A 72,089-nucleotide genomic window follows, 5' to 3' on the forward strand; every position below is an offset into this window, starting at 1 on the left:
GGGCCGCTAAGTGTGGGAAATTTCCAGCATTACGCGGAGCGCTGGCGGGAGCCCAGGACCCTCCTCTTCTGTGAAAGGAGGAGGGCAGGCGGTGAGCTCTGCAATGGGGCAAGGGGGCCACTATTTATCTACTGGGAAGCGGGGGTGTTGTGGCAGCAGCCTGGCATAGAAGTGGAGTGCCGAGATGCAACATGGCGGCATCTTCATCGCAAGGCCGCGACCGGTACGCCAGCCATTGAGACAAAATGTCGGCACGCACATCCCCTTTAATTTTTGCCGCGAGAGCGGAGTGCGGCCCGGTTCGTGACCCGCGACGCTGGCTCGAACATCGCCTGTGGCGGCCTCATGGGGCGCTGCCCAATTTCCGAAGCAGGCGCGAGTGGATGTCAACGCCAGCTTCACGGGCTGCCATCCTTTTTGGATTACCGACTCTCGGGTCGGCTCAAGGATGGCGGCCCTAGCGTGGTCCGGGCCCCCATCCTGCAGCCTGGCACTCCGCTTTGGGTGTGCAGCGGCCCTCCACTTTAAGTGAAGGGGGGAGGGGGGGTGCGTTGAAGCACGTCAGTGCATAGCGGAACCCCAGTAGCGCCCTGGAAACCGCCCCCCCCCCAAAGGAAATGGAGCGCGTGGGGGAGGCGGCAAGCCCAATTCAGCGGCGAGGCCTGGTCTTCTGCGATGGATGCAGAAAGTCCTGACCCCAGATGGTTACCGCCCCCAATCGGGGTGTGGGGCAATTTCGCCCCTCCCCGTGTCCGACAGTGCAGAGGGGACGGAAGGGTCATAAGAGGAGGTGGCGAGGTGTCCTTAACGTACATGTGGAAGCTGACCCCATGTCTGCAGATGGGCAGCATGTAAATGATTAAGAGGAAAGTGGCCAAAGATGGAGCCTTGAGTAACGGTGCGGGGGATGGGAGGAGAAGCTAATACGAAAGATCAGCTCATTATAATTGGATAGAAAAGAGTGAAACCAAGCAAAGGCAGTCCCACTAAGCTGAATAATGGAATGGGACAATGCAATCGATGTTAAAGACGGTAGAGCAGATGAAATATCTACTGTCGGCGAGTGGGTTTTTCTGTGCCAAAGAATTTCCTTCTGCATTGTTCAAAGGTACTGGTTCTTATTCTCTGAGTACCCCGATCTTATTTAATATTTTCATTCCTTCTCTGGCTTTACTTTTGGTCAAGAATGTCTAGCAGTTTGAAGGCTTATCAGGTGAGACACCAGTTAGGTCACCCCTTGGCTCTGCAATTATAAGAATTTGCATAATTTACACATTCATTAACTGTACTTCATTGAATGGAGAGGGACTGAGCTGGAGGCAATTGAGAAATGGGGATGAATTTTACTGCTAATAAATCAGTAGCACAAACATGCTTTGCTGAGAAAAAAACCCAAGCGAAACCATTGAAAACTGAGTGCCAACAGAGGAAAAGTTGGACAAGAGATGCTTATATCAGCAATTTGCAAGGAATGTGCTGATGTCCAATTTGCATATAAATGTTCCCGACTTCAATTTTAACAGGAAGGGGTCCATTTAGCGTGACACCAAGCATCCATCTCCACTCAAAAAAAATTCCAACAATTAAACATTAATGAGCGATTAAAATGAAGGTCATATTCTGAAGATTAAGATGCATGTCTGAACTTTGTGATTTGAAAGAAATTCGATTTGGTGCATTCGTTCGGCTGCCATCTCCCCAAGTCTCACACGGTCTCTGCCATTTCAACTGACACCTTGTGATCTAGTGTGTTTCTTTGAGCACTTTTCATATCACGATCTAGTCAACGGTCAGTTAATAACTCGATTGAGCAACAGCGGTCTCACTTAATATGCAGTGTGCTATGTTCATAGAATCATAGAAGTTTACCGCACGGACGGAGGCCATTTCGGCCCATCGTGTCCGTGCTGGCCGACAAAGAGCTATCCAGCCTTATCCCACTTTCCAGCTCTAGGTCTGTAGCCCTGTAGGTTACGGCACTTCAGGTGCACATCCAAGTGTTTTTTAAATGTGGTGAGGGTTTCTGCCTCTACCATGTACTGGAAGGCTTTGGCCTTTTTGGAACCAAGAGCCCGAAATTGCTGAATTACCGCCACCCCCTGTTTCTCGGCGGTACTCCGATGGTACAAGGTTTTTTACCACCTATATACCGCTAAGATCGAGGCCCGCTAATTCGATGAGTTTTTTCAGGTGATAGCGGGAGCGGTATGTAGCGGGCAGTCTAGTCGATCCTTTTTTTTCGATCGCAAAAAGAATGGACTTCTGCGCATGCGCGTTTTTTTCTTCTTTTATTTCTGAGGTTGTTTTTCGCGTGATTTTTAAAAATAGCTAACGGTCTCTATTCTGAGGACTTCCAACGATTAGATTCATGTCAGTTTTCCATTGGGGTGAAGAGCCTAACAGTCAGCAAAATGACTGTAGCAACAGAGTAAAAATAACTTGGGGAAAATGATCCGTGTGGAATCATTTTGTAAATTCTACATGGTGACAGGAGGAGTGGAGGGAGTTGTTTAGTCATCGATTTGAGGGAAAGGGCCTTGAATGATAAACTTTAAACTTGATAAAGAAAACAAAACAGATAAAGAAAATCCGGTTTCTGAGGACGCTAGATACTAATCTTTAGCAGCCTTTCATCAAATGCTCCCGTTTCCAAAATGGCGTCCACACCGTCCGCTTAAGATCAGGTAAGGCCTACTTTTGCAGGGTGATATTTGGTTATGGTGGTAGATGGATCTTAATGATGAAATTACCATTTTGGGCAGTATTTGGGCCTTAAACGATGGGTGGGCAGTATTGAATACCACTGGCGGTAAATGACTGATGAATTTGCTGCACGCAGTATTGTGGCGGTAAATTATTTTTTTGGATGAAATTCGCATTTCTGGGTGGTAAATGGACGGTAATATGATGAATTTCGGGCCCCATATACCCCGCTGAACACATACATAGTGTTGGAGTGAATAATTCCTCATGGACACTGTAATGTATGTACGTAAGGTCTGCCCACCAACAGAGGGCACTACCGTCGGAGGTCCTAGAGTCATAGGTACACTCGTGCTGGGCTTGGTATATAACCTGAACTTCACCTTTGTATCTTCACTTCTGGAAGCCATTAAAGACTGACTAGGTTACACCTAGTCACTGGCTCACAGTACAGAGTTCATTGTATCATTTCATACACTACAATAGCATTTCTGGGCAGTAAATGGCGGTAATATGATGAATTTCGGGCCCCATATGCCCCACTGAACACATACATAGTATTGGAATGGATAATCCCTCATGGATACCACTGCAGAACATACTTGGGAGTCCCGCCTCTTCCAGCCATTGTGATGTCACACAGACACTCACTCTATTGTGATGTGGGGTTTTCTATGAGCAATGGGACTTTATGGAATGTGGTCTTCTCCATGAGCTCCTGTCATATCTCATACATTTCCAGGTTCAAATTGCACTTACATCAACATAAAACATAGTACCAGGCCAGTGAATGGAGATATGCTGAGCCCAGTCAAGTCACGGTAGATCGATCCAGATTTAGGCACGGGGCAAGATAAGGGACATGGTGGGTCCATTTTCTGGAAGTGGAGGTGGTGCTAGAAGCTGGGGATTCGGAAGGGAATTTAATAACTTTTTACAATTCTATTACACTCACACAACAACCAATGGAAACCTGCAGTGTTCGGATGTTACCAGGGCTGAGAGTTATAGTCACAAAAATAGGCTTGAGGATTGAAGGTTGCTTTTCATTAGAGCTGAGAAGGTTAAGGGCTGACCTGATCGATGTCTTCAAGATCATGATAAATAAGTAGAGATAGATTATTTCTGCTGGTTAGCGAGATGATAATGAGAGGGCATAAATTAAGTTAATCATATAAGTAATTAAAGGGGAGGCTAGGAAAAAGTTCTTTGCACAGAGGCTGGTTAGAATGTGAAACTCCAGCGGGAATTTTAATGTGGAGGCGGGTCGGGAGTGGGGGTGGAAAAGTGGTCGGGAAACCTGGCAGGCCCTGCTGAATTTAATGGCAGGGCCTGATTAACATTTCAAAGGTCTGTTTCCCACACGCAGCCAGCCAGATGCAGAGGCTGACTGGCTATGGGCAGGGAGGCCTGTGGCAGTAGGCCGCAGAGAGGAGGGAGGGAGGGATCGGGGCGGGGGTTGGGGGGGCGAGGGCGGTCAGGGGCAAGGATCGGAGGAGCATTGGGACAGGATAATCGGGGGTCAGAGGAGCATCGCGGTGGGGCGGGGGTCGGAAGGAATCGGTGTGGGGGGTGAATCGGGGCTAGAGGAGGATCTGGGGGCGCGATGGTCAGGGGGCGGAGGAGCATTGGGGACGGAGGGGGAAGGCCAGGAAGGTGATCGGGGGCCAGAGGGGGGAGGTGGGAAGCCGGAGGGGTATTGGAGGTCTTGTCGGGGGATCAGAACTCCATTGCTGTCCCTGCCATCACCATCTGCTCTTGCTCACTTGTGATGTGTGAGTCACTGGGTGAAAACCCAACTATCGCTTGTGCTGGTCCCACAGAAGTGAGAGTATCTGAGCTGGTGCCTGGTCTGCACGAGTCCTGTAACGGTGCTCCCTCGGAAGCACTCAGCTCCTCTGAGGAGCCGTCAGCAGCGACCTCCACCACCGGCTGCTGTAAGTGTGAAGTGCTCTGTGGAACATACAAGGCAGGAACTAGTCCCGGCAAGGTAAGAATCTGTTGCAACTTATCATTATGAAGATGATAATATATCACTCGCTGTTTTAGCCAAGTCAGTATGATTGAGTGCCGTATGACATGTGGGTCGCTGATATTTAATTGTGTCACTCGGTAGCTGGGAGCTCCTCATCTCCCCATCTCCGACAGTCGGGACGGCGAAACTCCACTGAGTTCCAGTGCCTCCTCCTGTGCAGTTGACAATTGGGAAATCTGTGGAGGGCCACCTCAGGTTCTCTCCCTCATGTCCCGTGCCCTCTTCTCCTGCAAGAAGGGAAAGAACAGACCTGTGAGTGAGTGCGATGGCATGTGCCTAGCCGATGGATGGAGTGGATTTGGTGAGGGTGACTATGAGGGAGAGGCATGACATTGCATAAGGGTGCGGGGTCAGTGGGAGTGGTGGATGGATAGATGGGGATGTGAGGAAGTGCATAGAAAGAGAATGATGGTTGGGTGTGCAAGGTAAGTGGGTGTGAGGAGTGATATGATGGATTAGGTTTAAGAAGACAGAGTGAGGGTTTGGGGCGATGCACACAGCAGGATGTAGGGGAATGTGCAACTGTACTCACCTTTCCTGACCTGGTTAGGTCATTACACCACTTCCGACACTGCGCACAGGAGCATGACACCACACTTTTGGTGCTCGCCTCCTCCGCAACATCCAACCACGCTTTCTTTGTTTCAGCTGCAGGCTTTTTCCTCCTGTTGCTAGGTAAGAGTAGCTCTGTTGCTCCTCACAGACCCCAGCAGCACATCGAGGGAAGTGTCAGTGAGGCGAGGCACCACCTTTGAGCGTCGGGACTCCATTGTGACACATCCCACTTTTCCTCCCGCCATTCCACCTCCTTCAACTTGCATCTTCACATTGTCCCTTTAACCACTGGAGGTGAGATCACATCATGCGTGTCCACATCACGTCATGCGTGTCCACATCACGGCCGCCGCCGCTGATTGGACGGGAATCCCGGAGGCGAAATGATAATGAGCCGGCTGAATTCAAAAGTCACTGACAGACACACCGCACTTACTGCAAAAACAAAATACTGCGGATGCTGGAATCTGAAATAAAAGCAGAAAATGCTGGAAATCTCAGCGGATCAGGCAGCATCTGTGGAGAGAGAAACAGAGTTAATATTTCGGGTCTGTGACCCTTCGTCAGACCTGGAAAGGTTCCAGATGTAACAGATTCAGGGACAGGGAAAGGGGGAGGGGAGGAAAGAACAAAAGGGAAGGTTTGTGATAGGGTGGAAGGTGTGATGTATTCACAGAGCACAGCACAGAAGGCAGGAGAGCTTTAAGAGACAAAGGGGATGATGAGCAAAAGTAAGATGGTAATGGCACAAGTTAGGAAATAAAAGATGACTTACTTCCTAGTTTCCCACACGATATCGGACCCCCATATCCCCCGCTCCAAGCCCATCTCTCAATTAATATTGGGGCCCTCGCATCAGTGGCTGCAATTTGTGGCTGTAAATGACCCCACTTTGATTTAAAAAACATCACTCAAATGTAAGTCATTTCCCAATCCTCTCTGTGGGAAAAGGGTAAAAGAAAGTGTGCCAGGGTCTTTTTTGGTCAATCCTTGATGACTGTGAATAGTTAAGAATGAATAATTACGTAAGTAAGTGATTCTATAGTTAATAAACAACATCTTAATGTAACAAGCAACAGTGAACACTGTAGGAGTTGGTGACACCTCCATCTGTATACCAAGTCAATCTGTTATTCAATTTTGCTGGAAAACTGTTAATTTACTCAGGAGCTCAAAGCGGCATTTTTTTATGATATCTTTAAATGTGTTTGCAGCATGATCTTGTGTTGGCTTATTGAGAATTACATGTACTCCTTCCGTCTTGCTTCAGACTACCGTCATCATAGATCTATGACCGTGACGAAGGTTCGGCGAATGTTTGGTGCGGCAGGAGATCATGGCGGAGGTGCCGCGAGTGTTTTTGTGGCTGAGGAGCGGTGAGGGATCGTGGCGGAGGTGCGGTGAATGAAGGTACGTGCCCAGAAAAGCCGAAGTCCCAGGGGCAGTACGGGCCAGCCCACACTGCGATATGTGTGCGCACTAGGTCCGTGCAGCAGAGCAGGTCCTGGTTAACCCTTGTCACTGGATAAAGGCCTAGCTCTGTCAAGCCCGTGTGGTGGCTGATGTGCCACGGTCATCACACGCTAAAAAAATCCATGCACAGGCATCTTACACCCCCTCAACTGGAGTTCAGGACTGGACATTGGGTCCTTCATTGAAACATCTGTGAACTCTTGTGGAAGCAAGTCATCCTCGTTCGAGGGACCACCTATGATGATGATGATGGCAGATGGAGTGCAATGTGGGCAAGTGTCAGGTCATCCACTTTGGACCTAAGGAAGATAAATTGAAATATTTTGAAATGGTGAGAAACTAGGAACTGTTAAGTAGCAGAGAGATTTAGGGATCCAAGTTCAGAAATCACTAAAAGCTAGTGAACAGCTACAAAAAAAATAATGAAAAAGGCTAATGGAATGTTGGCCTTTATTTCAAGGGGGCTGGAATACAAAGGGGTGGATGTTCTGTTACAGTTACATAAAGCTCTGGTTAGACCCCATTTAGAGCACTGCGTTCGGTACTGGGCCCTACGTTCGGTACTGGGCTCCGCATCTCAGGAAGGATATATTGGACTTGGAGCACGTGCAGCCCAGATTCACCATAATTATAGTGGGGCTAAAAGGGCTACATTATGAGGACAGGTTGCATGGACTAGGCTTGTATTCCCGGGAGTATAGAAGATTAAGAGGTGATCTAATTGAGGTGTTGAAGATGATTAAAGGAGTTGATAGGGTGGATGGAGAAAAACTATTTCCTCTGGGCGTCACCTTACAATTAGAGCCAGGCTGTTCAGTGGTGATGTCAGGAAGCACTTCTTCACACAAAGGGGAGTGGGAATCTGGAACTCTCTCCCCCAAAAAGCTGTTGAGGCTGGGGGCCAATTGAAAATTTCAAAGCTGAGATTGATAGGTTAACGGTTACAGAACCAAGTTGGGCAGATGGAGTTAAGATACAGATTAGCCATGATCTAATTGAATGGCGGAACAGGCTTGAGGGTTCTGAATGGCACCCTTCTGTTCCTATGATGCTATATACCCAACCTAACAGGGACAGAGACTGCATTTAGGGTTAAGGTTAGGGTTAAAATTCCAAATAATGGTGCTAGCTGAGGCTCAGTGGGTAGCACTCTCGCTTTTGAATCAGAAGGATGTGGTTTTAAATCTCACTCCAGAGACTTGAGTGCAAAATCTCGGTGGACACTCCAGTACTGAGGGGCCGTCTTTCAGATGAGACATTGACCCGAGGCCCCGTCTGCTCTCTCAGGTGGACGTAAAGGCTCCCATGGCACTATTCAAAGAAGGGCAGGGGAGTTATTCCCGGTGTCCTGGCCAATATTTATCCCTCAATTAACGTCACTAAAACAGATCATCTGGTCAATGTCAGGTGGGACCTTGCTGTAAGCAAATGGCTGCCATATTTCCTGCATTAAAACAGTAACTTCAAAAGTGCAAAGGTGGCTGTAAAGCGCTTTGGGATGTACTGAGGTCTTTCTTTATAACTTTACATATTCAGCAGCTATATCATATATTTTATTCTTACAAATAAATACACACTTTTCATCAAGTTTATTTATTCAATTTTAAACAGGTTCCTCCTCAGGAATGACCAGTTGCTGCTGGAGGAGAGTTTTAAATGATAAGCAATGATTCCTAAAATGTGCTATTATTGTTTTGCTGCAGAGGCGTGACCCTTGAATCTTACCGCAATGGTCAAATGACTGCTCGCCCACGGCCTTTCCCCATATGGTCTGTCATGTTAGCTTGAAGCCAACGGCATTACACGGAAGAGAATTTCTTTTTAATACCTTTGATGGTTTTTTTCCCCATAAATAACGTTCAATTTCATAATAAAGATGCCATTAGAGTCAGGGTAGCAGCGGTGAAGTCACTAATGGTTGTTGACACTTCTGGGAAGTGCGTGACAGGTTGATATTCTTCTGTCACTGTTACTTAGCCTCTTCCTGTCAGTTTTCTGCATAGAATGCTGGTGTTTATCTTCCGTACAGTGGGAGTTATTGCCATGAGGATTGGTTTCATGGACAAGTGAGTCGATAATTCTAACAATGCTAGGCACTGTCTTTTTAAATCTGGAACCTGGAGTTAAATCTGGGACCTGGAGCCCACATTGATGAATGGACAGTCTCCTCTCTGGGCCAGCCACGAGAATCATCAGGGGAATGGGATTTGGCCGTCTCACCCCGAGCTGACCTGAGTGTACGGTCGAACCCGGGCACAGTTCCAGCGGCAACAGTTTATTCAGAGAAGCCACGGTGCTCAAGGTGGGAAATGATTAACCTGATGGGGTTGTGTCTGAGGTGCATTGTTTGAACGATGTTGAGGGAGCTTTAGCCTACATCTAAACCATGGTATACTTGAGCTGACGGTGCTTGAGGCCACTGGGTGAAAAACAAGTCGAAAGATTATCATTAATTTCCCAGGGTTGATGCGCCTTAATTGGAATGTGCACAAAAATCTACCAAAATAAATAAAAAATGTCTCACCTATCGGATGTCCAAACAGTTAGCTGTGAACCAGCCAATAGGAAAGAAAAGAGAGGGAAAAAAATGTGTGTGCAAAAATTGATTTAAATTTACTTTCCTGTTCTACAAAGAAATGTAAAAGGAATTTCAATGTTGCATACTAATTGTGTGTAATCAGTGCCACTAGATACTAATCCAGGTTTTCCTAGCCTTTCCCACACACACCAATCACCACACATGCTGCTGACCAATCATCTCCCAGCTTTATAGATGCTGCTGCCCAATCATCTCCCAGCTTATACATGCTGCCGACTAATCACCTCTCAGCTTATACATGCTGCCAACCAATCACCTCTCAGCTTATACACACTGCTGACCAATCATCTCCTAACTTTATACATGCTATAGACCAATCATCACTTACCTTTTTTTGTGTCTTTGTCGTAAATTTCTTCTCTCTTGCAGCAATGACTTTTGTCAGGGCACTGTTAATGGGCGTTGATATGTCCTTACTATACAGTATAAATGCACACGAGGGCCATGCTTGAGAGAAGGTCAGTCTGTGACCTGTCCTTTATTCCTTAGCACTCAAGTGATGAAGGTGGGTGGAGCTTCCCCTTTTATACCTGAAGGCCCAGGTTAGGAGTGTCTCCCACCTAGTGGTCATTGTTCTCACAGTGTACAACTTAGGTCAGTTTATACATGGGTTACAATGCTGGTTGAATACATGACAGGCGTTAATCACCCTCTTGCATAAATGACTATTCTTCATCTATAAATGGAGAGTCAATGGATCATAGAATGGTTACAGCACGGAAGAAGACCATTCGGCCCATCGAACCTGGGTCGACTCTCAGCTAGTCCCACTCCCCCGCCCTTTCCCCCGTAGCCCTGCAAATTTATTTCCTTCAGATACTTATCCAACTGCCTTTTGAAGGATAAGATTGAGTCTGCCTCCACCACCCTTTCAGACAGTGCATTCCAGATCCCAACCACTCGCTGCGTAAAAAAGGTTTTTCTTACATCGTCTTTGGTTCTTTTGGACAATCACTATTTTACTATGGGAACATCACGGTTGAGTTTGATACTGTCCTCACCTGAAATTCACCCTTCCCAGCAGGTGTGACTGGATAGGGATATGGAATGGGGACCCGAGCTAATTCCCCCCCCGGACCCGCTCCCTGAATGGGTACTGAGGTTAACTTTAGCTGAGATCATTCAAGTCAGTACAGATTAGGAATCAAACCCAGGACGTCTTGTTCAGGTCAGGTACTCACTGCCTTAATCAGATTAGTCATGAAGGGAGCTTCTCATTACTGTGATTCCTATAGTAACATATATATTTCCCAGATATTTAAATAGTCTCACCTCATCCAATGGTTCCTCGTTTATTAAAATGCTCACTCGTTCACCTGCAATGATGTAAATCATCATAACTTTGATCTTGCCCAGATTGCTCTTCATTCCATAATCCATTACTGCAGCATTCAGACTATCTGCCAACAACAACAATACAGCAATTGATGCTACTTGCTACAAAGGCTTTGCCTTCAGCAAATCTGACAGCTTTCACTAGCTGACCTCCAAATTGTGCTCCTTTCTCTACTTGATTAAACGTTTCTGCGTGCTTGTTAAACAACACAGGTGTCAAGCAGCATCCTTGTCTCAGTTCTCTTCCAATCACTCCTGGTTCTGACACTCTATCTATTACAACAACTTGTATTTATATAGCGTCTTTAACGTAGTGAAACATCCCAAGGCGCTTCACAAGAGTATTATTGTGATAAAAATTTGACACCGAGCCGCATAAGTTGAAATTATTGCATGGTGTCCAAAAGCTTGGTCAAAGAGGTAGGTTTTAAGGAGTGCCCTGAAGGAGGAAAGAGAGGTAGAGAGGCAGAGAGGTTTAGGGATGGAGTTCCAGAGCTTGGGGCCTAGGTAACAGAAGGCACGGCCACCGATGGTTGAGTAATTACAATCAGGGATGCTCAAGAGGGCAGAATTAGAGGAGCGCAGACTTACGCTAACGCTTGTCGTTTGTCCCATATACAAAGCCTTCAGCAGGCATCCATCGCTCCAATCTACACCAATATTCTTTAAACCAATTTGCTCTATCGAAGGCTTTAACAAAATCCACAAAGCAGGAGCACATCTCATCATTCTGTTCTAAACTCCTCTTGCACAGAACTCTCATTATCCCTAATGCCTCAATTGTTCCACATCCTCTTCGAAAGCTAAATTGATCCTTTCCAAGATATTGTTCTGCTTTTGCTCTTAAGCTTCTTGTAAATAATCTGAGTATAATCTTTGAGGCATGGAATCAACCAGATGCGGTCAATGCGGTCAAGCACCGCTTGTACTTTGGGCGCTAATTGGTCTACTAAGGCTCCAATATATGTCGTGCCTACACATTTCTAGCCAGATGAGTGGCCTTCGTCATGTTGGGACAGGAAAAAAAAAGGCTTCTTTTACCCTTGCCACAAGTAGGCATTAGGCCCTCTCCTAATGCAAGTAAGAAGCCTAATGCCTGTTTGAGGCCCCCTCTCCAAGATTGGTTTGTCTGCATCCCTCCCCGTAACCCAAAATGGACGTGGCCGAATTTTCTAGATCACAGCATGAAACTCGCACATTTTCTAGTGTTTAGCTTTTTCCCCTCCCCAGAGGAATCCTGATTATTTTCATGAAACCATCTGGATGATCCCCTTTCAAGTGCATGGTTTTACATAGGTTCGAGTGGAGCATAAACGCTGGCATGGACTGGTTGGGCCGAATGGCCTGTTTCCATATATCCTGTGTCGTATATCCTGTGCCGTGTATCCTATGTAATCCTATGTAAATAAACTCGGAACAGTTGGATCAGGTGTGACCTGATATTTGGGAAGTATAATGATCGAAGATGGCAGATGTGCCAAGGAGGTGAGAGGTGGAATTACAAAGACAAAAGTTGTATTTAATAGAAAGGATAGAGTGCTGAAGAAAAGACTAGTGGTGAGTTTGATATGGGATGTGATGTTGAAACATGGATGCTCAGGAGACAGGAGATCAGGCTTCTCGAGAGCTTTAGGATGTGGGTTTAGTGACGTATGGAGAAAGTAAAGTGGATTGACACAAATAATAATGTCTGCCCATATTTTGTTCACTTTCCTCCTTTTTTTACAACCCCCCTTTTTTATTTTTATTTTTTTTCTCTCTGTTTCCCACAGCAGCTGGTAATTATTCCACCATTCAAATCTTTCTAGACTCATCTTTTGTTTCTTAACTTGTGCCATTACCATCTCAATTTGGCCCATCATCCCCTTTGTTGCTCTAATCTCTCCCGCCTTCCACTCCATCATAGACCTTTCCTTTTGTTCTTTCCTCCCCTCCCCCTTTCAGGGCCCCTTGCACTTCCTGAAGAATCTGTTACATTTTGAACGTTTACCAGTTCTGATGAAGGGTCAGCGACCTGAAACGTTAACTCTGTTTCTCTCCACTGATGTTGCCTGACCCGTTGAGATTTCCAGCATTTTCTGTTTTTATTTCAGTTTCCAGCACCCGTAGTATGTTGCTTTTGTATGAATAGTAATGAGCAGGTATTGGCAATGCTACAAGGAGAACATAGTTTGATGTTATCAGAACAAGGCAAACGGATTGGACTGGGCATGTACTGAGAGGGGATGGGATGTACTTCCTCTCTGACCTACACTGTTCCAATGAGGAGGAATGGGGTACTGAAGTGCCATGATCAGCCATGATCACATTGAATGGTGGTGCAGGCTCAAAGGGCCGAATGGCCTACTCCTGCACGTTTCTATGATTCTATGAAGCTCAGCGCAAGCTCGATGAACAGCACCTCGCCCTTCGATTAGGCACTTTACAGCCTTCTGGGCGTAGCAATGAACTGAGCAACTTTAGATTATAATCATCATTCACATTTTCTCGGACAGGAAGTGCTAGTAATGGTTCTGCTGTAAACATTTACAGCTCCTCTGGAGCCATCTTTTTGTTTCTTCACTTGCCCCATTACCACCCCCTTTGGCCTCACACCATCATCCCTTTTGTCTCTTGAATCTCTCCTGCCTTCCACCCTATCACAGACCTTCCCTTTTGTTGTCTTTCCCTGCAGCCCCTCTTTTCCATGGCTCTGGACTTGCTAAAAAAACTGTTAAATCGCAAACATCTAGTTCTGACGAAAGGCCATCGACCTGAAATGTTGCTCTCTCCACAGATGCTGCCTGACCCGCTGAGCATTTCCAGTATTTTCTGTTTTTATTTCAGATTTCCAGCATCCGCAGTATTTTGCTTTTGTGTCATAAGGGCAGATGGAAGGGAAATGACCAAGGTGGGGGAAAAAAGAATGCTTCTGGACCACCTGAAGAATGGGAGATCGTATAGAGAATTGAAGAGTATAAAAATAAAAGTGTTTATTAATGATTAAAATTGATTATGTGCATGTATAAATGTTAAAAGTGTAGATTAACGGAAAGGCCTGTTTGTGTTGAGATAAAATGGAAGCCCACAGTTTGCCAGCATGGGCTAAGTTTTGTAAGAAACAAAATGAAAGCCCACAGAGCTGCCGCATGGGTTGTGTGTATTGGAAAGCCATTTAAACTAATCAGAGATGGCTGAGCCAGACCAGACAGCCACATGTGTGAGGAGAGCCAATAAGGAGCTCCACTGGAACCAAGATCCAATCATGAGGCTTTTGGAGGGACAATGCATTTAAGGGATTTAAAAACTCAAGCCACACAGGTTGCTCTCTCTCTTGGACAAACGGCACGAGACATCCCTGAAGACCAGCTAAAATAGCAAGCCTTTTGTCTAAACCAGCCAGCAAAAGGGACGTAACGTGTATCACTCGTTATTATAACCTCATTGTAGCTCTGTTATAACATAATTGACAACTGTTGGTAATGTGCATGTATGTGTCTTTTTAAGATAACTGATCACTCCTGTTAATGTGCATGTGTGTATGTTTTTAATAAACCCTTCCAATTGTTTTGAACGAATCGTCTCACTGTCAAATATAAGCCTAGGGAGATTTAGAAATCTTACAAGAGAGAAGAACAAGACAGAAAAGTGTAGAGACAGAATGGTTGAGGAGAGTTTTTGTGACAGGAAGGCTGTTTCCAGTCCCTTACTTTTTGTAGTATGTATTAATGATTTAGACTTAAATGTAGGGGGGCATGATAAAGAAATTTGCAGATGATACAAAGATTAGCCGTGTAGTTGATAGTGAGGGGGAAAGCCCCAGAGTGTTGGAAGATATCGATGAACTGGTCAGGTGGGCAGAAAAGTGGCAAATGGAATCCACCCAGAAAAGTGTAAGGTAATGCATTTGGGGAGGGGCAACAAGGCAAGGTAATACACAATAAATGGGAGGTGTGGAGGAACACAGGGACCTTGGAGTGCATGTCCAAAGATCCTTAAAGGTAGAAGGACGGGTCGATAAGGTCGTTAATGGTTTCCTTTATTAGCTGAGGCATAGAATACAAGAGCAGGGAAGTTACGATAGAACTGTATACAACAATAGTTAGGCCACAGCTTGAGTACTGTGTGCAGTTCTGGTCACCACATTACAGGAGAGATGTGATTGCACTCGAAAGGGTGCAGAGGAGATTTACGAGGATGTTGCCAGAACTGGAAAACTTTAGCTATGAGGAAAGATTGGGCAGGCTGGATTTGTTTTCCTTGGAACAGAGGAGGCTGAGGGGAGATTTAATTTAGGTGTATAAAATTATGAGGGGCCTAGATAGAGTGGATAGGAAGGACCTATTTCCCTGAGCAGAGGGGTCAATAACCAGGGGGCACAGATTTAAAGTAGTTGGTAGAAGGATCAGAGGGGAGATGAAGAAACATTTCTTCACCCAGAGGGTGGTGGGGGTCTGGAACTCACTGCCTGAAAGGGTGGTTGTGATATATTTACATTTGGCGACTGAGATGGGATTTTTCGGATGATTTAAAGCTTAATTTTTGTTGGTGAAGGATTCAACCAGCCGACAGAGAGACTTTGGAAGTTTCTGTCTTTGGAAAAAAGCTACAAAAATCAGAGGTAAAATACAGCACATGATGTGAACAGCTAGAGATTAAAATGGCAGGTGTATTGGGATATTTGGGTGAATATAGACACGACCGGGAACGTTTTAAAGCGTATATCGATCGGCTAGAATTGTATTTCATTGAAAATAACATAATCGAAGTTCCAGACAATGCAGTCCAGAACCGGGCTGTGTTGGAATGTAAGAAAGCGATCTTCTTATCGGAGGCAGGTCCAGCATTATATGACACTCTTGAAAATCTGCTTGTGCCTGACGAGCCAAAGGACACAACGCTTAAAGAAATTTTAATGAAGCTGGAGCAACACTATAACCCCAAACCGTTAGAAATTGCTGAAAGCTATCATTTCAGGATTCGGAATCAAAAGGCTAATGAAAGTATCAGTGAGTACATTGTAGCATTAAAAAGGCTATCAATGCACTGTAATTTTGGAAACTTTCAAAACCGAGCATTACCGGATTGTTTTATTTGTGGGGTGAAAAATGATGCGATCAGAAGGAAGTTATTGATGATGGATGACTTGACTTTTTGAAATTGCTTGTCAGACAGCGAGGTCGATGAGCATGGCCGAACAATATTCCCGAGAATTAAATAATGATTACAGTCGTCAGTCAACCGAGGTAAATCACCTGCAGGTTCAAAGTAAAAGACGGGCATGGCCGAAAGTCTCAGAAACTGGAAATTCTACCAGAGTGTCGAAGTCGTGCTACAGGTGCTTGGGACAACACATTGCTCAAAGTTGTCCAAACGTGAAAGCAGATGTTTCTTCTGCAGGAAGACTGGGCATCTTGCAAAGGCATGCCGACTGAAGGGTAAACCAGCTTCCAAAGCTATGAGTCCAGCGTTCAAAGCTATGAGTAGAAATCCAAAGAGACGACATAGCATAGAAGAACAACAGGATGAGGAGATGTTAGAGTTACACGTCATCAGGAGCACGAGGTTAACGGACAGCGATTCGGAAAGCATCAAAATCCACATAGATGTTGCGGGATTCAAGATACCAATGGAAATTGACACGGGTGCATCCGTGAGTGTAGTACCGGAGTCACTGTACCTCGACAAATAGCGTGATTTCCAACTGGAGAAATCCAAGATAGAGCTGCGAGGCTACTCGGGAGAGAAAATTCCTGTGGTCGGTTGTATCACTGTACCGTTGAAATATAAAGATCGATTTCAGAACTTGCCTCTAATAGTAGTGAAAGGAGACAAGCCTGTCTTACTAGGAAGAAATTGGTTGAGCTCACTGAAGCTGGATTGGAGTAGGACTTTCTGTGTGGAAGCGAGATTTTCATCAACGGATGAGGTTATCAAGAAACATAGAAACATAGGCCCTTCTAGCCTGCACCGCCATTCAATGAGTTCATGGCTGAACATGCAACTTCAGTACCCCATTCCTGCTTTCTCACTATACCCCTTGATCCCCCTAGTAGTAAGGACTTCATCTAACTCCTTTTTGAATATATTTAGTGAATTGGCTTCAACAACTTTCTGTGGTAGAGAATTCCACAGGTTTACCACTCTCTGGGTGAAGAAATTCCTCCTCATCTCGGTCCTAAATAGCTTACCCCTTATCCTTAGACTGTGTCCCCTGGTTCTGGACTTCCCCAACATTGGGAACATTCTTCCTGCATCTAACCTGTCTAACCCCGTCAGAATTTTAAACGTTTCTATGAGGTCCCCTCTCATTCTTCTGAACTCCAGTGAATACAAGCCCAGTTGATCCAGTCTTTCTTGATAGGTCAGTCCCACCATCCCGGGAATCAGTCTGGTGAACCTTCGCTGCACTCCCTCAATAGCAAGAATGTCCTTCCTCAGGTTAGGCGACCAAACTGTACACAATACTCCAGGTGTGGCCTCACCAAGGCACTGTACAACTGTAGCAACAACCCCCTGCCCCTGTACTCAAATCCCCTCGCTATGAAGGCCAACATGCCATTTGCTTTCTTAACTGTCTGCTGTACCTGCATGCCAACCTTCAATGACTGATGTACCATGACACCCAGGTCTCTTTGCACCTCCCCTTTTCCTAATCTGTCACCATTCAGATAATAGTCTGTCTCTCTTTTACCACCAAAGTGGATAACCTCACATTTATCCACATTATACTTCATCTGCCATGCATTTGCCCACTCACCTAACCTATCCAAGTCGCTCTGCAGCCTCATAGCATCCTCCTCGCAGCTCACACTGCCACCCAACTTAGTGTCATCCGCAAATTTGGAGATACTACATTTAATCCCCTCGTCTAAATCATTAATGTACAGTGTAAACAGCTGGGGCCCCAGCACAGAACCTTGCGGTACCCCACTAGTCACTGCCTGCCATTCTGAAAAGTCCCCATTTACTCCTACTCTTTGCTTCCTGTCTGACAACCAGTTCTCAATCCATGTCAGCACACTACCCCCAATCCCATGTGCTTTAACTTTGTACATTAATCTCTTGTGTGGGACCTTGTCGAAAGCCTTCTAAAAGTCCAAATATACCACATCAACTGGTTCTCCCTTGTCCACTCTATTGGAAACATCCTCAAAAAATTCCAGAAGATTTGTCAAGCATGATTTCCCTTTCACAAATCCATGCTGACTTGGACCTATCATGTCACCTCTTTCCAAATGCACTGCTGTGACATCCTTAATAATTGATTCCATCATTTTACCCACTACCAATGTCAGGCTGACCGGTCTATAATTCCCAGTTATCTCTCTCCCTTCTTTTTTTAAAAGTGGGGTTACATTGGCTACCTTCCACTAGATAGGAACTGATCCAGAGTCAATGGAATGTTGGAAAATGACTGTCAATGCATCCACTATTTCCAAGGCCACCTCCTTAAGTACTCTGGGATGCAGTCCATCAGGCCCTGGGGATTTATCAGCCTTCAATCCCATCAATTTCCCCAACACAATTTCCCGACTAATAAGGATTTCCCTCAGTTCCTCCTCCTTACTAGACCCTCCGACCCCTTTTATATCCGGAAGGTTGTTTGTGTCCTCCTTAGTGAATACCGAACCAAAGTACTTGTTCAATTGGTCTGCCATTTCTTTGTTCCCCATTATGACTTCCCCTGATTCTGACTGCAGGGGACCTACGTTTGTCTTTACTAACCTTTTTCTCTTTACATATCTATAGAAACTATAGAAAGTATCCGAAGGTGTTCTGCGAAACGGGCAGTCCGATCCAAGGCTTCAAGTTGAGTGTCAGGGTACAGAAGGACGCTAGATCGGTTTACTGCAAGCCACATTCCGTACCATATGCACTCAAGGAGAAAGTTGAGCAAGAACTTAAAAGACTAGAGACTGAGAACATTATTTGTAAAATAGATCGATGTAATTGGGCTACACCCATTGTTGTTGTACCTAAGTCCGATTGTAAGGTAAGATTGTGTGGTGATTATAAAGTGACCGTAAACCAGGTTCTAGAGGATAATAATCCCAATACATTGCCGAATATAGAAGATTTGTTCACAACACTGACAGGTGGTCAGATCTTCTCAAAACTGGATCTTACGAATGCCTACTTATAGCTTGAACTAGATGAGGAGTCCAAGTCATGTTTGACTATAAATACTCATCTAGGTATATATCAATTCAATAGGCTACCGTTTGGAGTGTCTTCCGCACATGCCATATTCCAAGGGGTGATGAACCAGATTTTTCAAGATATTGAAAGGGTAGTATGTTATTTGGATGACATACTAATTTCAGCACCAAATAGGCAAATTCATAATAACATATTGAATGAAGTCCTCAAACAGCGAGAGAAGCACAGAGTACGAGTGTCTGCTCGTAAGTGTGAGTTGTTTAAAAACTCAGTGGAGTACTTAGGGTACAGAGTAGACAAAGATGGTTTACATCCAACCATAGAAAAATTGGATGCAATTAGAAATGCACCCACTCCCAGGAATGTCACGAAACTTCGTTCATTCTTGGGTCTTTTGAACTATTATGGGAAGTTCCTACCAAATTTGGCTACAGTATTACATCCACTTAATGAACTTTTGAAAAAAACAGGCCCATTGGAAGTGGTCAAAAGAATGCGATACAGCATTCAAGGAGTGTAAAAACAAATTGGTAGAGAGCACCATGTTAGTTCACTATGACATATTTAAGGAGAGTAAGCTAGCATGTGATGCCTCTCCGTATGGAGTTGGGGCAGTAATCTCTCATGTATTAAGTAGTGGGGAGGAGAGACCAATTGCTTTTGCTTCATGCACTCTCAGTGCCAGTGAGAGTAATTATGCGCAAATTGAAAGGGAAGCTTTGGCATTAATTTTTGGAGTCAAGAGGTTTCACAAACACTTGTATGGTCGTAAGTTTACCATCGTTACGGATCATAAGCTCCTAACAGCAATCCTCCATCCAAAGTCCCTAGTTCCAACATTAGCTGCAGCCCGAATGCATAGATGGGCTTTGATTTTGTCAGCATATACATATGATATTGAATACAGACGATCAGCTGATCACTGTAATGCTGATGCAATGTCTAGATTGCCTTCCCCATCACAAGTTACACCCGATAGGGAAGAAGTGTTTTATTTTTCATACATTGATGAACTGCCAGTCACAGCTGAAGAGATTGGTAGAGCAACCAAACGTGACTCAGTGATGTCAAAGGTGTATGAGTATATTGCAAATGGATGGCCAAACCAGGTAACAGACAAAGATACACATCCATTCTTCATTCATAGGAATGAATTATCAGTAGATAAAGATTGTATCATGTGTGGTGCAAGAGTGGTTATACCAAATAAATTCAGGTCCAAATTATTCGGAGACCTCCATGACCAGCCCTGGGAATGTGCTTGACCAAGAGTTTTGCACGCAGTTATTTATGGTGGCCAGGTCTTGATAAAGATATAGAGTACATCGTGAGTCAGTATACGACATGTCAATCGGTAAGCAAGCAACCACCACCAGTACCATTACAGCCATGGAAATGGCCTCCCAGGGTGTGGCAAAGGCTACATATTGATTTTGCTGAGTTAGAAGGTCAACAATTGTTCATTGTGATTGATAGCCATTCGAAGTGAGTTGAGGTGTTTCCAATGTGGAAAATAACAACAAGTAAAACATTGGATATTTTACGAAGATTATTTTCTTCATTTGGCCTCTCTGAAGAAATTGTTTCAGATAATGGACCACAATTTCGTTCAGAAGAATTTGCACAATTCACGAGCAAAAATGGTGTGAAACATACCAAGGTTCCACTGTACCATCCTGCTTCGAATGGTGCAGCAGAGCGCACTGTACAAATTGTAAAACGCGCCCTCATAAAACAAATGTTAAATCCAAATCCAAGGAAACGACAGTTGTCATTGGATCACAAATTGGCTAATTTTTTGATTACATATCGAAATACTCCTCATACAACTACTGGAAGAACACCAGTAGAGTTGTTTCTCAAACGACAGCCACGAATCAGATTCTCGTTGTTAAAGCCAAATTTGGCACAGTCCGTAGAAGAGACACAATTAAGACAGAAAGAGAATCATGATAGAAGTAGAGTAAAAGAGAAAAGTGTGAAATTAAACCAGAAGGTGAGAGTGAAGAACCATCACCATAAATGGTTAAAGTGGTTACCAGGAAGAGTGGTGAAGATATGTGGTCCTTGCACATATTTGGTAAAGATGTTTGATAATGGACAGGTTAGGTTTGTTCATATTGATCATATTTTAACTACAGACATGAAAGGAGTTGAAGGTGGGAATGATTTAATTATTTTTGACTCATCAGATAGTTTTGATACACCAGTAGCAAATCCTAAATCCAATGTACTGGAAACAAATCCAGGAGAGAATCAGAATGAAAGTCTGAGTCCGAGTCAGGAAAACAAAGAGCCTGAAGTTAGAGTGAGTTCAAATGAAAATCAAGGAAATTCCATGGAGGAAAACGTTCCTCAGGATGAGCCTCGAATGAGTGTGAAATCGACATCAGGTTTGGAAGGTTCTGTTCTCGAGCGAAGGTATCCTCTTCAAAACAGAAAACAAGTAATAAAGTTAAATTTGTAAATATGGAAAAAAATAAGTTTATATCCTGTGTTATGTATAAACATGAAAGTTATGTATGATGTTTGTTATGATGGCTTCTTCATTAAGGAGGGAGAAGTGTAATGTCTGTAAGCTTGTAATCTTTGCAGCTCCACACTGTGGATGTGGACGTATTGTGTACTGCAAGTGCAGAGTTAATCATTAAACAGAACCAGGCAGATTCAGGAGACTTCCGAGAGAGCTGCCTGCCAAGTTAGGAAGCTGTGTGTGCTGTGTTCTGTGAATATATCACAGTGGTAGAGGCAGAAACCCTCATCACATTTAAAAAGTACTTGTATGTGCACTTGAAGTGTTGTAACCGACAGGGCTACGAACCTAGTGCTGGAAGGTGGGATTAGGTTGGATAGCTCTTTGTCGGCCGGCATGGACACGATGGGCTGAATGGTCTCCGTTTGTGTCATCATTTTCTCTGATGCTATGAAGGAAGGATTGAGCCATAGGCAGTTCACTGATGATAATGATAGCACTGATCCTGTATAATTGTACTGAGATTATGGCAGATGGCTAACGTCAGAGGATTGAGACACAGCTCAAACTGCAGGCACTTCGATGATGAGCCCACTAATATTCAACCAGCTGTGGGGATTAGACTCGGCAGAAAGTCTTTCATCTGTAGCAACAGCACGGACACTTCAGCCAACAAACATCTGAGACTAAGAATTCCAAATGGTTCGGTTTAAATCGTATTCTTCAATTCCTACTCGATACGTTTTCTTTATTTAGCTGCATCAACTTGATCATTTTCTCCAGTTAACCCTTCTCATTCTAGCTGTTCACCTCCAGATCACTGGCTTTAGGTAGTAGGGGCAGACAAAGCTTCTGATGGTGTAATACTTTTATAACAAGGAATCATGTAGCTGAAAATAACATTTCAGTCTAAGAATTTGTTCAGCGAAATTAATCTCAGATTTGTAATAATGTTCATAAGACTCAATAAATCCCCAGCCAGTTGGGTTCGGGAGATGCACGACAAGGATTAGCCCTGGTTACTAATCCAGAGAGCAAGAGTTCAAATCTCACCCTGCCAATTTGATATTTTTAGTTGAGATTAAAAATGTGGAAATGAAAGTGAATCAAGCTGTGGGGAAAATCGAAAATGTTTCACCAATGTCTTTTAGTGAAGTAAACCTGCTGTCCATACTGGTCTGGCTTATGTGACTCCAGTCTCTTAACTGCCCTCTTAACTGTATCAAACAGGGCATCTAGGGCTGGGCAATAACTGCCGACCTTGCCAGCCAGGCACACATCCTTAGAATAAAAAAGAAGAGTGATTAGGATTTCCGGTGTTTATCCTGCTCCTTGGCCTGTGACAGTATGGTCAGACGCCAGGCTTAAAGGGCTTTCTTCAAAAGTCTATTTTGATTCTGATTGACTGACAGAAAAAGGTGGTTTAAGAGCCCCAAAATGAGAAGAGCTTGGGCTGAATTGATCCTATTCCATCTGTAATGTATTTGCTTCATGGGTTCTTTGCTTAAGAATTCATAGCAACACATTGTTATTGAAAACTAGTTGGTTTATTAGCAAAAGGTTTAACAATCACACTACACATTACCAGTTCATCTACCGGGCTCACAACCACCTGCCTCATCGTGGATCCCCCGAACCCAATTGGCTGGTGTTTTATTGAGTCTTGTGAACATTATTACAAATCTGAGATTAATTTCGCTGAACAAATTGTTATACTGACATTTTATTTTCAGTTACTTGATTCCTTGTTATAAAAGTATAACTTTATTGATTGTAAAGCTTCAACATTTTATGTGAAAGTGGCCAAAGGCAATTGGGAAACTAAGCATTTATTTGTTTAATTGATGATTAAAAAAAGATAAAACCAGCACAAAATAGTGTTCGGTTAGCGACGTATCTTCTGTTCCTGAAGAAATTTGAAAGCACAGTAGTTCTAATCTAGCCACATCATGTCCCAAAGTACGGAGTCTCATTTGATACTATTTGTGAGGCAGCTATGTGGAACAACTTGCATGATTTTGCACAGTATTACTGTCTCAATTTGGCAACTCGAGTCAGCAAGTCACACTCAACCAGTTAAGTGCTTTTGGGTTGCCTGCTGGCTAGATCATAGTGTCTTGTATATAACTGCAGGTGAGACCAGAAATTTGGATCATCTTTTACACGAGCCATTGTGATGGATAGTATCGTAGCTCATTCTGTAATCTTGCCTGCTCTTGCCTGTTCCTGTTCTCCTATCTTGGAGCCATGGGCCATCCCGACCTATGTGAGAACACCACCACAGGTCGGGAGTATAAAGAGCTGGAGCACCGGGCCCTGGAACATCGTGGGCGAAGGTGCGGCGAATGAGGGTACGGGGTCCAGAAGAGCCAAGGACCCAGGGACAGCAGGGACCAGCCCACACTGCGATATGTGTGCGCACTAGATCCGTGTAGCAGAGCAGGTCCCCAGTCGTCCTGGTTCAACCCTTGCCACTGGATAAAGACCTAGCTCTGTCAAGCCCGTGTGGTGGCTGATGTGCAACGGCCACCACATGTTAAAAAAAAATCCACGCACAGGCATCTTCCACCCCCTCAACTGGAGTTCAGGACTGGAACATCGGATCCGTCATTGAAAAAACTTTGAACTCTCGTGGAAGCAAGTCATCCTCGTTCGAGGGGCCGCCTATGATGATAATCTTCTAGTGCCCCGCTTCTCTCTGACTCCTGCGTACTTCTTTCCCTTCTCTCTGGTCTCCCATGCCCGCATCATTGCACAGTGGTACAGTGCATAGAACATTCAGTGCCAGTTATGGTATAATGTGCTCTCTGCGCAGCAGCAGTGACTGAGACATTTTGTATGTGGGCCATTGAAGGACAGCCAGTCCGAATTTGTAAAAAGCAGGTTGTGTATGTCAAATTTAAAGAGTTCTTTGAGGAAATAAAATAATGGAATTTTCAAAAGTAATTTTAAAAGGTGCCACATATGTTGAAAAAATTAACAAGTGATCTACTCAAATAATCTGGACTTGGGTTAAGGGTCACATTATCAAAATTTACAGATGAAACAAAAACAGGGAGCATGATTCATTGTGAAGAGGACTGTATGTGATTTCAGGAGAATATAGACAGGCCAGCAAACTGGGCAGATAGATGTTAGACGATGATTAATGCAGAGAAATGTGAGCTGATGCATTTGATAGGAAGAATACAGAGAGCAAATGTTCAGTGAGTGGGACGTGAAGCACAGAAGCAAAGTGGCAATACTAAACCGATAGCAATCGCGGGTTAAGCCAAATCTGGAATATTGTATCTGGTCTGGCACACCCTACTTGAGAACTGATGCCAAGACTATGGAGAGGGAACAGAAGAGATTCACTCAGGATGATGCTAGGTATGAGAGGGTTAGAGCTGAGAAGGTTATGAGGAGATCTGACAGGTGTGCTCAAAATTCTGAGTGGTTGTGGTAAGGCAAATGGGGAAAAACTATTTTCCTTGATCATTGAGTGTGTAACGAGCAGGCATAAATTTAAGATAATCAAACAACGGACTTCTAGTAGTGAGTTTGCGATATTCTGAGGAAAGCAGTTGGATGTAGAGAGGGAATGTTTTTGGATGAGATGTACTTGGTATTCCTAGTGACTGATTTCTGAATGACATTGTCAAAATTTGGAGCAAGTTACTGGATAAGCCCTTTCAAAGAAAGTGGTGTATAGCTCAGTTACATTAACATCAATCCTTGAAAAATGTAATGTTCCTTAGACAAAAACGAGACCAAAACTGGGGTCAAGCTGACTCCTCATTTTCTCCATCACAAAGACAACCTACTTTCACCTCTAACTTCGTCTGACTCCGCCCATACTTCACCTCATCTGCAGCTGAAACCCTCATATGCTTTTGTCACTTCCAGACTTGATTACTCCAATGTCTCCCAAGCTCCGCCCTCCATAATCTTCAACTCATTCAATAGCATGACCTTCAGCCTACTTTACAAACCAGCCATGGACGATTTTTTTTCAAATTTCAAATAAAAATGAATGTGTTGCTCCTTTACGAACACTATCCTGCAAAGTACGTGTCAGACTAGCAACTGATCAACTTAAATATTATACTCGTAACAAGTCACAAATAATTTATGATTGGTATTATTACTGCACAGTAATAGTACCAATCATAAATTATAGCCAGAAAACAGGCATTAATTAATAAAGCAAGAAGGAAAACCCCCCAAAAAATCACTAATGTTTTATTGAATTTCAGGTGCTAACTTGGCTTGTCAGGAACCCGAGAGCATAAATTACAAAAAAATAAGGTTTCTAACATGAATAAATGCATAATTTAGAACAAAATCATTAAGTGTACCCATGCAGTTGTGTTCTATGTTTGAAATCTTTCCAATAACATTTTCCTCTAGAGTCTTACCCACTTTCAGTCAGCTGGGGTTTAAATTCTGCTTTTTGCCACATATATCATTGTACAATGTTAAGGAAATGGTATCAGGGCACCTAGAAATTCATAATATGATTAGGCAGAGTCAACATGGTTTTATGAAAGGGAAATCATGCTTGACAAATTTATTATTTGAGGATGTAACTCGAAGGGTAGATAAAAAGGAACTAGTTGATGTAGTATATTTGGATTTCCAAAAGGCATTTGATAATGTGCCACATAAAAGGTTATTATAGAAGATAAGGGCTCATAGGATTGGAGATAATGTATTAGCATGGATAGACGGACAGACAACAGTGAATAAGGTTAACTGTCTTTTTCAGGTTGGCAGGCTGTAACTAGTGGGGTCCCGCAAGGATCAATGCTGGAGCCTCAGCTATTTACAAACTATATTAATGACCTAGATTAAGGGACCAAGTGTAATGTATCCAGGTTTACTGAGGATACAAAGCTAGGTGGGACAGTAAGCTGTGAGGCGAACACAAAGTGTCGGCAAAGGGATATAGATAGACTAAGTGAGTGGGCATTAAGGCAGCAGAAGGAATATAATTAAGGAAATGTAAGGCTATTCACTTTGGTAGGAAGAATAAAAAAACAGAATATTTTTAAAATGGTGAGAAACTTTTAAATGTTGGTGTTCAGAGAGATTTGGGCAAGAAACACAGAAAGCTAGCATACAGGTACAGCAAGCAATACGGAAGGCAAATGGCTTGTTGTCCTTTATTGCAAGAGGGTTGGAGTATAAGAGTAAGGAAGTCTTGCTACAATTGTACAGGACCTTACAGAGACCACACCTGGAGTACTGTGCACAGTTTTGATCTCTTCATCTACAGAAGGATATGCTTGCCTTGCAATGAAGGTTCACTAGATTGATTCTTGGGATGAGAGGGTGGTCTTATGATGAGTGATTGTGTAGAATGGGCCTTTACTCTCTGGAGTTTAGAGGAATGAGTGGTGATCTGATAGAAACATAAAAGATTCTGAAGGGGGTTGACAAGATAAATGCTGAGAGGTTGTTTCCCCTGGCTGGAATGTCTAGAACTAGGGGGCACAGTCTCAGGATAAGGGGTAGGCCATTTAAGAGAGACGAGGAGGAATTTCTTCACAGAGTGTTATGAATCTTTGGAATTCTCTGCCCCAGAGGGCTGTGGATGCTGAGTCTCTGAATATATTCAAGGCGGAGATCGATAGATTTTTGGAGTCTAGGGGAATCAAGGGATATGGAGATCGGGCGGGAAAGTGGAGTTGAGGTCGATGATCAGCCATGATCTTATTGAATGGCGGAGCAGGCTCGAGGGGCCGTATGGCTGACTCTTCCTATTTCTTATGTTCTTATCATGTGACTAGCTAAGCCACTCCCAACTCAGCAGCTCGACCAATCTGTAACATACTCACAGGTGCATACATTACATCTGGTGAGAAAGGGTCTGAAGCACAAACCCGCTCAGAATCCAGCGCTAGTTTGTATTAAGTTGTGAGTCTGACTCCGACAGACACTCGGAAGGATAGTGTGAAAATGATAAAGTGGGATTGCTCTTATGTGGCCCAAGTTAAAGGAAACTGCGGGACAGGACTTCCCCGGTCACTATAGGCCAGAAGTGGCCGGTGCTGGCGACAGTGGATGAATGTTTAATTAGCTTGTGACATTTCTCTCTCCGCTATTTTAGTGGTGGTGTTAAGCCATCTATAATAAACAAGTAACTGTCTGTAATAAAAACAGAAAATGCTGGAAACACTCAGCAGGTCACGCAGCATCTGTGAAGAGAGAAACGCAGTTAATGGGGGTAAATCTAACCCCCCAAAACATGTGGATTTGGGTCAGGTGAGAGGTTAAAATGTTAAAACTCGCCCGTTTCCGGTTTTAACAGAGGGGGGACAAGGAGTGGGCGACCAATCCACGCTCAGGAGGTGGGTCGTTCATTGGAACCTTTTAAGGAGGCTTCTATTATTACAGTGGTTCTATTTTTAACTCATGTTGACCTGGTTTCTTGGGGCTCCATGACTTGGAAATATATCGCCGATCCTTCATCGTCGCCAGGTCAAAATCCTGGAATTCACTCCCTAACAGCACTGTGGGAGTATCTTCACCACACGGACTGCAGCGGTTCAAGAAGGCAGCTCACCGCCAACTTCTCAAGGGCAATTAGGGATGGGCAATAAATGCCGGCTTTGCCAACAACGCCCACATCCCATGAATGAATTTTTAAAAGTCCTCCCCTCTGTCCCCCTTCACCGACTCCCCATCTCCCCTCTGCCCTCCTTCACCGACTCCCCATCTCCCCTCGGCCCCCCTTCTCTTCCCTGATCTACCTCGGGCCCACACGATCACCGACACATCGTGCTCTTCCCCGACCACCCCAACCACGCTCTACCCACCACCCTCCCCAACACCTCCTTCCACCCTCCGCACTCTCTAACAACCTCAAAATGTACCGAAACCTGAACTATGGACTTTTCTTTTACCATAAAGCCGCAGGGGCAGGAATTCCCATTTCTGCTGAGAAATGCAACCACGTTTATTCAATTGCTATTTAAGAAAGGTGAGAGGGGTAAACCAGGGAATTATAGACTAGTTAGCCTAATATCCGTTGTCGGGAAATTACTGGAGCCTATAATTAAGGATCGGGTGACTTAACACCTTGAAAACTATCGATTGATCAGAGAGAGCCAGCATGGATTTATACATGGTAGGTCATGTCTGACGATCCTGATTTGAATTTTTTGAAGAGGTGAAGAGGTAATGGATAAAAGAATGTCTATGGATATTATTTATATGGATTTCCAGAAGGCAGTTGTTAAGAGACTGTTAGCTAAAGTTGAAGCTCATGGAATTGAGGGCAAATTATTGACCTGGTTAGGAAATTGACTGAGTGGCAGGAGATAGGCAGTAAGGATAATGGGCAGGTACTCCGGGCTGAATTTTCACTGCCATTCAGCGCCGTTTTTTTGGCGCATGATGCTTTTTTGGGGGGCAGACTAAAATCTGCAAGTTTCGCCAAAGTTTCTGCGCCGTTCTAAAGTAGGTACGTCCGATTTTCTTTTAGTTCCTGATTTTTTTGACATCACTGGGGGCGGAACCTGCCGGGTGTGCCATTTCTGGCCATTTAAGTGAGTTTGGCCAAGTACAATTTTTTTCTAAAATGGCGCACTGCACCCTTCTGACAAACCTTCCCAACACTTAAGGAAATCGGTGGAGAGAAGACGCCATTGTTTCGGCTGAGCTGAAGACATGGCACCGGCGGGGTTGTGTGGGGGGGGGCCTTTCGGCCAGCGATCCTGCTGGCTGGCGCTCCGTGATCATCGGAGAGGGGAGAAAACCAGTTTGTTGCAGAGCTAACAATAAATAATGAATATTGCCCCCTGGTCTTCATGTTATCCCATGTATTTTGTGCTGTGTGTGTGTGTGCCCCAAATCTCTGCCTTGAGCATCGTGTCACCATAGCAACCGAGCCTAGTGATGCGCATGAGCAGACCAGGGTGTGGTCCATGGACTAGGGCATCAACATTTTGCAGGGAGCGGGAAAAGGTGTGAGTGCTTTGTGTGAGTAGTTTCATTTCGTTTGCAGCTAAGAAAAAACAATGGGGGCGATCATAGCAATGCCTCGTGTAGTAAGAGCGTTTTGCATCATGGCCATGCAAAGAAGAAGATTAATAAGACAACAATATCTCAGGAACCAGAGAGCCCGAAGAATGATGGCGAGGAGGCCTTACCCGGATCGGGTGTTCAGGGAGAGGCGCTCATACCTGCACCTGAGTGAGGCAGACTGCATTTGCAGGCTGCGCTTTCGGAAGGAGGTGATCACCGAGATCTGCCAACTGCTCAGGGCAGATGTGCAGCCCAGAAGCGGGAATAGGACTGCACTACTCATAGAGGTCAAGGTGACTGCAGCACTTGCCTTCTATGCTTCCGGCTCCTTTCAGGCACCAACTGCATGCGACACATAGCTGCATTGAACAGGTCACGACTGCACTGTATGCCCGCAGGGACAACTACATCATGTTCCCCATGACCGCCCAGGCAATGCGTGACAGGGCTGTGGGCTTCTTCAAGATTGCTGGCTTCCCCAAGGCGCAGTGCGCGATAGACTGTATCCACATTGCCTTGCGAGCACCTTTGAATGAATCAGAGGTTTACAGGAACAGGAAGGGGTTCCACTCACTAAATGTTCAGCTGGTCTGCGACGACATGCATTGCATCATGGCAGTTGATGCCAGATACCCAGGCAGCACCCATGATGAGGCCATCTTACGCGCGAGCGCTATATCTGCCATTTTTTAGAGGCAGCCAGAAAGGCAGAGCCGGCTGCTGGGGGACAAAGGTTACAGGCTTGCCACCTGCCTCATGACCCCCCTATGCAATACCTGGACAGAAGCCGAGCATCGGTACAACATGTCCCACATAACCAGACGCAGCACCATTGAGAGGACAATTGGAATAAAGCAACGTTTCCAATGCCTGGACCACTCTGGAGGCGACCTGCAACACGCCCCTGAGATGGTCAGTCAGTTCACTGTCGTGTGCTGCATGCTGCACAACTTAGCGATCATGAGGCAACAGACACTGGAGGTTGAAGAGTAACCTGAGGCGGGGTGGAGGAGAGGAGGAGGACGACGACTTCTTCTCCTTCGTTGATTGACTGCTGCGTTAATTTAAATAATAATGTTCATGATTCTGGTTTAATTGAAAAAAGAATTACGTTTATTAAACATTTGTACACTTGTACTTAACTTTAATAAAAATATTTTTGTTACAAACTTTAAACTTTTCCATTAAGATCACCTACAAACTTGCTTTTCAAGTTACATGACTTAAGAAGTTTAAACTTTAAAAAATTAAGATCTGTTAAATAACAATAACATAACAACAGTAACAACAACAGCAGCAGCAGCAAACAAACTTTAGCCGCAGCCGTCTCTCCTCCCCCTTACTCTAAGACCGCACGAATCCGTGCTTGCCCTTGTTGCCTCTACCCTTGGCTGGTAATGCAGGCCTTCTCCCGCTGGAACCAAGCTGCTTTTTTCGAGCATCTCGTGGACAGCAATGTTCTTGTTGGCAGGTGTGGGCCCTAAGAGACGGCATTGTGGAAGGCCCAGTTTGGGCCTCCTCAGCCTCTTCCTCGGTCTGTGGATGCACCGGCACACCACCTGAGGTTGGTCTGGGGATTGGATTGGGAGTGTCACCAGTTGAATCCGTCATTCATCGCTGGCCAATGAGAGCCTGGGCGTGATCCCTTATTGCAGCAGCTAACTCCGACATTCCTTCTCTAATGTGTTGCGACAGTGTATCACCTACCTCCAACATTCCCTCCCTAATGTGTTGCAACAGTATTCCTATTTCTCCCGAGAGTGTCGCTATTTCTGACGACAATCCCGCTATCTCATGACCCACCCCCCCATGGAGCCCAGGAGAGCTTGGGTAAGCTCAATGCTCTCCCCACTCATTGCCATGAGCTGAACCATGTCTGTTGGATCCTGCATTTCAGGAGAGCGCTCTCGAGCTCGCCTTCCCCTCCTCACCCTGGGTGCAGCTCGCTGCAACCCACTGGGACCCGCAGCCTCGGACTGTGGGGCACCTTGAAATGTCCCCTCGCTCGTAGCAGTCCGGAAAGGGGTTGGCACATCCATGTGCGGCACCACCTCCTCCAGATGTAGTGTCACAGTCTCAACATTGGGGCCTTCCCGCTTCCCCAGATCCTCCTGCTCATCCTTGTCCTGATCTTCCTGTGGAAGTTCTGCATTAAAGAGTTCATCCTGGGTCAGGCTCCTCCTCGAATGATCGTTCTTCTGTGGCTGGGGGCTTGTGCTTCCTCAGGGATGGGCGCAACTTCTGCAAAATATAACCGAGCAGACGATCGGTTAGCAGCAGGGGAGGGGGCATGGTGGCATGAGTAGGCTTACACAGCGCAGGCTCGATTAAAGGGCCACGATGAATGAGGACATACCCTCTCTCTGTAAGCTGGGCCCAGCTTGTACACTGCTTGTTAACCTTCTAGAGCCAGCACCAATCACACCAGCGATCCTTGCTTCCAGAGGTGGCAGTGGGGGCACATTTGCTGAAACTCCTCCAGTTCCTGTTCGCTCTCTGTTGTTGTGCGCCACCTTCCTCTGCAAAGATGAAAATAGAACTTTTTAAGAGAAGGGGTCTGCTGTGGTGGCACACACAGATGGTCACATTTACAATTGTAATTCCAGTGCATAAATGAAAATGCTACTTACACTAACTATTGGCCAAGGTCCTGTCATTTCTTTTTGCGCTGCCGGCCGGTCCTCGGGGTGGCCACCATTGCAGAGAAATCATCTCCAACTTTGTCCCAGCGTCTGTTCATTTCTCTGGGCTTTACTTTAATTGGACCTTTGGTCTGAAGCTCGTGCCATAGAAACATAGAAAATAGGTGCAGGAGTCAGCCATTCAGCCCTTCGAGCTTGCACTACCATTCAATAAGATCATGGCTGATCATTCACCTCAGTACCCCTTTCCTGCTTGCTCTCCATACCCCTTGATCCCTTTAGCCGTGAGGGCCATATCTAACTCCCTCTTGAATATATCCAATGAACTGGTATCAACAACTCTCTGCGGTAGGGAATTCCACAGGTTAACAACTCTCTGAGTGAAGAAGTTCCTGCTCAGCTCAGTCCTAAATGGCTTACCCCTGATCCTTGGACTATGTCCCCTGGTTCTGGACTACCCCAACATCGGGAACATTCTTCCTGCATCTAACCTGTCCAGTCCCGTCAGAATTTTATATGTTTCTATGAGATCCCCTCTCAGCCTTCTAAACTCCAGTGAATACAGGCCCAGTCGATCCAGTCTCTCCTCATATGTCAGTCCTGCCATCCCGGGACTCAGTCTGGTGAACCTTCGCTGCACTCCCTCAATAGCAAGAACGTCTTTCCTCAGATTAGGAGACCAAAACTGAACACAATATTCCAGGTGAGGCCTCACCAAGGACCTGTACAACTGCAGTAAGACCTCCCTGCTCCTATACTCAATCCCCTAGCTATGAAGGCCAGCATCTGACATAGATAGGACAAAGAAAGAGGTTCTGCTGAGGGAGTATGAGCAGCTAGGGGCCAAATTAAAAAGCAGAATCACAAAAGTAATAATCTCTGGATTACTACCCGAGCCACGAGCAAATTTGCATAGGGTAAATAAGATCAGAGAGTTAAACACGTGGCTCAAAGACTGGTGTGGGAGAAATGGGTTTTGGTTCGTGGAACACTGGCACCAGTACTGGGGTAAGAGGGAGCTGTTCCGTTGGGACGGGCTCCACTTGGACCGTGCTGGGACTAGGGTCCTGGCGAATCAAATAACTCGGGCTGTAGAGAGGGCTTTAAACTCATTAGTGGGGGAAAGGATTCAGGTGAGTGAAAATTTAAAAAGTCAAAGAATAAGGAGAAGGCAATAGAGCAGGGTAGCACTGGGGGAAATGTAAATCAGAGCATGACAGGAAGGGACAGAATGTATAAACATAAAGGTGAATCAGAAAGAGGGGTCAAAGCAGGAAAAAATGGTAAAAAAATAAATTCAAAATCTGAATCCACGTAACATTCGTAACAAAATAGATGAGTTGACGGCACAAATAGATACAAATGGGTATGATCTGATAGTGATTACAGAGACCTGGTTGCAAGCTGACCAGGACTGGGAACTAAATATTCAGGGGTATTTCATAATTCGCAAGGACAGACAGTAAGGAAAAGGAGGTGGGGTAGCACTGTTAATAAAGGATGAGATCAGTGTGTTAGTGAGAGGAGGCGGGAGCTCGGAGCAGCGCGAGTCCGGGGTCGGCGAGAGGCCTATAAAGGCCAGCGGGAGTCGAGCAGTTCGAGCAGTCACTCGAGGAGGCGGGAGCTCGGAGCAGCGCGAGTCCGGGGTCGGCGAGAGGCCTATAAAGGCCAGCGGGAGTCGAGCAGTTCGAGCAGTCACTCGAGGAGGCGGGAGCTCGGAGCAGCGCGAGTCCGGGGTCGGCGAGAGGCCTATAAAGGCCAGCGGGAGTCGAGCAGTTCGAGCAGTCAGTCGAGGAGGCGGGAGCTCGGAGCAGTGCGAGTCCGGGGTCGGCGAGAGGCGTGCCGGTGCAGCTACAGGTAGAAGGCAAAGAAAGAAACAAAGGTGACGTCACAGCCTAGGGGGTAAGTGATTGGCTGGTGATTGGTGAGTAGTTTTTCTTTTTCTTCTTATATTAGTCAATAACTTTTAACATTGTTGTTGCCAATTTAAGTGTATCTAAGGGTTCAGTCATGGCAGGAGAGCTCGGTCGGGTGTTATGCTCCTCCTGTACCATGTGGGAACTCAGGGACGCTTCCGGTGTCCCTGATGACTACGTGTGCGGGAAGTGTATCCACCTCAAGCTCCTGACGGTCCGCGTTACGGAATTGGAGCTGAGGGTGGATTCACTCTGGAGCATCCACGATGCTGAGAATGACGTGAGTATCACGTGTAGTGAGTTGGTCTTACTGCAGGGAAAGGGTCTACAGCCAGATAGGGAATGGAAGACCAGCAGGAAGAGTAGTGCAAGGAAGGTAGTGTAGGGGTCCCCTGTGGTCATCCCCCTGCAAAACAGATACACCATTTTGCGTACTGTTGAGGGGAATGACTCATCAGGGGAGGGCAGCAGCAGCCAAGTTCATGGCACCGTGGCTGGCTCTGCTGCACAGGAGGGCAAGAAAAAGAGTGGGAGAGCAATAGTGATAGGGGATTCAATGGTGAGGGGAATAGATAGGCGTTTCTGCGGCCGCGACCTAGACTCCAGGATGGTATGTTGCCTCCCTGGTGCAAGGGTCAAGGATGTCTCGGAGCGGGTACAGGACATTCTGAAATGGGAGGGAGAACAGCCAGTTGTCGTGGTACCATTGGTACCAACGACATAGGTAAAAAAAGGGATGAGGTCCTACGAAACGAATTTAAGGAGCTAGGAGCTAAATTAAAAAGTAGGACCTCAAAAGTAGTAATCTCGGGATTGCTACCAGTGCCACGTGATAGTCAGAGTAGGAATCGCAGGATAGCGCAGATGAATACGTGGCTTGAGCAGTGGTGCAGCAGGGAGGGATTCAAATTCCTGGGGCATTGGGACCGGTTCTGGGGGAGGTGGGACCAGTACAAACCGGACGGTCTGCACCTGGGCAGGACCGGAACCAATGTCCTAGGGGGAGTGTTTGCTAGTGCTGTTGGGGAGGATTTGAACTAATATGGCAGGGGGATGGGAACCAATGCAGGGAGACAGAAGGAAACAAAAAGGAGGCAAAAGCAAAAGACAGAAAGGAGATGAGGAAAAGTGGAGGGCAGAGAAACCCAAGGCAAAGAACAAAAAGGGCCACTGTACAGCAAAATTCTAAAAGGACAAAGGGTGTTAAAAAAACAAGCCTGAAGGCTTTGTGTCTTAATGCAAGGAGTATCCGCAATAAGGTGGATGAATTAATTGTGCAAATAGATGTTAACAAATATGATGTGATTGGGATTACGGAGACGTGGCTCCAGGATGATCAGGGCTGGGAACTCAACATCCAGGGGTATTCAACATTCAGGAAGGATAGAATAAAAGGAAAAGGAGGTGGGGTAGCATTGCTGGTTAAAGAGGAGATTAATGCAATAGTTAGGAAAGACATTAGCTTGGATGATGTGGAATCTATATGGGTAGAGCTGCAGTACACCAAAGGACAAAAAACGTTAGTAGGAGTTGTGTACAGACCTCCAAACAGTAATAGGGATGTTGGGGAGGGCATCAAACAGGAAATTAGGGGTGCATGCAATAAAGGTGTAGCAGTTATAATGGGTGACTTTAATATGCACATAGATTGGGCTAGCCAAACTGGAAGCAATACAGTGGAGGAGGATTTCCTGGAGTGCATAAGGGATGGTTTTCTAGACCAATATGTTGAGGAACCAACTAGGGGAGAGGCCATCTTAGACTGGGTGTTGTGTAATGAGAGAGGATTAATTAGCAATCTCATTGTGCGAGGCCCCTTGGGGAAGAGTGACCATAATATGGTGGAATTCTGCATTAGGATGGAGAATGAAACAGTAAATTCAGAGACCATGGTCCAGAACTTAAAGAAGGGTAACTTTGAAGGTATGAGGCGTGAATTGGCTAGGATAGATTGGCGAATGATACTTAGGGGGTTGACAGTGGAAGGGCAATGGCAGACATTTAGAGACCGCATGGATGAATTACAACAATTGTACATTCCTGTCTGGCGTAAAAATAAAAAAGGGAAGGTGGCTCAACCGTGGCTATCTAGGGAAATCAGGGATAGTATTAAAGCCAAGGAAGTGGCATACAAATTGGCCAGAAATAGCAGCGAACCTGGGGACTGGGAGAAATTTAGAACTCAGCAGAGGAGGACAAAGGGTTTGATTAGGGCAGGGAAAATGGAGTACGAGAAGAAGCTTGCAGGGAACATTAAGGCGGATTGCAAAAGTTTCTATAGGTATGTAAAGAGAAAAAGGTTAGTAAAGACAAACGTAGGTCCCCTGCAGTCAGAATCAGGGGAAGTCATAACGGGGAACAAAGAAATGGCAGACCAATTGAACAAGTACTTTGGTTCGGTATTCACTAAGGAGGATACAAACAATCTTCCGGATGTAAAAGGGGTCAGAGGGTCTAGTAAGGAGGGGGAACTGAGGGAAATCTTTATTAGTCGGGAAATTGTGTTGGGGAAATTGATGGGATTGAAGGCCGATAAATCCCCAGGGCCTGATGGACTGCATCCCAGAGTACTTAAGGAGGTGGCCTTGGAAATAGCGGATGCATTGACAGTCATTTTCCAACATTCCATTGACTCTGGATCAGTTCCTATGGAGTGGAGGGTAGCCAATGTAACCCCACTTTTTAAAAAAGGAGGGAGAGAGAAAACAGGGAATTATAGACCGGTCAGCCTGACCTCAGTAGTGGGTAAAATGATGGAATCAATTATTAAGGATGTCATAGCAGTGCATCTGGAAAATGGTGACATGATAGGTCCAAGTCAGCATGAATTTGTGAAAGGGAAATCATGCTTGACAAATCTTCTGGAATTTTTTGAGGATGTTTCCAGTAAAGTGGACGAAGGAGAACCAGTTGATGTGGTATATCTGGACTTTCAGAAGGCTTTCGACAAGGTCCCACACAAGAGATTAATGTGCAAAGTTAAAGCACATGGGATTGGGGGTAGTGTGCTGACGTGGATTGAGAATTGGTTGTCAGACAGGAAGCAAAGAGTAGGAGTAAATGGGGACTTTTCAGAATGGCAGGCAGTGACTAGTGGGGTGCCGCAAGGTTCTGTGCTGGGGCCCCAGCTGTTTACATTGTACATTAATGATTTAGACGAGGGGATTAAATGTAGTATCTCCAAATTTGCGGATGACACTAAGTTGGGTGGCAGTGTGAGCTGCGAGGCGGATGCTATGAGGCTGCAGAGTGACTTGGATAGGTTAGGTGAGTGGGCAAATGCATGGCAGATGAAGTATAATGTGGATAAATGTGAGGTTATCCACTTTGGTGGTAAAAACAGAGAGACAGACTATTATCTGAATGGTGACAGATTAGGAAAAGGGAAGGTGCAACGAGACCTGGGTGTCATGGTACATCAGTCATTGAAGGTTAGCATGCAGGTACAGCAGGTGGTTAAGAAAGCAAATGGCATGTTGTCCTTCATAGCGAGGGGATTTGAATACAGGGGCAGGGAGGTGTTGCTACACCTGTACAGGGCCTTGGTGAGGACACACCTGGAGTATTGTGTACAGTTTTGGTCTCCTAACTTGAGGAAGGACATTCTTGCTATTGAGGGAGTGCAGCGAAGATTCACCAGACTGATTCCCGGGATGGCGGGACTGACCTATCAAGAAAGACTGGATCAACTGGGCTTGTATTCACTGGAGTTCAGAAGAATGAGAGGGGATCTCATGGAAACGTTTAAAATTCTGACGGGTTTAGACAGGTTAGATGCAGGAAGAATGTTCCCAATGTTGGGGAAGTCCAGAACCAGGGGTCACAGTCTGAGGATAAGGGGTAAGCCATTTAGGACCGAGATGAGGAGAAACCCAGAGAGTGGTGAACCTGTGGAATTCTCTACCACAGAAAGTAGTTGAGGCCAATTCACTAAATATATTCAAAAGGGAGTTAGATGAAGTCCTTACTACTCGGGGGATCAAGGGTTATGGCGAGAAAGCAGGAATGTGGTACTGAAGTTTCATGTTCAGCCATGAACTCATTGAATGGCGGTGCAGGCTAGAAGGGCTGAATGGCCTGCTCCTGCACCTATTTTCTATGTTTCTATGTTTCTATGTTTCTATGATATTGACTCAGAGGATCAAGATGTTGAATCAATTTGGGTGAAGATAAGGAATTATAAGGGGGAAAAGTCACTGGTGGGTGTAGTCTATAGGCCCCCTAACAGTAGCAACTCTGTTGGACGGAGTATAAATCAAGAAATAACGGAGGCTTGTAAAAAAAGAATGGCAATAATCATGGCCAATTTTAACCTTCATATTGATTGGACAAATCAAATTGGCCAGGGTAGCCTTGAGGAAGAGTTCATCGAGTGTATCTTGGATAGTTTCCTTGAACAGTACGTTGCGGAACCAACGAGGGAGCAGGCTATCTTATATCTGGTACTGTGTAATGAGACAGGATTAATAAATGATCTCCTCGTAAAGGATCCTTTAGGAATGAGTGACCCTAACATGGTTGAATTTCAAATTCAGTTGGAGGGTGAGAAATTTGGATCTCAAATCAGCGTCCTAAACTTAAATAAAGGAGACTACAAAGGTATGAGGGCAGAGTTGGCTAAAGAGGACTGGGAAAATAGATTACAGTATGGAACGGTTCATGATCATTGACAGACATTTAAGGAGATATTTCATAACTCTCAACAAAAATATATCGCAATGAGAAGGAAGGACTGTAAGAGAAGGGATAACCATTTGTGGCTAACTAACGAAATAAGGGAGGGTATGAAATTGAAAACAAGGGCATACAATGTGGCCAAGACTCGTGGGAGGCCAGAGGATTGGGAAACGTTTAAAAGCCAGCAAAGAACGACTAAAAAAATGATAAAGAGAGGAAAGGTAGATTATGAAAGTAAACTAGCACGAAATATAAAAACAGATAGTAAGAATTTCTACAGGTACATAAAAAGGAAAAGAGGGGCTAAAGTAAATGTTGGTCCCCTAGAGGATGAGACTGGGGAATTAATAATGGGGAACAGGGAAATGGCAGAGACATTGAACAAATATTTTGTATCGGTCTTCATGGGAGGAGACACTAAAAACATCCCAATAGTGGATAATCAAGGGGCTATAGGGAGGGAGGATCTTAATAAAATCACTATCACTAAAGAAGTAGTACTTGGTAAAATAATGGGACTAAAGGCGGACAAGTCCTCTGGACCTGATGGCTTACATCCTAGGGTCTTAAAAGAAATGGCTGCAGAGATAGTGGATGCATTGGTTGTAATCTACCAAAATTTCCTGAATTGTGGGGTGGTCCCAGCGGATTGGAAAACTGCAAATGTAACGCCCCTATTTAAAAAAGGAGCCAGACAAAAGGCAGGAAACTATAGACCGGTTAGCCTAACATCTGTGGTTGGGAAAATGCTGGAATCCATTATTAAGGAAGCAGTAACAGGACATTTGGAAAAACATAATTCGGTCAGGCAGAGTCAGCATGGTTTTATGAAAGGGAAATCATGTTTGACAAATTTGCTGGAGTTCTTTGAGGATGTAACGAGCAGGGTGGATAAGAGGGAACCAGTGGATATGGTGTATTTGGATTTCAGAAGGCATTCGATAAGGTGCCACAGAAAAGGATACTGCAAAAGATAATAGTTCACGGGGTTGGTGGTAATATATTAGCATGGATTGAGGATCGGCTAACTAACAGAAAACAGAGAGTCGGGATAAATGTGTCATTTTCTGGTTGGCAAACAGTAACTAGGGATCGGTGCTGGTGCTTCAACTATTTACAATCTATATTAATGACTTGGATGAAGGGAGCGAGTGTAATGTAGCCAAGTTTGCTGATGATACAAAGATGGGTGGGAAAGCAAATTGTGAGGCGGACACAAAAAATCTGCAAAGGGATATAAACAGGCTAAATGAGTGGGCAAAAATTTGGCAGATGTCCTAGGGGGAGTGTTTGCTAGTGTTGTTGGGGAGGATTTAAACTGATATGGCAGGGGGATGGGAACCAATGCAGGGAGACAGAGGGAAACAAAAAGGAGGCAAAAGCAAAAGACAGAAAGGAGATGAGGAAAAGTGGAGGGCAGAGAAACCCAAGGCAAAGAACAAAAAGGGCCACTGTACAGCAAAACTCTAAAAGGACAAAGGGTGTTAAAAGAACAAGCCTGAAGGCTTTGTGTCTTAATGCAAGGAGTATCCGCAATAAAGTGGATGAATTAACTGTGCAAATAGATGTTAACAAATATGATGTGATTGGGATTACGGAGACGTGGCTCCAGGATGATCAGGGCTGGGAACTCAACATCCAGGGATATTCAACATTCAGGAAAGATAGAATAAAAGGAAAAGGAGGTGGGGTAGCATTGCTGGTTGAGGAGGAAATTAAGGCAATAGTTCGGAAGGACATTAGCTTGGATGATGTGGAATCTATATGGGTAGAGCTGCAGAATACCAAAGGACAAAAAACGTTAGTGGGAGTTGTGTACAGACCTCCAAACAGTAGTAGTGATGTTGGGGAGGGCATCAAACATGAAATTAGGGGTGCGTGCAATAAAGGTGCAGCAGTTATAATGGGTGACTTTAATATGCACATAGATTGGGTTAACCAAACTGGAAGCAATACGGTAGAGGAGGATTTCCTGGAGTGCATAAGGGATGGTTTTTTAGACCAATATGTCGAGGAACCAACTAGGGGGGAGGCCATCTTAGACTGGGTGTTGTGTAATGAGAGAGGATTAATTAGCAATCTCGTTGTGCGAGGCCCCTTGGGGAAGAGTGACCATAATATGGTGGAATTCTGCATTAGGATGGAGAATGAAACAGTTAATTCAGAGACCATGGTCCAGAACTTAAAGAAGGGTAACTTTGAAGGTATGAGGCGTCAATTGGCTAGGATAGATTGGCGAATGATACTTAAGGGGTTGACTGTGGATGGGCAATGGCAGACATTTAGAGACCGCATGGATGAACTACAACAATTGTACATTCCTGTCTGGCGTAAAAATAAAAAAGGGAAGGTGGCTCAACCGTGGCTATCAAGGGAAATCAGGGATAGCATTAAAGCCAAGGAAGTGGCATACAAATTGGCCAGAAATAGCAGCGAACCTGGGGACTGGGAGAAATTTAGAACTCAGCAGAGGAGGACAAAGGGTTTGATTAGGGCAGGGAAAATGGAGTACGAGAAGAAGCTTGCAGGGAACATTAAGACGGATTGCAAAAGTTTCTATAGATATGTAAAGAGAAAAAGGTTAGTAAAGACAAACGTGGGTCCCCTGCAGTCAGAATCAGGGGAAGTCATAACGGGGAACAAAGAAATGGCGGACCAATTGAACAAGTACTTTGGTTCGGTATTCACTGAGGAGGACACAAACAACCTTCCGGATATAAAAGGGGTCGGAGGGTCTAGTAAGGAGGAGGAACTGAGGGAAATCCTTATTAGCCGGGAAATTGTGTTGGGGAAATTGATGGGATTGAAGGCCGATAAATCCCCAGGGCCTGATGGACTGCATCCCAGAGTACTTAAGGAGGTGGCCTTGGAAATAGTGGATGCATTGACAGTCATTTTCCAACATTCCATTGACTCTGGATCAGTTCCTATGGAGTGGAGGGTAGCCAATGTAACCCCACTTTTTAAAAAAGGAGGGAGAGAGAAAACAGGGAATTATAGACCGGTCAGCCTGACCTCAGTAGTGGGTAAAATGATGGAATCAATTATTAAGGATGTCATAGCAGTGCATTTGGAAAGAGGTAATATGATAGGTCCAAGTCAGCATGGATTTGTGAAAGGGAAATCATGCTTGACAAATCTTCTGGAATTTTTTGAGGATGTTTCCAGTAGAGTGGACAAGGGAGAACCAGTTGATGTGGTATATTTGGACTTTCAGAAGGCTTTTGACAAAGTCCCACACAAGAGATTAATGTGCAAAGTTAAAGCACATGGGATTGGGGGTAGTGTGCTGACATGGATTGAGAACTGGTTGTCAGACAGGAAGCAAAGAGTAGGAGTAAATGGGGACTTTTCAGAATGGCGGGCAGTGACTAGTGGGGTGCCGCAGGGTTCTGTGCTGGGGCCCCAGCTGTTTACACTGTACATTAATGATTTAGACGAGGGGATTAAATGTAGTATCTCCAAATTTGCGGATGACACTAAGTTGGGTGGCAGTGTGAGCTGCAAGGAGGATTCTATGAGGCTGCAGAGCGACTGGGATAGGTTAGGTGAGTGGGCAAATGCATGGCAGATGAAGTATAATGTGGATAAATGTGAGGTTAGCCACTTTGGTGGTAAAAACAGAGAGACAGACTATTATCTGAATGGTGACAGATTAGGAAAAGGGCAGGTGCAAAGAGACCTGGGTGTCATGGTACATCAGTCATTGAAGGTTGGCATGCAGGTACAGCAGGCGGTTAAGAAAGCAAATGGCATGTTGGCCTTCATAGCGAGGGGATTTGAGTACAAGGGCAGGGAGGTGTTGCTACAATTGTACAGGGCCTTGGTGAGGCCACACCTGGAGTATTGTGTACAGTTTTGGTCTCCTAACCTGAGAAAGGACATTCTTGCTATTGAGGGAGTGCAGCGAAGGTTCACCAGACTGATTCCCGGGATGGCGGGACTGACCTATCAAGAAAGACTGGATCAACTGGGCTTGTATTCACTGGAGTTCAGAAGAATGAGAGGCGACCTCATAGAAACGTTTAAAATTCTGACGGGGTTAGACAGGTTAGATGCAGGAAGAATGTTCCCAATGTTGGGGAAGTCCAGAACCAGGGGACACAGTCTAAGGATAAGGGGGAAGCCATTTAGGACCGAGATGAGGAGGAATTTCTTCACCCAGAGAGTGGTGAACCTGTGGAATTCTCTACCACAGAAAGTTGTTGAGGCCAATTCATTAAATATATTCAAAAAGGAGTTAGATGAAGTCCTTACTACTAGGGGAATCAAGGGGTATGGTGAGAAAGCAGGAATGGGGTACTGAAGTTGCATGTTCAGCCATGAACTCATTGAATGGCGGTGCAGGCTAGAAGGGCCGAATGGCCTACTCCTGCACCTATTTTCTATGTTTCTATGTTTCTATAATGTGGGAAAATGTGAGGTTATCCATTTTGGCAGAAAAAATAGAAAAGCAAATTATAATTTAAATGGACAAAAATTACACGTTGCTGCAGTACAGAGGGACCTGGGGGGTCTTTGTACATGAAAGACAAAAATTTAGTATGCAGGTACAGCGAGTAATCAGAAACGCAAATGGAATATTGGCCTTTATTGCAAGGGGGATAGAATAAAAAAGCAGACACGTCCTGCTACAACTGTACAGGGTATTGGTGAGGCCACACCTGGAGTACTCTGTACAGTTTTGGTCTCTGTATTTAAGGAAGGATATTCTTGCATTGAAGGCAGTTCAGAGAAGGTTCACTAGATTGATTCCGGAGATGAGGGGGTTGACTTCTGAAGATAGGTTGAGTAGGTTGGGCCTATACTCATTGGAGTTCAGAAGAATGGAGGTGATCTTATCGAAACATGTAAGATAATGAGGGGGCTCGACAAGGTGGATGCAGAGAGGATATTTCCACTCATAGAGGAAACTAAAACTAGGGGGCATAATCTCAGAATAAGGGACCGCCCATTTAAAACTGAGATGAGGAGGAGTTTCTTCTCACAGAGGGTTGTAAATCTGTGGAATTCTCTGCCCCAGAGAACTGTGGAGGCAGGGTCATTGAATATATTTAAGGCGGAGATGGACAGATTTTTGAGTGATAAGGGAATAAAGAGTTATGGGGGACGGGCGGGAAGTGGAGCTGAGTCCATGATCAGATTAGCCATGATCTTAGTAAATGACGGAGCAGGCTTGAGGGGCCAGGTGGCATACTCCTGCTCCTATTTCTTATGATTCTTATTGTTATGTGTGTACTTTAGGGATCACTAGCCACTAGATGGCGTCACTGTTGGAGGCCATTGGGTTGCATGCACGTGTGTGCAGCCCAAGTATAAAAGGCCAGCCATTTTGTATATTAGTCACTTTGGGCCTTAATAAAGCAGAGGCAAGGTCATCCTCTTGGAGTTAAACAGTACTCAGTCTAACAGTTATTGCATACACAACATTTGGCGACGAGGCAACAAGAACCTTGGCATGCAAAAATGAGCACAATTGGATTGTTGGAGCGATTTGTGAAAAGAGAAGATTGGGCAGACTTTGTGAACCATTTGAGCCAGTTCTTCGTGGCCAACAAAATGGAGGAGGTCGGCGACGCAGATTGGCACCGGGCGGTATTCCTCACGGTTTGCGGTCCAAAAATTTATGGTCTGATAAAGAATCTACTCCTGCCTGTGAGTCCAACAGAGAAGGCATATGAAGAATTATGTACACTGGTACAGGGCCACCTTAAGCCAGACAAAGGCATCATCATCTCGAGATACAGATTTTACTCGCACATTCGCTCAGAGAGGCAGAATGCCGTGGAATTTGTTGCCGGCTTGAGACATCTAGCAGGACCGTGTAAGTTCGAGGCTGTGTTGGCAGACATGCTGCGGGACTTCTTTGTAATCGGCATCAACCACGAGATGATCCTGCGTAAACTACTGGCGGTGGAGATGCTGGACTTGAACAGGGTCATCACGATCACTCAGTCATGCATGACGACGGATAGGTCTAAAGCAGATATCAGTCAAAAATCAAAACTCAGCAAGTACTGTAAATATGATTGATTTGGCGTTCGGCAGAGCGGCACATGGCAGGGCCTATCCGACTGCGTACGCGAAACCTGTGGCTGCCCAAAGTCCACCAGAGAGAATGCATCCGATTTCTCCGTGTTGGCGCTGTGGGGGAAATCACCAGCACCTGCAGTGCTGATTTAAGAAATATAGTTGCAAAGGCTGTCTGAGAATGGGACATCTCCAGCGCAAGTGTCCGCAGATGAGCAAGCGTGCTGCGACACACCACGTGGAGGATGATGGTCAGTCTAGCACGGATCCGGATACGCAATCCGAGATACCAGAGGAGGAAGTGTATGGACTGTATTTGTTCCTAACTAAAAGAGCAAACCGATAATGATCAAAGTGAAATTTAATGGATGCCGGTATCGATGGAACTGGACACGGGGGCGAGTCAATCGATAATGAGCCAGAGGGCATTCAACAAACTGTAGGATACCAAGGCTGTGAGGCCCAGGCTGAGTCCAGTCAATGCCAAGTTGCGCACGTACACCAAAGAACTCATAACGGTGATTGGCAGTGCCACAATTAAAGTGTCATATGACGGTGCGGTTCATGAGTTACCGTTATGGATTGTCCCAGGCAATGGCCCAATGCTGTTCGGCAGGAACTGGCCTGAAAAAAATCAGATGCTTTTGGAATGACATCAAGGCGTTATCGTCGGAGAAAGATACATGTGCCCATGTACTGAACAAGTTCCCCATGGCTGTTCGAACCAGGCATCGGCAACTTCACAGGAACCGAGGTGCAGATTCACATGGACTCGGATGCAAGACCTGTCCATCATAAAGCTCGGGCAGGTCCATGTATGATGAGGGAGAAGGTCGAATTTGAACTGGACAGACTCCAGCGTGAAGAGATCATATCACCGGTTGAATTTAATGAATGGGCCAGCCCCATTGTTCCTGTGTTGAAAAGTGATGGCACAGTCAAAATCTGTGGCGACTACAAGGTTATGATCAACAGGGTTTCGAAACAGGATCAGTACCCGTTACCGAAGGCTGATGACTTGTTTGCAACGCTAGCCGGGGGGAAGTCATTCACCAAACTGGACTTGATGTCAGCCGACATGACACAGTAGCTGGTCGAGACATCGAAGAGACTTACGTGCATTAACACGCATAAAGGACTGTTTATTTATCACAGGTGCCCTTTTGGAATTCGCTCGGCTGCAGCAATATTTCAGAGGAACATGGAGTCTATGAAGTCCGTTCCCAGAACCATCGTGTTCCAAGATGACATCCTGATCACAGGTCGTGAGTCCGAGGAACATCTGAACAACCTGGAAAGGTTCTACATTATTTGGACAAAGTGGGACTCAGACTGAAATGCTCGAAGTGCATCTTCATGGCACCAGAGGTCAAATTCCTGGGGAGGAAAATTGCAGCTGACAGCATCAGGCCCACAGATACGAAAACCAAGGCTATCAAGAATGCACCCAAGCCACAGAATGTAACGGAGCTGCATTCATTCTTGGGTCTACTCAACTACTTCGATAACTTCCTACCTAAATTGAGCACCTTATTAGAACCACTGCACATGCTGCTAAGAAAAGGCGACAACTGGGTGTGGGGTGCGTCTCAAGATAGAGCTTTTGAGAAAGCCATTAATCTGCTTTGCTCTAACAAGCTGTTGGTACATTATGACCCATGTAAATGTTTAGTATTGGCCTGTGCTACTTCGTCATATGGTATTGGGTGCGTACTCCAACAAACTAATGAGTCGGGTAAACTTCAGCCAATCGCGTATGCTTCAAAAAGTTTGTCTAAAACGGAAAGAGCCTACAGCATGGTAGAGAAAGAAGCACTAACCTGTGTGTATGAGGTTAAATAAATGCATCAGTACCTGTTTGGTCTTCGGTTTGAACTGGAGACAGGTCACAAACCGCTCATTTCACTGTTCTCTGAAAACAAAGGTGTCAATATCAATGCTTCATTCCGCATCCAGAGGTGGGCGCTGACATTATCCGCTTATGATTATGTAATTCGCCATAGACCTGGCACTGAGAATTATGCCGATGCTTTGAGCCATCTGCCATTGCCCACACCGGAGGTGGAAACGCCACAACCAGCGGACCTATTGTTAGTTATGGATGCTTTTGAGAGTGAAGGAATCCCTGTCATGGCTCAACAAGTTAAGACCTGGACCAGCCAGGACCCAATTTTATCGGTGGTGAAGAGTTGCATCCTCAAAGGTGATTGGTCTACCATACCCAAGAAAATGTGCGAGGAGACCAAACCTTACATTCATCGCAAAGACGAACTGTCTATTCAGTTGGATTGTATGCTGTGGGGCAATCGTGTTGTTATGCCCAAGAAAGGGAGAGAGAAATTTGTACGTGAGCTACATAGCACACATCCCGCCAGGTCTCATGTATGGTGGCTGGGAGTCGACTCTGAGCTGGAATCATGTGTGCATCAGTGCAACACTTGCATGCAGCTCAGCAAAGCACCAGTGGAATCGCCGCTGAGCCTGTGGTCGTGGCCATCGAAACCATGGTCCAGGATCCACATAGACTTTGCAGGTCCCTTCCTGGGGAAAGTGTTTTTAGTTGTGGTGGATGCATATTCGAAGTGGATAGAATGTATAATCCTGTCATCCAGCACATCCACAGCTACCATTGAGAATCTCAGTATCATGTTCGCGACACATGGTCTGCCTGACATCGTTGTTGGTAATAACGGATCGTGCTTCACCAGTCAGGTCTTGGTTAATTCTTGCCACTGGACCAAGTCCTAGCTCTGTCAAGCCCGTGTGGTGGCTGGGGTGCAATGGCCACCATATGTTAAAAAAATCCACGCACAGGCATCTTCCACTCTTGAAGATGTAGTTTGGGATCCGGAATATGATTGAAACACCTGTGAACCCAATCATTTTTTGGCGTGGAAGCAGGTCATCCTCGATTCGAGGGACTACCTATGATGATGATGATGTTGATGATGATTTCAAGAGTTCATGAAACTCAATGGTGTCACACATGTAAGGTCAGCACCGTTCAAACCTGCATCCAATGGGCAAGCAAAGCGTGCTGTCCAAATCATAAAGCAGAGTATGAAACGAGTAACCCAAGGGTCACTGCAGACCCGCCTGTCATGCATACTGCTTAGTTACAGGACAAGACCACACATGCTTACCGGGGTCTCGCCTGCTGAACTAATGATGAAAAGAGGTCTTAAGACCAAGCTATCTCTTGTACACCCTGACTTGAATAATCATGTTGAAAATAGAAGACAAAGTCAGCAAGCGTATCACGATCGCGCAGCTGTGTCACGCGGTATTTCTGTAAATGATCCTGTATATGTTCTGAATTATGATCTGGGTCCCAAGTGGATCACTGGTACTGTCATGGCCAAGGAGGGCAACAGACTATTTATTGTCAAGCTCAAAAATGGGCAAACATGCTGGAAACATATGGATCAGACAAAACTGCGGCACACAGACGAACCGGAACAGTCGGAGGAAGAGACAATCGACGACCAACCAACCTACCCCCAGTCATCAGAGGACTCAGTGGTCATCAATGAACCGGGATTTTCAATCACTGACATGATCAATGAAAATGGACTTTCAATCCCTGACATGGCCATTGCCACTTCCACCAGGTCAGCCACCCAGCCACCAGTCACAACAGACTCTGAACACTCACCCAAGGCTGGAGTTGAACTGAGACGGTCAACCCGGGAACGTAAAACACCGGACCGTCTCAATTTGTAAAAGACTGTGTTAATATCTCACAGGGGGGTATTGTCATGTATGTACTTTTGGGATCACTAGCCACTAGATGGCGACACTGTCACGTGTGTGCAGCCCAAGTAAAAAGACCAGCCATTTTGTATATTAGTCACTTTGGGCCTTAATAAAGCAGAGCCAAGGTCATACCTCTTGGAGTTAAACAGTACTCAGTCTAACAGTTATTGCATGCACAACACTAATGCTCTCGATGATAGAAACCAGGGCCTCAGTTTCATCTGCTTGAAAATTCCTGATCCATATTGCAGCAACTCCGATTTTTATACTCACAAGCAGCTCTGAAAGTACGCAGCACCACACACCCATCACATGAAAAACAAGATTTTTTTTTGGGTGGGTGCCTTTCGGCCCGGGATAACAGCGGCATGATTTTCCATTTCCAGCCCAGCCTCAGCCCTTCAGAGCGTCCCTCGTTACCCTGGTAACATGTGTTTTTGGCACAGTCCTTAAACTCCACCCACAGAGCTTAAGGCCAATGTGCGCCGTGTCAAATTCAAAATTAATGCCGCCGCAACTCGGAACTTTTTTTCCGGCGCAGTCGGGCCACAAAAAAAAATCAGACGAACCTCCTCAACTGCGCCAAAAATCGCCCATGTGGAAAATTGAGCACTAAAATTGGCAGGATGTGACTCATGGTGACCCGCAGGGATCTGTGTTGGGACCTCAACTATTCACAATATTTATTAACGACTTGGATGATGTGCTAGAAAGCCACAGATCCAGATTTGCCAATGACACAAAGATAGGTGGCATTGTAAGCACTGTAGATGGAAGCATAACATTACAAAGAGCTATTAATGGATTAAGCAAATGGGCAAATCTGTGGCAAATAGATTTCAATGTCGGCAAATATGAGGTCATCCACTTTGGACATAAAAAGGATTGAAGAGGGTACTTTCCAAATGGAGGTCCAAAGAGATCGGGGGTCCATGTATACAGATCATTAAAATGTGACGGACAGGTACAGAAAATAATCAAAAAGGCTAATGGAATGCTGGCCTTTATATCTAGAGGACTAGAATACAAGGGGGTAGAAGTTATGCTGCAGCTATACATAGCCCTGGTTAGACCACACCTGAAGTACTGGGAGCAGTTCTGGGCACCACACCTTAGGAAGGATATATTTGCCTTGGAGGGAGTGTTTACCAGAATGATACCTCAACGCCAAGCGTTTAATTACAAGGAGAGATTACATAAACTAGGATTGTCTTTCCAGGAATTCAGAAAGGGGTGATTTGATCGAAGTTGTCAAGATATTATGAGGAACTGATAGGGTAGATAGAGATAAACTATTTCTGCTGGTTGGGGAGTCTAGGACTAGGGGGCATAGCCTAAAAATTAGAGCCAGACCTTTCAGGAGTGAAGTTAGGAAACACTTTTACACACAAAGGGTGGTAGAGGTTTGGAACTCTCTTCCAGAAACAGCAATTGATGGTGGGTCAATAGTTAATTTTAAATTGGAGATTGATAGATTTTTGTTAACCAAAGGTATTAAGTGATATGGGCTAAAGACGGGTATATGGAGTTGGATCGCAGATCAGCCATCATCATCATCATCATAGGTGGTCCCTTGAACGAGGATGACTTGCTTCCACGAGAGTTCACAGATGTTTCAATGAAGGACCCGATGTTCCAGTCCTGAACTCCAGTCGAGGGGGAGGAAGATGCCTGTGCGTGAATTTTTTTAACGTGTGGTGAGCGTTGCACAGCAGCCACCACACGGGCTTGACAGAGCTCGGCCTTTATCCAGTGGCAAGGGTTGAACCAGGACGACTGGAGACCTGCTCTGCTGCACGGACCTAGTGCACGGACATATCGCAGTGTGGGCTGGCCCGTGCTGCCCCTGGGCCCTCGGCTCTTCTGGGCCCCGTACCTTTATTCGCCACACCTCTGCCACGATGTTCCAGGGCCTGGCGTTCTAGCTCTATTTATAACCCCGGCCTGCGGTGGTGTTCTCACACAGGTCGGGGCGGCAGCCATGATGTCACTGAATGGTGGAACAGGCTCGAGGGGCTTAATGGCCTCCTCCTGTTCTGATGCAATCTGTCCTCATAATTTAAGACCTGGTATCATTCTGGTTAATTGGGGCCCCTCCAAGGCCTGAGGTTTGGCTATTAGATTAGGTTATGGGTTTTTGTAATTGTTCTATTTCTGAGTATTTTAATTTACAGATGTTGCGGCAAACTGTATATTGCTGGAACATTTTAGCCAGTTAGACGCTATTATGAATGTTCACAACTGAGTGGCTGAGAAAGAGCTGAATGTTACACTTTGAGGTGACACACATTTTCACAGCACGTTGGGAGAAGCAATTGGAACATTGAGCTTTCATTACACACGGAATGTCTCGAACATTTGGGTCGCACATCTATATATTCTTACAAGTTTTGTGCAGGGCACATGCTTCCTGTCCACAAACGATACATTTCTGTCTCATCATGATTTTTGGTCATTCTTTGCTGTCAGCTTTTCCCATTGTAAATTGCTAGGTCAACATTCCCAGTCACGTTTGCTATTTTAATTATCGTGACGTAGCTGCAGGTTCTGGACACTAGATGGTTTTTGGAATGGCTTTTTGAACTCTCTCTTCCAATCCTGTCACCAGCTTGTCAGTAACCAAACCTTAATCCATCGTCTGATGATGGGAAAAAGATTTGGGCAATTTATATGCAAACATGTATCAACTGTGGCTCAGTGGGCCGCACTCTTGCTTCTGAGTTTGAAGTTTTTGAGGTTCAAGTCCTACTCCAGAGACTTGAGCACAAAAAACCCCGGCTGTCACTCTCGTGCGGTACTGAGGGAGTGCTGCTCTGTCGGAGGTGCCGTCTTTTGGATGAGGCATTAAACTCTCAGGTGGATGTAAAATATCCCGTGGCACTATTTCGAAGAAGAGCAGGGGAGTTATCCCCGGTGTCCTGGATAATATTTATCCCCCAATCAACATAACAAAAACAGATTATTTGGTCATTGTTACATTGCTGTTAGTGGGACCTTGCTGTGCACTTCAAAAGTACTTCATTGGCTGTAAAGTGCTTTGGGACATCCTGAGGTTGTGAAAGGCGCTATATAAATGCAAGTCTTTCTTTCTTTATATATTTCTTACATGCCTGGCCACACTTTTTCAGTGACTCATGAGGCAGTTTAAGCAAATTGTTTTAGTTGTAACTGGGTGCAATGGATTGGCCCACTCTCAGGTCATTTAAGTTTGAATCCAGCCCAGAACGATGGGATAAACCACCTCCCTACTCTGACATCTGTGAGAGTCTTAAGTGAAATAAACTTGTACAGACCCTGGGGTAGAAATTGGGATGCGCTGTGCCTGTGTATTGGGGCATAAAACGGGATCAAAGCATACCTGTGCAAAGGGATTTATTCCACTGCTGAATTCGTGGTGCCCTTTTTTTAGGCATCCTGGATGGTTACCTAAAACAGGTGCTAAGCCCAGGTGTTATGCAAGTTAATGGTCATTGAAGGACCCCTTTTCAAAGTTAGTCAGACTGAGCGGGGCCTGTCTCAATCAGTGGTCGTAAGGCTGTTAGCAAAAGGAAAGTTATAAAATGTTTATAAAAAGCCCTTCCGGAGGAGCAGGGGTACTTTATCCTGACTCCACAGGCGTTTTGAGAGACTAATGGATCTAAAAGCCGACAAATCCCCTGGACCTGCTGGCCTACATCCTAGGGTTCTAAAAGGACTACGCCAGGCGAGTTCCAGGAGGGCAGAGAAAAAGCTTCAAGGACGCCCTCAAAGCCTCCTTGAAAAAATGTAACATCCCCACCGACTCCTGGGAATCCGTGGTCCAAGACTGCCCAAAGTGGAGAAGCATCCGAGACGGCGCCGAACACCTCGAGTTTCTTCGTCGGGAGCACGCGGAAGCCAAGTACAAAGAACGGAAGGAGCGCACAACAACCCAAGCACCCTACCCACCTGTCCCTCCAACCACCATCTGCCCCACCTGTAGACTGTAGGTCCCGCATCAGACTCATTCACCACCTTAGAACTCATGTTAGTGTGGAAGCAAGTCATCCGGGGGATTGCCTAAGAAGAAGAAGAAGAAGAAGAGGGTTCTAAAAGAGGTGGCTGCAGAGATAGTGGATACATTGGTTGTGATCTTCCAAAATTCGCTAGATTCCAGAACAGTCCCAGCGGATTGGAAAGTAGCAAATGTAACCCCGCTATTCAAGAAAGGAGGGAGAGAGAAAACTGGGAACTATAGGCCAGTTAGCCTGACATCAGTTGTTGGAAAAATGCTGGAATCCATTATTCAGGAAGTGGTAACAGGGTACTTAGAAAATCATAATATGATTAGGCAGAGTCAACATGGTTTTATGAATGGTAAATCGTGTTTGACGAATTTATTAGAGTTTTTTGAGGATGTAACTAACAGCTTAGATAAAGGAGAACCAGTGGATGTAGTATATTTGGATTTTCAAAAAGCATTCGATAAGGTGCCACATAAAAGATTGTTAAACAAGATGGGATTGGGGGTAAGGTATTAGCATGGATAAATAATTGGTTAACAGACAGAAAACAGAGAGTAGGGATAAACGGGTCATTTTCAGATTGGTAGGCTTTAACTAATGGGGTGCTGCAAGGATCAGCCATTTACAATCTATATTAATGACTTAGATGAAGGGATCGAGTGCAATCTATCTAAGTTTGCTGATAGTACAAAACTAGGTGGAAAAGTAAGATGTGAGGAGGACGCAAAGAGCCTGCAAAGGGATATGGACAGGTTAAGTGAATAGGCAATAAGGTGACAGATGGAGTATAATGTGGGGAAATGGGAGGTTATTCATTTTGGTAGGAAGAATAGAAAAACAGAATATTTTTAAATGGTGAGAAATTATTAAATGTTGGTGTTCAAAGAGATTTGGGTGTCCCAGCACAAGAAACACAGAGAGTTAGCAACATGTTCAGCAAGCAATTAAGGCGGCAAATGGCATGTTGGTCTTTATTCAAGAGGGCTGGAGAACAAGAGTAAGGAAGTCTTGCTACAATTGTACAGGGCTCTACTGAGACCACACCTGGAGTACTGTGCACAGTTTTGGTCTCCGTATTTAAAGAAGGGCACACTTGCTTTAGAGACAGTGCAATAAAGGTTCACTGGACTGATCCCTGGGATGAGAGGGTTGTCCTATGAGAAGAGATTGAGTAGATTGGGCCTATACTCTGCAGTTTAGAAGAATGAGAGGTGATCTCATTGAAACGTGTACGATTCTGAGGGGGATTGACAGGGTAAATGCTGAAAGATTGTTTCCCCTGGCTGGAGAGTCTAGAACTAGCGGGCCAGCCTTTTAAGATTGAGATGAGGAGGAATTTCTTCACTCAGAGAGTTGTGATTCTTTGGAATTCTCTGCCCATAGTGCTGTGGATGCTCAGTCACTGAGTATATTCAAGGCTGAGATAGATACTTTTTTGGACTCCAGAGGAATTAAGGGATATGGAGATCGGGCGGCAAAGTGGAGTTGCGGTCAAAGATCAGTCATGATCTTATTGAATGATGGAGCAGGCTTGATGGGCCTTCTGGCTTACTTCTGCTGCTAATTCTTATGGCCCAACGTTGATGTTTGCTTTGTTGGCAAGCTGCCTGGGGGCCTCGCCACTGCTGCTCACCCGTCTGATTGAAATGTGTCCCAATTATGATCGGGTTTCAGCCCTCAGGCCTACACTATTCCAATCTCTGCCTCTCAATTCAATAACACATAGGCGCTGTCATGGAAACAACTGCCCATAATCCATTGCAAGTTGACAAAACATTAACATTCTCACTCAGAGAGGCGATAAAAATAATAACAAAGAAATGGAAAATTTAGAGCAAACTTATTTTTTTATTTTAAAACATTTTTCTGGGCTGATTAAAGAACAAGAGAAACATGGTGTACATTTTACAGCAGTTAGAATCGAGCAGGTCAGTGGAGCACCTGTAGCTGCAGAGTAAGGTAACAATAATATGCTTTAAATCCAATATCCAAAGACTACGCCCCCTTATGCATCAAAATCACATATCTTTTACCTGCACCAGCCATTTGTACAGATTGCCAGATTGTGCTGACGCCCACGGGAGCTGGATGGAGAATTACATAGACTGTACAGCACAGAAACAGGCCATTCAGTCCAGCTGGTCTGTGCCGGTGTTTATGCTCCACATGAACCTCCTCCCAGCCTAATTCACCTCACCCGATCAGAGTTACTTCTACTCTTTCTATGATGCACTTATGCCTCCTGGAGTCACAGTGTGGATTTTGTCCCCTACGGGGCACAACGGACATGATTTTTGCAGCGCGACAGCTACAGGAAAAATGGAGGGAACAGCGCCAGCCCTTATACATGGCCTTCTTCAATCTTACAAAGGCCTTTGACACTGTCAACCGCGAGGATCTATGGAGCGTCCTCCTCTGTTTCGGATGCCCCCAAAAGTTTGTCAACATCCTCCGCCTGCTCCACGACGACATGCAAGCCGTGATCCTTACCAATGGATCCATCACAGACCCAATCCACGTCCGGACCGGGGTCAAACAGGGCTGCGTCACCGCCCCAACCCTCTTCTCAATCTTCCTCACTGCCATGTTCCACCTCACAGTCAACAAGCTGGAATGGAACTAAACTACAGAACCAGTGGGAACCTGTTCAGCCTTCGCCGTCTCCAGGCCAGGTCCAAGACCATCACAACCACTGTCGTCGAGCTACAGTACAACGGACGACGCCTGCGTCTGTGCATATACAGATGCTGAACTCCAGGACATAGTCGACGTATTTACTGAGGTATACACAAGCATAGGCCTTACACTAAACATCCATAAGACAAAGGTCCTCCACCAACCTGTCCTCACCACACAGCACTGCCTCCCAGTCATCAAGATCCACAGCGGGGCCGTGGACAATGTGAACCATTTCCCATACCTCGGAAGCCTCTTATCAACAAAAGTAGACATCGATGACGAGATTCAACACCGCCTCCAGTGCTCCAGTGCAGCCTTCGGCCACCTGAGGAAAAGAGTGTTCGAAGACCAGGCCCTCAAATCTGCCATCAAGCTCATGGTCTACAGGGCTGTAGTAATACCCGCCCTCCTGTATGGCTCAGAGTCATGGACCATGTACAGTAGACACCTCAAGTCGCTGGAGAAATACCACCAAAGCTGTCTCCGCAGGATCCTACAAATACCCTGGGAGGACAGACACACCAACATTAGCGTTCTCGACCAGGCCAACATCCCCAGCATTGAAACATTGACCACACTTGATCAGCTCCGCTGGGCAGGCCACATTGTCTGCATGCCAGACACGAGACTCCCAAAGCAAGCGTTCTACGCGGAACTTCTTCACGGCAAACGAGCCAAAGATGGGCAGAGAAAACATTACAAGGACACTCTCAAAACCTCCCTGTTAAAGTGCAACATTTCCACCGACACCTGGGAGTCTCTGGCCAAAGACTGCCCTAAGTAAAGGAAGTGCATCCGGGAGGGCGCTGAGCACCTCGAGTCTTATTGGCGAGAGCTTGCAGAGACCAAGCGTAGGCAGCGGAAAGAGCGTGCGGCAAACCGGTCCCATCCACCCCTTACCCTCAATGACTATCTGTCCCACCTGTGACAGGGACTGTGGTTCTTGTATTGGACTGTTCAGCCACCTAAGGACTCATTTTAAGAGTGGAAGCAAGTCTTCCTCGATTCTGAGGGACTGCCTATGATGATGATGAAATGCATCTATGCTATTTGCTTCAACTACGCCAAATTCCAAATTGTAACCTCTTTCTGGGTAAATAAATTTCTGCTGAAATCCTAATTGGATTTATTGGTGACGATCTTATATTATGGCCCCTAAGTTTTGGGCTCCCCCACAAGTGGAAGCATCTTCACTCTGTCTATGCTATCAAACACCTTCATAATTTTAAAGACCTCTGTTCGGTTGCCCCTCAGTCTTCTTCCAGTGTCAGCTGTAGCTCAGTGGGTAGCACACTTGCCTCTGAGTCAGAAGGTTGTGGGTTCAACCCCTTCAGGAACTTGAGCACAAAAATCTAGGCTGACACTCCCAGTGCAGTGCTGAGGGAGTGCTGCACTGTTGGAGATACTGTCTTTCGGATGAGATGTGAAACTGAGGCCCTGTCTGCTCTCTCAGGTGGATGTAAAAGATCCTGTGACACTATTTCGAAGAGGAGCAGGGGAATTATCCCTGGTGTCCTGGCCAATATTTATTCCTCAATCAACAAAACAGATTATCGGGTCATTATCACATTGCTGTGTGTGGGAGCTTGCTGTATGCAAATTGGCTGCTACGTTTCCCACATTACAGCAATGACTACACTCCAAAAGTACTTCATTGGCTGTAAAGCACTTTGAGACGTCTGGTGGTCATGAAAGGCGCTATATAAATGCAAGTCTTTCTTTCTTTTCTCGAGTAAATGCTCCTGATCGTTGTGCCTTCTCTGTTCTGAGACCTCATTTCATGACTCAGCAAAGGGCTGGTCTCGAATCCCACACCCAGCAGTCTAACTACCCAGCACTCTGATTGCTGGCTTTCAACAAAATGTTTCTCGTCTGCGTGCAATCCAGAAAAAAAACCAACCAAAAGGCTTATCGATAGAGGGAGTGAAAGGAGCTGGCAGGCATATTTAAAGACATCTTTACCCTTGACATCGTGACTCTGTGAAAGCTGTTCTAATATCGCTCAATTAACTGAGCATTCACGCCAAGGTACAAATATCCGTATACTCATTGACTGACGATTCATTACTGCCGAACAATGAGATCACTTGTATTCATTCTCACTAATGTTTCTCCACATTGGTTCTAATGGTGGGTTGTCACAACCAGTCACCACACACCATGAATACCTCCACAAGTGACTGGATAATTAGATAATGGTCACTTCGAGAGTGATGGTTTTTATAATATTTGAGAGCTTTGACCGTCCTACTCGTAAGATATATAATAAATCTTGCAGCAATCATTTTTAAGTGCTGACTATGCTGGCAAGTCGCTGGAGAAATCCCCTGGGAGGACAGACGCACCGACGTTAGCATCCACGGCCAGGCCAACATCCCCAGCATTGAAGCACTGACCACACTTGACCAGCTCTGCTGGGCAGGCCACATTTTTCGCATGCCAGACACGAGACTCCCAAAGCAAGCGCTCTGCTCAGAACTACTACACGGCAAACGAGTCAAAGGTGGGCAGCGTAAATGTTATAAGGACACCCTCAAAGCCTCCCTGATAAAGTGCAACATCCCCACTGACACCTGGGAGACCCTGGCCAAAGACTGCCCTAAGTGGAGGAAGTCCATCCGGGAGGGCGCTGAGCACCTCGAGTCTCAACGCCAAGAGCATGCAGAAATCAAGCGCAGGCAGCGCGGAAAGAGTGTGCGGCAAACCGGTCCCACCCACCCCTTCCCTCAACGACTATCTGTCCCACCTGTAACAGGGACTGTGGTTCTCGTATTGGACTGTACAGCCACCTAAGAACTCATGTTAAGAGTGGAAGCAAGTCTTCCTCGATTCTGAGGGACTGCCTATGATGACGATGATGATGTTTACACAAGCACATTCACCTAACCGGCCATACCTAACATCTCTATAGCAACAGGGTGGGGGCCGTTGGATAGGGTTCAGGAGTGGGGTCCCTGGCAGATTTCCAGCCCCCTCACCATGGTCCAAGTGTGCTGCGGCCAGTTGTCGTGCCCCTACAGCTACCCTGGCTGCGATCGGTTAACTGGGACCCTCCTGGTCTGAATGGGGGTTCACACCGGATAGCAAAATGACCCAATCAAGTCATTGTGAAGCAGATCTTGCTTTGCCATCGTGATGTTACGGCTGTGAGTTTTAAAATTGCTGATGGCTCCCTCACAGCGTTTTATTACAGCGCTAATGCTTTGTATTTCAAGGAGCTTTACATATTAAGGTAATCGAGAATAATTCTGCACTGCAGTCTGGAGACAATCTGTATCGCTCCATTGCCTATTGTACACCTGATAACTGACTCTTTATTTCTTAATGGGCTGGTTGAGTATTGTGCTGAGCTTATAGTTATGCTTATTTATGTCTGCATTTTGAGAAGTTTAACACCACAGTTGCTATAAATCTGCCTGTTGCAGTTACTATGCTGTACAGACAAAGTTTCTGTCTATCCAGCTCAATGCATGTGGTGTTCGAATAGCGGCATCTGTTTACAATGCTACTCAGGTTCCTGTCTACACAAACCCATTGACTGGCGAGTGGCTCTCATTTGGGAACTGGAACCTAGGTTGCCAGGCAACAAGACATCCTGTGGCCACTCGCACTAGGATGGGGGAGTCACCTCCGCCTCCACAACTCATTTTTGTGACCTCCAAAAAAATGTAAATGATTCGAAAGTTATGTCCCATCAAAGTGGTTCATTTAATTTAACAGCAGGTTTATATTTTCCTGTGCATTTTACTGGTGCTGTCCGAGGAGAATATTTTAATCAAATGTTATATTTGTGTTCAGTAATTTTCTTTTTTACAGATCTTCTCCTCTCTTATACCTAGAGCCCAAGTGCTGATAGATTGAGGTTTGAAGCCGTATTGCTTTGTTTTGTGGGAGCTTGCTGTGTGCAAATTGGCTGCCGGGTTTCCTACATTACAACAGCGACGACACTTGAGGTCATGAAAGGCGCTATATAAATGCAATCATTCCTTCCTTCCTTCCTCCCTCCCCTTCCCTTCCTCTTTCTTTCTCTTTCATAGACTAGGAGGCACCCAGTTGAATTCTCAGTCTGCGCTGAGTTAGTTGGCAAGATGTTACGACTGGATTCGTATTGGCTTTCCCCATGCTCTGTTACCTACACAACATAATTACTGTTAAAGTTTTAATTCAATCTTAGAATCACTAGCACATTGACTAAGTACATACACTTACAGCGAAAATGATACATACAAAGAAAGAAGACATTGTAAAGAAAGCTGAATCTAATAAAGTCAGTCACCTGAAAGATTCTCCAGATCTCTTTTACTCGTATCCATCCACTGTGGATAATTCTTACTAAATGTATTTCTCCCTAGCCTTTAATTGTCCCAATCTAAATTCTATATAGTTCTTCACTTAAATTTTAAAAAGATTCTTCATTTCAGTTTTATACATTTTGAACCCCTAACACTCCCCTTCCCCCTCCCCTCCCTCCCCTTCCCCTCCCCTCCCCTCCCCCTCCTCTCCCCTCCCCTTCCTCTCCCCTCCCCCCTCCTCTCCCCTTACCTCCCCTCCCCTCTTCATTCCTCTCCCCTTCCCTCCCCCTCTCCCCTCTCCCTTCCTCTCCCCTCCCCTCCCCCTCTCCCCTCTCCCTTTCCCCCTCCCATCCCGGTAAGGGTTTTGTGAATGTTTTTTGCAATTTTCTTTTCCGCCCTCCCAAGGCCTCTCTCACAGCGCCACTGGCCCCAGAGTAAAGTTGCCGAAACTCGTGGTTTGTGGCGTGAATTCCTGTGCAACGCCAACTTTACCGATGTAAAGGCCGAAATTTAGGCCTAAAAACGGTAGCGCAGCGAAAACGGTAATTTTGGTGTAAAACTACCGTTTTCGCCGAAATTCCAGCCCATAAAATAAAATTACCCCAATATTTTTTTTTCTAAAACATCAGCCTTCGACACGGTTGACCACTCCATCCTCCTCCAACGCCTCTCCACCATCGTCCAGCTGGGTGGGACTGCACTCGCCTGGTTCCATTCTTATCTATCTAATCATAGCCAGAGAATCACCTGCAACGGCTTCTCTTCCCACTCCCGCATCGTTACCTCTGGTGTCCACCAAGGATCTATCCTTGGCCCCGTCCTATTTCTCATCTATGTGCTGCCCCTTGGCGATATCATCCGAAAACACGGAGTCAGTTTCCACATGTACGCTGACGACACCCAGCTTACCTCACTACCACTTCTCTCAACCCCTCCATGGTCTCTAAATTGTTAGATTGCTTGTTCGACATCCAGTACTGGATGAGCAGACATTTTCTCCAATTAAATATTAGGAAGACCAAAGCCATTGTCTTTGGTCCCCGCCACAAACTGCGTTCCCTAGCCACCGACTCGATCCCTCTCCCGAACATCTATCTGAGGCTGAACCAGACAGTTCGCAACCTAGGCGTCATATTTGACCCTGAAATGAACTTCCGGCCACATATCCGCGGCATAACTAAAACCGCCTATTTCCAACTCCATAACATCGCCCACCTCCACCCCTGCCTCAGCTCTTCTGCTGCTGAAATCCTCATCCATGCCTTTGTTACCTCTAGACTTAACTACTCCAAAGCACTTGTGGCTGGGCTCCCACATTCTACCCAATGTAAACTTGAGGCCATCCAAAACTCAGCAGCCCGTGTCCTAACGTGCACCAAGTCCCGCTCACCCATCACCCCTGTGCTCGCCCACCTACATTGGCTTCCGGTTAAGCAACGCCTCAATTTCAAAATTTTCATCCTTGTTTACCAGTCCCTCTATGGTCTCGCTCCTCTCTATCTCTGTAATCTCCTTCAGCCTCACAACCCCCCGAGATGTCTGCGCTCCTCAAATTCTGCCCTCTTGAGTATCCCTGATTATAATCGCTCAACCAGCAGTGGACGCGACTTCAACTGCCTGGGCCCTAAGCTCTTGAACTCCCTCCTAAACCTCTCCACCCCGCTACCTCTCTTTCCTCCTTCAAGATGCTCCTAAAAACCTACCTCTTTAATCAAGCTTTTGGTCACCTGCCGTAATTTCTTCTTCTGTGACTCGGTGTCAAATTTATCTGTTTTGTCTTGTAAATCACTGCTGTGAAGTGCGTTGGGACGTTTCGCTATGTTAAAGGCGCTATATAAATACAACTTATTGTTGTGCGGAATGAATGCGGAGTTCGACAGACAGATATACGAAATGTTGTCAAATCAGAGAGTTCTGCCCCTAGGAGTAATTACATAAACTGTACTTCAAACGCAATGATTATCTGCCATTTGCGGTTTTGGATGATGAATACAGTGTAAAATTTGCAAAGACATCAAAGCAAGTGCTGGGGGAATGTAATTGGGAGCGGAACCCTCAGTTCAGTGATTGCAAGGCCCTGTGTAAAACCATGAAACAGCCAAGGACCAAGAGCCGTGTCTCTCTCTGATGTGCTGCTGTTTGAAAATATTACAATGCTTGTGGCAGAGATCAATGCTTCGCAATATGCTTTTGTATTTAATCACTCTGCACTTGGAGTTTAATATGGCCATAGTAGCTCGTCCTCTGTTATAAGCATGACACGTTATGGAATCGAAATGGGATTGATGTACAGGCCCCACCATGCTTATCATGAGCTTCCGTCCATATTGGGCAAATGGCGCTAACCATTTGTAATTACCATTGGAGCCAATTTCAAAGACCTCGAGTATTTCTGGCAATTCTACAAGAAAGGCTTGCATTTATATAGCACCTTTCACAGCCTCAGGACATCCCAAAGTGCTTTACAGTCAATGAAGTACTTTTGAAGTGTATTCACTGTTGTAATACAGGAAATGTGGCAGCCAATTTGTGCACAGCAAAGTTCCACAATCACCTGATAATCTGTTTTGAGTGATGTTGGTTGAGGAATAAATATTGGCCAGGATACTGGGGAGAACTCCCTTGCTGTTCTTCAAAATAGTTCCCGGAGATCTATTACCTACACCTGAGAAGGCAGACGGGACCTCAGTTTAACATCTCATTCAAAAGAGGCACTTCTGACAGTGCAGCACTCCCCTGGAGTATCAGCCCGAATAAAATCTCTGGTACAGGGCTTTGAACCCACAACCTTCTGACTCAGAAGTGAGAGTGCTACAACTGAGCCATGGCTGAATCATTCCTACCTTCTACCCTATCACAGACCTTCCCTTTTGGTCTTTCCTCCCCTCCCCCTTTTACTGCCTCTGCACTTTCTTAAGAATCTGTTACATCTCAAACCTTTTCAGTTCTGGCGAAGGGCCTTCGACCCGAAACGTTAACTCCACAGATGCTGCCTGACCCGCTGAGATTTCCAGCATTTTCTGTTTTTATTTCAGATTCTAGCATCCGCAGTATTTTGCTTTTGTACTAATAAGTACCTGTACTTAACGATTTAAAAGGCTTTGCTGATTGAGGCAAAGTCGGGTCTTTGAGCAGCTTCAAGCAACTGTTGGCACCTCGTTAAAGTGCGATTACCTCAGTGAGGAGACTGCGGATGCCACGGCTAACAATGGGGAGAGACAGTTGCTTGTTATTTTAAACTCCTGTCGGTTATTTTGATGTTTGGTTGAAACCGTCCACCGCTATATGGGGTGGGGACTGCAACAGAATCTCGCAAAATTCACAAGGTGGCTTTGTTCTGGTTGAATCAGCACACAATCTGGCAAACCTTCCACTCTATCCTTCTCCAACGCCTCTCCACTGTTGTCCAGCTGGGTGAGGCTGCAGTCGCCTGGTTCCATTACATAAGAACATAAGAAATAGGAGCAGGAGTAGGCCATATGGCCCCTCAAGCCTGCTCCGCCATTTAATACGATCATGGCTGATCTGATCATGGACTCAGCTCCACTTCCCTGCCCACTCCCTGAAACCACTTATTTCCTTATTGGTTAAGAAACCGTCTATCTCTGTCTTAAATGTATTCAATGTCCCGCCTTCCAAAGCTCTCTGAGGGAGCGAATTCCACAGATCCACAACCCTTTGAGAAAAGAAATTCTTCCTTATCTCAGTTTTAAATGGACGGTCCCTTATTCTAAGATTATAGAAACAAAAATAGATGCAGGAGTAGGCCATTCGGCCCTTCGAGCCTGCACTGCCATTCAATAAGATCATGGCTGATCATTCCTTCAGTACCCCTTTCCTGCTTTCTCTCCATACCCCTTGATCCCCTTAACCGTAAGAGCCATATCTAACTCCCTCTTGAATATATCCAATGAACTGGCATCAACAACTCTCTACGGCAGGGAATTCCACAGGTTAATAACTCTCTGAGTGAAGAAGTTTCTCCTCATCTCAGTCCTAAATGGCCTACCCCTTATCCTAAGACTATGTCACCTGGTTCTGGACTTCCCCAACATCGGGAACATTCTTCCCGCATCTAACCTGTCCAGTCCAGTCAAAATCTTATATGTTTCTATGAGATCCCCTCTCATCCTTCTAAACTCCAGTGAATAAAGGCCCAGTTGATCCAGTCTCTCCTCATATGACAGCCCAGGCATCCCTGGAATCAGTCTGGTGAACCTTCGCTGCACTCCCTCATTAGCAAGAACGTCCTTCCTCAGACTAGGAGACCAAAACTGAACACAATATTCCAGGTGAGGCCTCACTAAGGCCCTGTACAACTGCAGTAAGACCTCCCTGCTTCTATATTCAAATCCCCTAGCTATGAAGGCCAACATACCATTTACCTTCTTCACCGCCTGCTGTACCTGCGTGCCAACTTTCAGTGACTGATGAACCATGACACCCAGGTCTTGTTGCACCTCCCCTTTTCCTAGTCTGCCGCCATTCAGATAATATTCTGCCTTCGTGTTTTTGCCCCCAAAATGGATAACCTCACATTTATCCACATTATACTGCATCTGCCATGCACTTGCCCACTCACCTAACCTGTCCAAGTCACCCTGTAGCCTCTTAGCGTCGTCTTCACAGCTCACACCACCACCCAGTTTAGTGTCATCTGCAAACTTGGAGATATTACACTCTATTCCTTCATCCAAATTGTTAATAGAAACATAGAAACATAGAAAATAGGTGCAGGAGTAGGCCATTCGGCCCTTCGAGCCTGCACCGCCATTCAATGAGTTCAAGGCTGAACATGCAACTTCAGTACCCCATTCCTGCTTTCTCGCCATACCTCTTGCTCCCCCTTGTAGTAAGGACTACATCTAACTCCTTTTTGAATATATTTAGTGAATTGGCCTCAACAACTTTCTGTGGTAGAGAATTCCACAGGTTCACCACTCTCTGGGTGAAGAAGTTTCTCCTCATCTCGGTCCTAAATGGCTTACCCCTGATCCTTAGACTGTGACCCCTGGTTCTGGACTTCCCCAACATTAATAAGAACATAAGAACATAAGAACAAAAGAATTAGGAACAGGAGTAGGCCATCTAGCCCCTCGAGCCTGCTCCGCCATTCAACAAGATCATGGCTGATCTGGCCGTGGACTCAGCTCCACTTATGTATATTGTAAAGAACTGGGGTCCCAGCACTGAGCCCTGTGGCACTCGACTAGTCACTGCCTGCCATTCTGAAAAGGACCGTTTATCCCGACTCTCTGCTTCCTGTCTGCCAATCAGTTCCCTATCCATGTCAGTATATTACCCCCAATACCATGTGCTTTGACTTTGCACAACAATCTCTTGTGCGGTACCTTGTCAAAAGTCTTCTGAAAGTCCAAATACACCACATCCACTGGTTCTCCCTTGTTCACTCTGCTAGTTACAGCATCAAAAATTTCCAGAAGATTCGTCAAGCATGATTTTCCTTTCATAAATCCATGCTGACTTGGACCAATCCTGTCACCGCTTTCCAAATGCGCTGCTATTTCGTCCTTCATGATCGATTCCAACATTTTCCCCACTACTGATGTCAAGCTAACCTGTCTATAATTACCCGTTTTCTCTCTCCCTCCTTTTTTAAAAAATGGTGTTACATTAGCTACCCTCCAGTCCATGGGAACTGATCCAGAGTTGATAGACTGTTGGAAAATGATCACCAATGCATCCACTATTTCTAGAGCTACTTCCTTGAGCACTCTGGGATGCAGACAATCAAGCCCCGGAGATTTATCGGCCTTCAATCCCATCAATTTCCCTAACACAATTTCCTGCCTAATAAGGATATTCTTCAGTTCCTCCTTCACACTAGACCCACTGTCCCCTAGTATCTTCGGAAGATTATTTTGTATCTTCCTTCGTGAAGACAGAACCGAAGTATTGGTTCAATTCGTCTGCCATTTCTTTGTTCCCCATTATAATTTCACCTGAATCCGACTGCAAGGGACCTACGTTTGTCTTTACTAATCTTTTTCTCTTCACATATTTATAGAAGCTTTTGCAGTCAGTTTTTATGTTCCCTGCAAGCTTCCACTCGTAATCTATTTTCCCCCTCTTAATTAAACCCTTAGTCCTCCTCTGTTGAATTCTAAATTTCTCCCAGTCCTCAGGTTTGTTGCTTTTTCTAGCCAATTTATATGCCTCTTCCTTGGCTTTAACACTATCCTTAATTTCCTTTGTTAGCCATGGTTGAGCCACCTTCCCAGTTTTATTTTTACTCCAGACAGGGATGTACATTTGCTGAAGTTCATCCATGTGATCTTTAAATGTTTGCCATTGCTTATCCACCGTCAACCCTTTTAGTATCATTTGACAGTCTATTCTAGCTAATTCACACCTCATACCGTTAAAGTTACCTTTCCTTAATTTCAGGACCCTAGTTTCCGAATTAACTTTGTCACTCTCCATCTTAATAAGGAATTCGACCATATTATGGTCACTTTTCCCCAAGGGTCTTGCACAACAAGATCGCTAATTAGTCCCTTCTCATTACACATCACCCAGTCTAGGATGGCCAGCTCCCTGGTTGATTTCTCGACATATTGGTCCAGGAAACCATCCCTAATACACTCCAGGAAATCCTCCTCCACCGCATTGCTACCAGTTAGGTTAGCCCAATCAACGTGTAGATTAACGTCGCCCATGATTTATTGCACACATCCCTTATTTCTTGCTTGATGCTGTCCCCAACCTCACTACTACTATTTGGTGGTCTATGCACAACACCCACTAGTGTTTTCAGCCCTTTGGTATTCCGCAGCTCCACCCATACTGATTCCACATCATCCAGGCTAATGTCCTTCCTTACAATTGCATTGATTTCATCTTTAACCAGCAACGCCACCCTGCCTCATTTTCCTTTCTGTCTATCCTTCCTAAATGCTGAATACCCTTGGATGTTGAGTTCCCAGCCTTGGTCTCCCTGGAGCCATGTCTCCGTGATGCCAATCACATCGTATCCATTAACTGCTATCTGCGCACTTAATTCATCCACCTTATTCCGAATACTCCTCGCATTGAGGAACAGAGCCTTCAGGCTTGTTTTTTTAACACACTTTGCCCCTTTAGAATTTTGCTGTAATGTGGCCCTTTTTGTTTTTTGCCTTGGGTTTCTCTGCCCTCCAATTAACTATTCTCCTTTCTATATTTTGCTTCTGCCTCCTTTTTATTTCCCTCTGTCTCCCTGCATAGGTTCCCATCCCCCTGCCATATTAGTTTAACTCCTCCCCAACAGCAGTAGCAAACACTTCCCCTAGGATATTGGTTCCGGTCCTGCCCAGGTGCAGACCGTCTGGTTTGTACTAGTCCCACCTCCCCCAGAACCGGTTCCAATGTCCCAGGAATTTGAATCGCTCCCTTCTGTACCACTCCTCAAGCCACTTATTCATCTGAGCTATCCTGCGATTCTTACTCTGACTAGCACGTGGCACTGGTAGCAATCCTGAGATTACTACTTTTGAGGTCCTACTTTTTAATTTAGCTCCTAGCTCCCTAAATTCACTTCATAGGACCTCATCCCGTTTTTTCCTATGTCATTGGTACCTATATGCACCACGACAACTGGCTGTTCACCCTCCCTTTTCAGAATGCCTCCTAGTTCTAGTCTTCCCTATCAGTGGAAACATCCTCTCTGCATCCACCTTGTCAAGCCCCCTTATAATCTTATACATTTCGATATGATCACCGCTCATTCTTCTGAACTCCAGTGAGTAGAGGCCCAACCTAATCAACCTTTCCTCATAAGTCAACTCCCTCATCTCCAGAATCAACCTAGTGAACCTTCACTGAACTGCCTCCAAAGCAAGTATATACTTTCTTAAATATGGAAACCAAAATGGCACACAGTATTCCAGGTGTGGCCTCATCAATACCCTGTATAACTGTAGCAAGACATCCCTGCTTTTATACTCCATCCCCTTTGCAATAAAGGCCAAGATTCCATTGGCCTTCCTAATCATTGCATACTAACCTTTTATGTTTCATGCACCAGGACCCCCAGGTCCCACTGTACTGCAGCACTTTGCAATCTTTCTCTATTTAAATAATAACTTGCTCTTTGATTTTTTTTTTCTGCCAAAGTGCATGACCTCACACTTTCCAACATTATACTCCATCTGCCAAATTTTTGCCCACTCACCTGTCTATGTCCTTTTGCAGGTTTTTTTTGTCCTCCTCACACATTGCTTTTCCTCCCATCTTTGTATCGTAAGCAAACTTGGCTAAGTTACACTCAGTCCCTTCTTCCAAGTCGTTACTGTAGATTGTAAATAGTTGGGGTCCCAGCACTGATCCCTGCGGCTCCCCACTAGTTACTGATTGCCAACCAGAGAATGAACCATTTATACCGAATCTCTGTTTTCTGTTAATTAGCCAATCCTCTATCCATGCTAATATATTACCCCCAACCCCATGAACTTTTATCTTGTGCAGTAACCTTTTATGTGGCACCTTGTCAAATGCCTTCTGGAAGTCCAAATACACCACATCCACTGGTTCCCCTTTATCCACCCTGTTCGTTACATCCTCATTACATCCATTCTTATCTATCTAATCGTAGCCAGAGAATCACCTGCAACAGTTTCTCTTCCCTCTCCCGCATCGTTACCTCTGGTGCCCCCCAAGGATCTATCCTTGGCCCCCTCCTATTTCTCATCTACATGTTGCCCCTTGGTGACATCATCCGGAAACAAAGCATCAGTTTCTGCATGTACGCTGATGACATCTAGCTCTACATCACCACCACATCTCTCGACCCCTCCTCGGTTTCTAAATTGTCAGACTGCTTGTCCGACATCCAGTACTGGATGAGCAGAAATGTTCTCCAATTAAATATTGGGAAGACCAAAGCCATTGTTTTCGGTCCCCGGCACAAACTCCTTTCCCTAGACACTGACTCCATCCCGCTCCCAACTTCTGTCTGAGACTGAACCAGACTGTTCGCCACCTTGGTGGTCTACTTGACCACGAAATGAGCTTTCGACCACATATCCGCAGCGTAACTAAAACCATCTATTTCCACCTCCGTAACATCGCCCATCTCTGCCCCCTACCTCAGCTCATCTGCTGCTGAAACCCTCATCCATGCCTTTGTTACCTCTAGACTTGACTATTCCAACCCACTCCTGGCTGGCCTCCCACATTCTACCCTACGTAAACTAGAGCTGATCGAAAACTCGGCTGCCCTGTGACCTAACTTGCACCAAGTCCTGCTCACCCATCACCCCTGTGCTCGCTGACCTACATTGGCTTCCGGTTAAGCAATGCCTCAATTTCAAAATTCTCATCCTTATTTTCCAATCCCTCCTTGGCCTTACCCCTCCCTATCTCTGTAATCTCCTTCAGCCCCACAACCCCTGGAGATGTCTGAGCTCCTCTAATTTTGTCCCCTTGAGCATCCCTGATTATAATCGCTCAACCATCAGTGGCCGTGCCTTCTGTTGTCTCGGCCCCGAGCTCTGGAACTCCCTCCCTAAACCTCTCCGCCTCTCTACCTCTCTTTCCTCCTTAAAGATGCTCTTTAAAACATACCTCTTTGACCAAACTTTTGGTCATCTGTGCTAATTTCTACTTATGCGGATCAGTGTCAAAATGTTTATCGGATAAATCTCCTGTGAAGTGACTTGTGGTGTTTCACAACGTTAAAGGCGCTATATAAATACAACTTTTGTTGTGTGGAATTGATGCAGAGTTCGACAGACAGATATACGAAACGTTGTCAAATCCAGAGAGTTCTGCCCCTAGGAGTAATTACATAAACTGTACTTCAAATGCAATGATTATCTGCCATTTGCTGTTTTGGACGATGAATATAGTGTAAAATTTGCAAAGACATCAAAGCAAGTGCTGGGGGAATGTAATTGGGAGTGGAACCTTCGGCTCAGTGATTGCAAGGCCCTGTGTAAAACCATGAAACAGCCAAGGACCAAGAGCCGTGTCTCTCTCTGATGTGCTGCTGTTTGAAAATATTACAATGTTTGTGGCAGAGATCAATGCTTCGCAATATGTTTTTGTATTTAATCACTCTGCACTTGGAGTTTAATATGGCCATAGTAGCTCGTCCTCTGTTATAAGCATGACACGTTATGGAATCGAAATGGGATTGATGTACAGGCCCCACCATGCTCATCATGAGCTTCCGCCCATATTGGGCAAATGGCGCTAACAGTTTGTAATTACCATTGGAGCCAATTTCAAAGACTTCGAGTATTTCTGGTAATTCAACAAGAAAGGCCTGCATTTATATAGCGCTTTTCACAGCCTCAGGACATCCCAAATCACTTCAAATAATTTCTACTTATGCGGCTCAGTGTCAAAATGTTTATCGGCTAATACTCCTGTGACTCCTTGGGACGTTTCACTATGTTAAAGGTGCTATATAATACAAGTTGTTGTTGTTATTACTTTCCATTTATTCTTCTGTTGCCCCTAATCCCGAGTTTTAACCGTCCGCTACTATCCTGATTTATTTTGCTCAACTTTCTACATTTTAAGTGCTTTGTTTTGTTTTAATTTGCTGTGTTTGCTGGTCTTTTTTTCTGTTTTGTTATCTTTTGCCCCTTGAGTCACTGTTGAGACGGCATTCAAGACATCCAACCTCTCCTGCTCTAACATCGTTCAATTCCCAGATGTCAGAAGTGCCTCCATCAATCTTCCCTTCTTGCTGCCGTCAGAAGGACTTTACAATCCAAGTTTGATGTCATCCAGTCACTACTTCTTGATTTGCCTCGTCTTCGGTCCCCTTTCTAACCTTGGTGATGTCACGCACTGTGGGACTTGGCTCTTTGCCGAGGTGCATCAATTAAAATGTGTCCAGCTCTAAATTCACAAGTTGGCTTAGTTTTGGTTGAATCAGCACACACTCTGGCAGCCTTTCCACACTGCTAATACTTTCCATTACGTCTTCTGCGGGTGTCCTCACCAAGGTGAGATATGACAGTCCTGATGGATAGAAAATGCTCCGAGTGGGAGTATGAACGATTCTTACCTCGGGCATTATGCGGCATTGAGCACAGCTAGAGCAGACATCAATGCACTTTATTTCCCTGACAATAAACTTTGACCAGAACCTCATCAAAACACCATCAGCAACAACTTGCATTTATATAGCGCCTTTGCCAATCGAAAATGTTCCAAGGCACCTCGCAGAAGTGTTATCAAACAAAATTTGACCCCAAGCCACATAACGAGATATTAGGACAGGTGATCAAAAGCTCGGTCAAAGAGGTAGTTATTAACGAGCGTATTAAAGGAGGAGAACGAGGTAGAGAGACGGTGAGATTTAGTGAGGGAGTTCCAGAGCTCAGGGCCCAGGCAGTTGAAGTCACGGCCACCGGTGGCGGAGCAAGGAAATCGGAGATGCACAAGTAACCAGAATTGGAGGCGCTCAGAGATCTCGGATGGCCGGAGGAGGTTATATAGCAATGCACAAGGAAATGGGCTCCATCTCCAATAGGTTTTTGTATTCAACAGAGATCACGGTCGGAATTTCGATGCAGGTAGGCGGGTTGAGGGCGGGGAATCTCCACGGCAGATGGGGAGCTGGCTTTACCACAGCCCCTGCCGACTTTAACCGCGGAGACTGATTTGCATGTGAGGCCTTGGATTCCCCCGCCCACTCACCCTCCCGCAGCCAAATGGATTGAGAGGCTTGCAGCTGCAGAGAGGGAGTGAGGGGTCGGTTCGGGGGAGGGATCATGGGGGGGAGGGATCACGGGCGGGTCAGGGAGGACTGGTGTGGTTGGCGGGGTGGGGGTGGTTGACGGGTGCGAGAGCATCGTCAGGGTGGATCGAGAGGAGCAGGGCTGGCCACCGGATGATTATAGCCGGCCCCAACATCATCGGTGGGGTGGGATGGGAGGGGGTCGGATGGAAGAAGGTGGGATGGGGTGGGGAGGGAGGGGGTCGGGTGGGAGAAGGTGGGATGGGGTGGGGAGGGAGGGGGTCGGGTGGGAGAAGGTGGGATGGGGTGGGGTGCAGTTGGAGAAGGTGAGGTGGGAGGGGGTGAGGTGGGGAGGGAGGGGGTGGGGTGGGAGGGGGAGGTATGGGGTGGGGGGGTGGGGTGGGGAGGGGATGGGGTGGGAGAGGGAGGTGTGGGATGGAGGGGTGGGGGTTGGGGTGGCCTTGTGGAGGGGTCTCCGATCGCGGGGTTGTTTTAGGTTAGGACCCTGGATCCAGGAGGTAGATATAAAGTCATTTACCTCCTGGATGCAGCAGTCCCCGTCTCAGTTTAACTGCCGGGTTTCACGGATTGTGCGAAACCTGTCCACAGGCAGCTAAATTCAAAATGGGGGTGAAATAAAGAGGCTTCCAGCCTCATTATAATATTTAAATTGACGTACCGCCCCCTGTGAGTAGGTTGGTTGCCTGCGCTCCATCCCGCCCCCGTCCCCTCCCCGTTAAAACCGGAAGTGGGCGGGTTGGAGCGGATGAGCTCGGGAACCCCATTTTTAACAATGTAACTGCCCCCACATTCCAAACCCACCTGTTTTTTGGGGGGGAATTCTGACCCAATCTGTATTGCTATTCTTGTTCCTCTTTCTCTTATAATATAAACAAGTTGACTTGCGTGTTCAGCTGCACGTGTGCTTATGACACACGATCGTGCTGGTACTGTGTTGGACAGTAGGCTAACACTGAGGTCCAACATCTACTCAAATTGTACTTTCTTGCCGAAATTGCCCCTTTCTACAAGAGCCATGGCGAGGCGGCCACGGGCCGGTAAGGACTCGCCACTCGGTCGGTGCGGAGGGG

Source organism: Pristiophorus japonicus, chromosome 18 (genome assembly GCF_044704955.1).
Source record: "Pristiophorus japonicus isolate sPriJap1 chromosome 18, sPriJap1.hap1, whole genome shotgun sequence".
NCBI lineage: Eukaryota > Metazoa > Chordata > Chondrichthyes > Pristiophoridae > Pristiophorus > Pristiophorus japonicus.